Source organism: Eretmochelys imbricata, chromosome 1 (genome assembly GCF_965152235.1).
Source record: "Eretmochelys imbricata isolate rEreImb1 chromosome 1, rEreImb1.hap1, whole genome shotgun sequence".
Classification (NCBI taxonomy): domain Eukaryota; kingdom Metazoa; phylum Chordata; order Testudines; family Cheloniidae; genus Eretmochelys; species Eretmochelys imbricata.
In genome coordinates, this window is record NC_135572.1 from 6,427,565 (window position 1) to 6,499,034 (window position 71,470).

Genomic DNA, 71,470 nt, shown 5'->3' on the forward strand with positions numbered 1-71,470 from the left:
CATATAAACATCCAGTCCCTCTTTGAATCCTGCTAAATTCTTGGCCCCATGGGTATCTTCTGGCTGCGAGTTCTGCAGCGTACTTGAACACTGTGATTTTATATGATATGATTTCTCAGGTTAGAGCTGGACTTAAAATGTAGCGTATGTAAACAGAGTCTGAAAGAACTCTCCCCTGACAGCCAGCTGGGAGGAAGAGAGACTTCAGGAGCAAACCGTTCTTACATGAACACTCCTACTCTGCCTAGATGTCCAGCAAATAGAGCTCAAAGTGTTCAACTTTGGATGGTGTACAAATCACTTTAGTACTGAATGCAGGGATAGTAAAATGCTGTTACCAATATTGTTGTCTTTATTGTATAAGTAAAGGGGAGCAGAAGTGTCCTTAACCTGTCCCAGATGAGGGGGTTACCCTCAGGTGAATAGACATTGTTAAGCTTGGGGCTTAAATGCCAGAGCCCTGTGAAAGTAAGAGGCGTGGGGACAGGTGTTCCAGGTAGGAGTTATGGACTCTCCCGAAGGGTCCCCATTGTGGTTTAACCTTTTCCTGCCCATTGTTCAAAGATAGAACTGAATAGGCTTTATTAGGAACCTTTGTTACTTTAAGTGCTTAAATGAGATCTGAAATCACTTGTGGAGGGCCAGCATTTCTGCCCAACCTGCCAATACCTAACAGACTGACCTGCAGAGGTCACAGCAGAAAGGCCGGTGGCAGCAGAAGGTAACTGACAGTCAACCAGATGGATCAGAGCAGAATGACTGGCTGGCAGGGTGGCCACTAGAGAGGAGCCGTGGCTGACGGGGTGGCCAGCCTGAGCAAGTGCTCAGATTGCAGAGCAAGTAAGGTGACTTCTTCCCTGGCTGGGAGGTGAACTCACATAGTTGCACCTCTCAACCCTGGGTCCTCACTGACCAAGGACAATCGCAGTGAGTGGGGTTGGGTGAGGCAGCAGAGAGGGGCATGATAAAGGAAATTCTGGTTGTAGAACTGAAGAGCATGAGGCAGAAGTCACTGCCCCAAGCACTCTGGGGTGGGTGTCCTGGTCACAGTTTTAGGATTATGAATCCTGCTTGTGGAATTTCCCCTAATTAATGACAGTTGACTTCTCTCCTATCATTAAAAGTTTCTTTTCTAATCTCAGACTGTACCTCCCAGAGGCGCCCAGGAGTGGTGTGTAATTTCCCAGGTTGCTTGGGCCTCTTCTTTGTTGTACTGCTGAAAAGGAACTCCTAATTACAGAACCCAGCCCTGGTTGCTGCCAGCTCCATCTGGCGGAAGGATTACATGTAGGTCATCTGGACTTGTTCAGAACTTGAAAAGGTCACAGTGTCACAGCCCCCAGTCAATCAGTTCTCAGCAAACTAAACTCTAGTAGCTCCCCTGTCCCTGGGTTAATAGCTGACTGGTTCTCCTCAGGTTCTGTTCTGTCAGTCTGTAGCCTGTATCCGGAATGGTAACAGGCATTGGGATCAGCATAGAAAATATACATTCCCTGAGCTCTCACTGTCTCATACATAGTAACCTTAGCACCTGTTATTCAGGCATGATGCTGGTTTTCAGGAAGTGCATTTAAAAGTCAAATGCATGGGGGGAACTTCATTTTCCACATGAAAGTAGTCTATTGCTCTCTGACTGCCTGTGTCCTATATTCATAAAATCTGTAGCAACCTGGAAAGGGATTCGGACAGACATGGAACTAAGCTGGCATAATGAATTTGTATGCTAAACCTTGTTCTTGACATGTTTACATTATGGCTATCTTGGTTAACTATTTTGATATTTATGTTATGGCTATATTGGGTGAAACCAGTTTGGCTCTTCTTAATTTAATAGCAGGATTCTGGAAAACAAGCAGGAAGAGAAGCAACAGCTGAAGAAAAGCCATTGCTCAGTAAGCACTTCAGGGAGGCTGAGAGAAAACACTAGAGCTACAAGCAGGGAATTGCCTGATCCCGGGCTCCAGCCATGTTACACAGGTTGTTTTGCCAGTTCTGGAAGTCTGTCCAGAGTTCTGGCAGTTGTTGCTCAGAAGCTCTTCAGACTGTCAGGCACAGAAACTGCTGGGGAAGTCAGAAAGCCTTCGGACTGCCTGGGTGCTCATCAGAGAGGGAGTGCTTGGGGTCAGAGAAATGTACAGACTTTTTTTTTTTAAACCTTCTTATTCTCCCATATTACACTTTATTCCTACTGTTCAGATTAAACAATATTTTGGTTCAATAATGTTGTCTGCTCACTTGACTCACCACTAGTCACAGCCTCCCTGAGGGAAGAACCAGAGTTTCCAAACCCACTCGGACCTGCTTGGCAAGCACAGTCGACCCGCAGTGTGTTGTAGCCCAGGGCTCCGTCTGAGGGTGGGAGGTTTGCGAGATTCCACCCCATGAGAGGGCAGGGTCCGAGGCCTGACATCTGGCACTCAGAGACCAGAGAGGGGGAAGAGATGCCAGTAGCCTTGTAATTCTGAGGGATCTCTACAGGGCAGAAAGGCTGGAGCCCTCAGCCAATCAGGAGATAGAAATATGCCTCATCGGACCTGTTACCACAGATCAATGCAGCTCGGAATTCCTGCGTTCACAATTAAACCAAAAATTAAAACCTTTGAAAATGCATTTGCCGATGAAATTTCCAGGAACAAATAAACATGAGGGGATTTCGGAACTCGTCACTGATATTCCGTGGGGTCTCCTCTCACTCGGCCCAGGGCAGGATCGGGCCCAGAGCTCATGGCACCTCTAGAAATGGGACCCCTTGAGAAATCCTGACTCGGGGCATCGGGGTCCTAACGTTCCGAGCTCGCTTTGATTTTCAGGTTTCTGTGTAGCTTGAATAACTCACTGGGGAGCATGGGCAGCTGTAGCCAAGGGGTTCCCTAGCTCCCTAGTGCTCCGGCCAGTGGCGTAGCTAGGGGGGAGCGGGGCAGCGGCCGCTCTCCCACTGAGCACAAGTGGTGCCTTTTTAATTTTTTGATGCCTTATTAATTTTTAGTCACCGTGGGGCCTAAAGCAACTTCCCGCCCCCCCCTCAGCTCCACCTGCTGCTGTGCGGGGGAAGCTGCTGGCCGGGGGTGCACGGGCTGGAGCCCGGGGAGAAGGCGGCGGCTCCCGGTCTTCAGCCGCATTTCGGCGCCAGGTCCTTTAGACACAAGCAAGTGAAGGACCTGCCACCGAAGACCCGGAGCGCCGCCCGGAGAGTACAAGCGGGTGCCACCTTTTTTTATGTCCGCTTCCCCTGTTCGCTCCACCTGGCTATGCCACTGCATCCAGCCCTGTCACTGAGTCACCCTGAGAGCCCAACTGAATTCACTGCTGCTGCACAGAACATCTGCCCATGGAAACAGCTTCCAGCCTTTCCCCTTCACTTCGCATTTTAAAGATACTAAAACCTGCCAACATACCCAGTTCCTGCTAGGCGTGGAGCTGCTGACACCAGAGGTCTTCACCCTAAAGGACAAGGAGTCACTGGAGAGGTTGCAGGGGCAGCAGGCTGTATCTGTTGAGATAGGGAGGCAAGTGTCTTTATGAAGCATGCCGGCACAGTCCCTTGGGGGAACCTCAGCTGCTTGGCTTAGTGTGCACCAGCTTTAACCCCTGTAACGGCCAATGGCAAACTGCAGGAGACCAATCACAGGGGACGTGTGGTGATGCTGCCCAACTATTCTGCAACACAAGCCCTGCTGCAGGCTCTTCTCCTGGAATCCGGGCTTGTCATCATTGTTCTGTATGGTTCTGATTAGTCACATGGCTACATCAGGGGTGGCTGAATGGTAACAATGAAGCTGTCACAGCTGTGGTCTTGCTGAAATAGCATAAAATAGCATAAAAATAATATAGGACCAGATTTCTCCCCAGTAGCCCCCTTTCCTGCATTACAAACCCAGGGTGCAGGCCAGTGAAGGGAGATTCCACAAGGCTCCCTACATGGAAATTTCCCTTGGATCATTCCGGTCGGGGAGAACCCTTCCCTTCTCCATGAGGAAATTTCCATGTAGGGTGCCTTGTGCAATCTCCCTTCCCTGCCCTGCACGCTGGTTTTGTAATGCAGGAAAGAGGGCTGCCGGGGAGAAATTGGGTCAAATATTGACCCCTTCAAAGAACTCCAGTGGATTGGTGAGGCATGATTTCCTTTTGCATAAGCCATGTTGATTCTTCGCCAACAATTTATTTTCATCTATGTGTTTAACATTTTCTTATTTACTATAGTTTCAACCAGTTTGCCCAGCACTGAAGTCAGGCTTACCAGTCTCTAATTTCCAGGATCACCTCTGGAGCACTTTTAAAAATTGCTGTCACATTAGCTATTCTCCAGTCATTTGGTACACAAGCAGACTTAAATGATAGGTTACAGACTAAAGTTACAGAACCTGTATCAGGAAAAAGAACGAGGAGTCCTTGTGACACCTTAGAGACTAACAAATTTATTTGAGCATAAGCTTTCGTGGGCTAAAACCCACTTCATCAGATGCATGCAGTGGAAAAAAACAGTAGGAAGATATATATACACAGAGAGAGAGAACATGAAAAAATGTTGCCATACCCACTATAATGAGAGTGATCAGTTAAGGTGAGCTATTATCAGCAGGAGGAAAAAAAACAAAAAAACAAAACCTTTTGTAATGATAATCAGGATGGCCCATTTCCAACAGTTGACAAGAAGGTGTGAGTAACAGTAGGGGGGAAAAGTAAGCATGGGGAAATAGTTTTACTTAGTGTAATGACCCATCCACTCTCAGTCTTTATTCAAGCTGAAGGGTTAAAATCCATTGCTGATGTAATAACCTGGTATATAGATTTGTGTACAGGCCCAAAGTCCTGACCTTGGTCAGGAGGTCAGAGGCCTAGCAATAGCTAAGAGAAAGCAGAATAACCAAAGATAACCTTGTTTTTGTTAAGATATGCCTGGTCAGCAAAATGCCAGATGTTGGGGGCAATAATTGCGTCTTATTCAAAGTTGCAAATAGAACAAAGAAGCCCTGTTTCTGTTGTGTTAGTTTCTTCTGTATGGAGATGTTCTTCCCACACATCCAACTTTGAATTTATGAAAGGTTCAAGCATATCAGTGTAAGATATGGCCTTCTCCCACCTCCCTTTCCCAGGAACCAATGCCCACCTTAAAACACAAATAAGCAACTTGAAAGCCAATCTTTATTGCCATATACTTTCACTATTTCTTTGCTTTTACCCCTAGATATGTATCTGTTGGACAATCAAAGGAGCTACTTCATTCCTATGGACCCCAAATTGAATCCACCATATATTCTATACTATTACATTTATTAAAGTAATAATTAAATGCTAAATGTTAATTTGTTAAATTGAGACCGGGGCAGAGACATTATGTAACCTTTTGACCATTGGCTACTGTGCTATCATGTCTTGCAGCTAAACCTATCTGGGGGAGTGGGACTGCCTACCCTGTCACTATCCTTGCCCATGGAAAATCCATATATTCCATTGTAATCGATTGATTGACAGAGTCTCTGAGCCTAATAAGCAAGGTGACACTCCGTCAGTGCTGTATGTAATAAACTCCTGCGCTTGACCTCTACACGGTGTGGATTTATGTCCTTCACAAGCTTAATTGAACGGTGTCCAGTTTGCAAATTAATTTCAATTCAGCAATTTCTCATTGGAGTCTGTTTTTGAAGTTTTCTTGTTGTAGCATTGCCACTTTTAGGTCTGTAATTAAGTGACCAGGGAGACTGAAGTGTTCTTTGACTGGTTTCTGAATGCGATAATTCTTGATGTCTGATTTATGTCCATTTAATTCTTTTACATAGAGACTGTCCAGTTTGGCCAATGTACATGATAGAGGGGCATTGCTGGCACATGATGGCATATATCACATTGGTAGATGTGCAGGTGAATGAGCCTCTGATAGTGTGGCTGATGTGTCCTATGATGGTGTCCCCTGAACAGATATGTGGACAGAGTTGGCAATGGACTTTGTTGCAAGGGTAGGTTCCTAGGTTACTGTTTTTGTTGTGTGGTGTGTGGTTGCTGGAGAGTATTTGCTTTAGGTTGGGAGCTGTCTGTAAGCGAGGACTGGTCTGTCTCCCAAGATCTATGAGAGTGATGGTCGTCCTTCAGGATAGGTTGTAGATCCTTGATGATGCACTGGAGAGATTTTAGTTGGGGGTTCAAGGTGATGGCTAGTGGCATTCTGTTACTTTCTTTGTTGGGCCTGTCCTGTAGTAGGTGAATTCTGGGTACTTGTCTGGCTCTGTCAATCAGATTTTCCACTGCATGAAGTAGGTTTTACCCCACAAAAGCTTATGCTCAAATAAATTTGTTAGTCTCTAAGGTGCCATAAGTACTCCTCGTGTTTTAGACTAAAGTTAGTAGATCTGCAATTTCACATTTGAGTTCCTTCAGAACTCTTAGGTGAATATCAACTGGTCCTGGTGACTTCGTATTGTTTAGCTGATCAATTTGTTCCAAAAGCTCCTCTAATGACACCTGGAACAGTTCCTCAGATTTGTCACCTAAAAAAATGGTGAGTCATGATTTCCCTTGGAGAAGCTGTGTTGATTCTTCCTCAACAAACTGTGTTAATCTTTGTGTCTGATAATTCTGTTCTTTACTATAGTTTCAGACAATTTGCCTGGCACTGAAATTAGGCTTACTGTCCTGTCTTGCCAGGATCACCTCTGAATCCTTTTTTAAAAAATCAGCATCACATTAGCTATTTGCCAGTCATCTGGTACAGGGGCGGATGTAAGCTATAGGTCATATATCACAGTTAGTAGTTCTGGAATCTGGTACTTGAGTTTCTTCAGAACACGTGGGTGAATCCCATCTGGTCCTGGTGACTTAATATTCTTTAATTTATCAGTTTGTTCCAAAACATCCTCTAATGACACCTCTGCCTGGGATGGTTCCTCATGTCTGTCACCTAAACATGGGAATATTCCTCTGCAATGAAGCCCAAGGCAAAGAATTCATTTATCCTCACTTTTCTTGAGTGCTCCTTTAGCACCTCAATCATCCCGTGGCCCCATTGATTGTTTGGCAGGCTTACCACTTCTGATGCACTTTGATAAAAACTTGCTGTTATTTTTTTTTACTTTTGCTAGTTGCCCTTGAGATCATTTGAGCTAGATACGCAATATCACCATGCCCCATCCAACAAGTATGAGTCAAACCATGAAAAAATTATAAGATTGGTTTAAAAATACTGAGATTTAAAAAGATCTCTCTTGGACCCAAACGATCATAGAATCATAGAATCTCGGGGTTGGAAGGGACCTCAAGAGATCATCTAGTCCAGTCCCGTGCTCAAAGCAGGACCAATCCCCAACTAAATCATCCCAGCCAGGGCTTTCTTTGTCAAGCCTGACCTTAAAAACTTCAAAGGAAGGAGATTCCACCAACTCCCTAGGTAACTCATTCCAGTGCTTCACCACCCTCCTAGTGAAATAGCTTTTCCTAATATCCAACCTAAACCTCCCCCACTGCAACTTGAGACCATTACTCCTTGTTCTGTCATCTGCTACCACTGAGAACAATCTAGAGCCATCCTCTTTGGAACCCCCTTTCAGGTAGTGGAAAGCAGCTATCAAATCCCCCTCATTCTTCTCTTCTGCAGACTAAACAATCCAGTTCCCCCAGCCTCTCCTCATAAGTCATGTGTTCCCACCCCCTGATCATTTTCATTGCCCTCCGCTGAATATGAAAAAATTTGAAAGCGTCCTTCTTGTAGTGTGGGGCCCAAAACTGGACACAGTACTCCAAATGAGGCCTCACCAATGTTGAATAGAGGGGAACGATCACGTCCCTTGATCTGCTGGCATTGCCCCTACTTATACAGCCCAAAATGCCATTGGCCTTCTTGGCAAAAACGGCACACTGTTGACTCCTATCCAGCTTCTCATCCACTGTAACCCCTAGGTCCTTTTCTGCAGAACTGCTGCCGAGCCATTCGGTCCCTAGTCTGTAGCGGTGCATGGGATTCTTCCGTCTTAAGTGCAGGACTCTGCACTTGTCCTTGTTGAAACTCATCAGATTTCTTTTGGACCAATCCTCTAATTTTCCTAGGTCGCTCTGTATCCTATCCCTAACCTCCAGCATATCTACCTCTCCTCCCAGTTTAGTGTCATCTGCAAACTTGCTGAGGGTGCAATCCATGCCATCCTCCAGATCATGTATGAAGATATTGAACAAAACCGGCCCCAGGACTGACCCTTGGGCACTCCACTTGATACCGGCTGCCAACTAGACATGGAGCCATTGATCACTACCCGTTGAGCTCCACAATCTAGCCAACTTTCTATCCACATTATAGTCCATTCATCCAGCCCATACTTCTTTAACTTGCCAGCAAGAATACTGTGGGAGGCCATGTCAAAAGCTTTGCTAAAGTCAAGGAACAACACATCCACCGCTTTCCCCTCATCCACAGAGCCAGTTATCTCGTCATAAAAGGCAATTAGATTAGTCAGGCATGACTTGCCCTTGGTGAATCCATGTGGACTGTTCCTGATCACTTTCCTCTCCTCTCAGTGCTTCAGAATTGATTCCTTGAGGACCTGCTCCATTATTTTTCCAGGGACTAAGGTGAGCCTGACTGGCCTGTAGTTCCCCGGATCCTCCTTCTTCCCTTTTTTAAAGGTGGGCACTGCAGATCCAGCTACCCCCAATTTGGTGATGTTGGAAGTTTGGATGCAAGTGTGAGGTCTGTCTCCAGTGCAAGAGGAGCTCTCACTGCTCATGGAGTGGGTGGGGTCAGGAACAGATGGCGGGGAAGCCCAGGAGGGCTCTGTTTGGCTAGGCAACACTCTCCAGATCCTTCACTCTCTGAAAGCACGTCCTGTTTCCCCCTCTGACTGCCAAGCTGCAAGAAAGGCCCAGAACTCCCTCATCAATGGGTAGTGTATTAATGACAGGCCTCACCACCAAGGTGTGTTGGGAAGAGTTCAGGTTCTCCACCCACTACCCCAAATTGTCCTTATGAGGCACACAGAGCTGAAATCTCCTGAAGGCACTTAGCTCTGGTCCCAATTATTGTAGTCTTTCAGTCTGTAACACATTTATCAGTACAACACCCTGTGTGGTAGGGCACTGCTATTAACACCATTTGGTTGAAGACACCATTATGATCCTTTAGTCTGACCCCCTGCATAGCACAGGCCAGAGACCTGCCCTGAAATAACTCCTAGAGCAGAGCTGTTAGGACAATATCCTGCCTTCATCAACAATCATCAGTGATGGAGAATCTACCACAGCCTTTGGTAAATTGTTCCCCTCATTGTTTAAAAAAAACAACAACCTGAGTTCCACTCTGAATGTGTCTAGCTTCATCTTCCAGCCATTGGATCCTGTTATAACTTTCTCTGCTAGATTGAAGGGCCCATTGTTAAATGTTTGTTCCTCAGGCAGGTACTTACAGACTGTGATCAAGTCACCCCTGAACCTTCTCTTCAGGGGTGCCATTTAGGGGAGAAGAAGGCGCCCTCCCCCTGCCCCCGAGTTTCATACAGGAGGTATGGGAGCTCCCAGGTGGAGGTCCCAGATGGAGGTTTTAACTACATATAACCCTTCTGCCTGTTAGAGTTGGCAGCAACAAGGGCCAGGTTCAGTATCTAGGGGTTCGATTCCAATAACACAATGCAAAACCGGCTCAAGCCTCCACCCAGTGACCTGGGACAAATATATACCACCCCCACTGGGCACCTCCAAGAGGCAATACTTCCCCTCTCGCAAGCACAGAGTCTGAGTGTAACAAAAAGCCTTTTAATAACAGAGAGAAACAATGTGGCATTATATTGGGGAAACACCACCAACAGGATTCATAACACAACCCATGAGCAAAAACCCACCCCAAGCAAAATGGGGGCATGTCCTTTCCCTTTAGTTCTTGAGTCCAGCAAGCCAAAATCACCCAAAGTCCCAAAAGTCCAATGACCCAAAAGCCTCTGTCCCTGGTCAGGGCAGCCCCAGAGTTCAAAAGTTTACCTGCAGAGTTTTACCTCCCAACCTGGGTGGAGATGGGGGGGGGTTAAGGGGCACCTTACGTGGTCCAAAGCTGATGGCCCCACCTCTCCATGGGGCTCCGCTCTGTCAGCCACCCCATGGGCTGCTCTAGGCATCCAACAAACTGCTCTGCTCCACTAGCTGCTCCGCTCCGCTCGCCCTCCCGCAAACTGCTCCACCATATATCTTCAGCCTCCCCCACTACTTAACACAACACTCAGTGATTTCAGCTCTTAGTAAGTTTAGCTCTTTAGTGATTTCAGCTTGTAGTAGGGGAGCCTCAGTGCTGGTGAACCATTAGCCCAAAGTGAATTCAGCTCAGCAGCCTGTAACTGGACTCCTAATAGAACCAAAATTAGCTCTGATATTCCACAGTGGAGAGAGGAAGAAGTGCAATTAGCATGTAAGGCCCTCACCAGGGAGCCTATGCCACCAAATATTAATACCTGTCCCCAACCTCTCTCAAGTCACAGAGTTTTGGAACCCATGTCCCTTGCCTAGTGAGTGCTACTTAGTTGATGGCGAGTCCCTCCATCATAACAAAAGGCCAAGTACAGTTCCACTGTCCTTGATTCCTGTAATCAGGGTAATAACAATTTATTCTTCCTGCCCCAATAGCAGAGACACTGGGGATCCCACAACAGTCAAAGTGACCATTTGGGCAGCTATGGCCTCATTCTAGGCGGGGTGGGTGTGCCTATGTAAATGAGATCAGCACCTGAAGTTCTTTTCCACAACTTGGCACACCTCACCACCAGATGTCAGGGTGGAGCTCATCCTGACTCTGCCTACATACAGCACAGCATTCGTGTGAAATGTAAGTTCTGCAGAGGAGATGTGCCCCTTGGGCAGGGAGCTGTGTTCCCTTTAAGCTGTGATGTCAGGCAGCCACCCTAGAGTCATTCATGTGCCACGCACTTGATTTGCAGAGCCACGCAAATCTGGCAGTGTGTGTTCAGGTGCCCCTCCCCACCACTGCTTTGCAGCCACATTATTCCTGCAGCTGCTCTGGGGACCCTCCTGCTGGCTGTGCAGAGCGTGGGGTGGGGAGAGGGTGCTCATGTCAGGGTTTCCCCGTCCCTGTTCCCCATCTCCACAGAGCAGGGGAGAGGGGACTCAGGACTTGAGCATGAGAGAGCTACTGTGATCCCAGGTCTGAACCAGCCTTCCAGATGCATGAATGAGTGCCTTAAAGAGACAGCACAGGTCTCTCACAGACTCCCCCAGCAGCCAACTCTCTCTCTCTCTCTCTCTCTCTCTCTCTCTCTCTCACACACACACACACACACACACACACACACACAGTCTCTCCCCCTCCCCCACCATGCCATATCTCCACAGAACAGTGGAGGGAAGACAGAGCACAGAAGCAGGATAGCTTTCAGTGAGTGACGTAAAGAGACAGCTCATGGCATCTCTCAGAAACTTCCCCAGCAGCCAGCGCACACAGTGTCTGTCCACACACATGCTCCTGTCCCAACATATGCTTGTGTTATTGTTGTTGTTACTTCTTGGTACTTCTTGGTTACTTCCTGCAATGCACATATAATCTCTGTAATTTTATTCTTTCAAGGTGTGTTATTTTAGTTTTCTGACTAACCAATACAATTCATAATTTTTATTTCTCTCTTACGCTTAAATTTAATTCTTTGAGTAGTGAATTCTAAAATGCCTAACCTGTCCGGGCTGGAGTAATTATCCCTATGGTAATTTTAAAAAATATATAAGATATAAGAGTGATACATTTATACAAATAGGATGACCACACTCAGTAGATTATAAGCTTTGTAATGATACCTCACAAAAGACCTTTTGCATGAAGCATATTCCAGTTACATCATATTCACACTCATTAGCATATTTTTATAAAATCATATAGAGTGCGTCACATATATTATATCTAGGTTTTTTGTTTCTATTGGTGGCACACATCCACCCATACCTCTGCACACGTAACAATATTTATTCTGCACATGGATGAAAAAAAAATGAGGGAACCTTGGCAGGAAGTCAGTATTTTGTTTACAAACAGAGTCAGGGTGATTAAGATCAGAAAGGGCTGGTAACTAAATTAAAGGAGTACTTGTGGCACCTTAGAGACTAACCAATTGGTGCCACAAGTACTCCATTTCTTTTTGTGAATACAGACTAACACGGCTGCTACTCTGAAACCTGGAATTAAATTAAGGATCTGGAAGTTCTGCCTGTAAAACAAAATTTCCGCTGTGGAGGGGGGAGGGGTTGTTTGAGAGAGAATATAAAGGACTCAGAAAAAATACAGCAAAGCCCTCTAAGCCAAGGTTACTTTCGGAAAAGGGGGAGCTTTGGGGGCATAGGTGGAAAGAATGGGCCAAAAGCAAGGAAAGGGATAGCAGTGGGATAGAGAAGTTCCCACTATACCTGTGGTACTTATGTGGCCCCATCTCTGTCCTATCTGAGCGCCTCACAATGTCTAACCAATTTCTCTTCACAGCCCCTCAATGACATAGAGCAGTACTGTTATTCCCATTTTACAGATGGGGCATTGAGGCACCCAGAGACTAAGGGCCAGATTTTCAAAGGCATTTAGGTAACTAGTGGGATTTTTAAAAGTGCCTAGAAGGTCAGGTGCTTTGTAAACCCCATTAGATGTCTAGCTGAATCTATGGGTGCCTAAAAGGTTTGGAAGCTCTGTTTTTAAGGCACTGGCCTGAGGTCATACAGGAAGCTCAAAGGGGAGTAGTACCCAGGTCTTTCAGGGCTAGGTCCCTATCCAACAGACCAGCCTATGTCTCTGCTGCATACTGCAAAAAAGAGAACTCTGGTAGATGGGAGCCAAATCAAGGTGGCCAGTTCTCTGAGATGCCAGAAAATGGTCCCAGGAGGTTGGGATGGATGTCGTGGTTGGCAGCATGAAAAGCAGCACAGAGGTCAGGAAGGATGGAGAATGAGAGTCAGCAAAGAAGAGCTCACTTAACTCCCAAGGGGTGGCAGGTTCTGGGTTGTAGAGCAATGGCTGCTGTGGAATTTTACATTTTAACTGAAAACCATTTTGTTTTGTCATTTTTTGTTCTGAGTTCAAGAAAAGGAAGGAATCAGAAAGTGTCATATAAGTATCCGATGTGTTTATGCCTCAAATTCTTAGGGATTCAGCTGCATTCAGGCCAATTCCAGAGCAGAGAACAGAAATTGCGTCCACAGAGTCCATAAAGTCGAAGATTATTGTTATGATTTGCATTATTCATTGGGTACCATCTTTGTGCCGCTCAGCACTGTCCAGAGTGAGCCAGAAAATGTAGTCCCTGAGCCAATGTGTGTAAAATGTGTAGCCCTGGATAAGGTGGCTCAGCTACTTAAGTATGAAGCATATAGTTATTAAGCACATGTTAACCTCTATGAGTGAAGGCACTGATAGTAATAGAAGTTTTACTGGATTAAGGACTAGAAGATTTGACCCTCCAACTTTCTTTCAAGAGGAAGAGCTGTCTAGGGCTCCTGTGCCTGTTTATTTTCCTTTCTTGCCTGCAGCGGCCCCGACATACCTCAAAAAGTCTCAATTTTTTTCTCAACTTTAAAATGTGGCATTTTCTTCTTGTCTGCTTTTAAATATTCTCCTGTGAGAACTGCAACTCAGGCACTGTAGTGTTGTGTTTAAGAGCCTTCTAGAAAGTAACTAGGCTTTAATCAGAAGTGAAAGCAATGTTGCCAACTCTCATGATTTTGTTATGAGTCTCAAGATAATTATTGTTTTCCTTAGAGCCCCAGCTCCTAGAGACAAGTGGAGATGTGATGATTTCAGTCTTCATTCTTCAAGAAAAATGAAGTTTCTAGTCCCCGTGGCTGTGGAGAAAGCGTCAAAATGTGACCCTAGTGCACCCTAAACGCTCAAAAAGCAGAAGGCAAATAAAAAGAACTCCAAATCTGTTATTTTTACACAATCTCATGATTATAAAGCCAATCTCATACTTTGTGGTGTGCCGGATTCATGAGTTTTGAACATTTGGGATTGGCAATGTTGTGAAAGTGTCTTGAAAGTGTCAGTTTCCCTGCTGCTTAAGGTCACTTTCTAGTCTATTATTTGTAGTGGGGTAACATCCCCAGAGCCCCAGGCAGGTGCAGTATAAAGCCCTGGGGCCTTGCCGTCATAGGGTTTTCCAAAGTTAAATGATCAATTCGAAGCTTAGTTAACTGCAAACAAGTGATAGAAAGTAAACTAGATTTTTCTACAATTGTTGTATTCAAGAGTTTGTAACAAACTAAGAATATACATTAAAATTTTAAACCTAACCAGTGGCCCTTAAGTCACTTGACAGAATATGTGAGAACATGTTAGTATTAAAGCTGAGTGTGTCTAATATTTATTTAATTCTCTTTTTTATATATAGGAGTTAGATACAGTGCTCCTATGACTTAATTTCTAAGTTATTATCTGCAAAAAAAACCCTACAGTTTTCAGGTGCCTAAGGAGCCCCTGGAATCACGGTTAGAGTCCCCCCACCCCAATCTGAAATGCTACCCCTGCCTTTCTTCATTAAAATAAAGAGATTGAGCTTCTTGAATCTATCACACTAAGGCAGGTTTGATAATACTTTAATCATTCTTGTAACTCTTTTTTGAACCCCTCTCCAGTGCATCAACATTCCTCTTGAACTGAACACACCAGATCTGTACACAGGATCCCAGTAGTGGTAGCACCAGTGCCAAACACAGAGGTAAAATCTGTTGCTCCACAGTTTGGCAGTGTCATAAATATAAAGGGAAGGGTAAACCCCTTTAAAATCCCTCCTGGCCAGAGGAAAAATCCTCTCACCTGTAAAGCGTTAAGAAGCTAAAGGTAACCTCACTGGCACCTGACCAAAATGACCAATGAGGAGACAAGATACTTTCAAAAGCTGAGAGGAGGGAGAAAAACAAAGGGTCAGTGTCTGTCTGTATGCTGCTTTTGCCGGGGACAGAAATGGAATGGAGTCTTAGAACTTTTAGTAAGTAATCTAGCTAGGTATGTGTTAGATTATGATTTCTTGAAATGGCTGAGAAAATAGCTGTGCTGAATAGAATGACTATTCCTGTCTGTGTGTCTTTTTTGTAACTTAAGGTTTTGCCTAGAGGGATTCTCTATGTTTTGAATCTAATTACCCTGTAAGGTATCTATCATCCTGATTTTACAGAGGTGATTCCTTTACCTCTATTAAAAGTCTTCTTGTAAGAAAACTGAATGCTGTTTCATTGTTCTGAGATCCAAGGGTTTGGGTCTGTTGTAACCTATGCATATTGGTGAGGATTTTTACCAAACCTTCCCCAGGAAGTGGGGTGCAAGGGTTGGGAGGATTTTGGGGGGAAACTACGTGTCCAAACTACGTTTCCCAGTAAACCCAGATAAAGTTTGGTGGTGGCAGTGGAAATCCAAGGGGAAAGGGTAAAATTAATTTGTACCTTGGGGAAGTTTTAACCTAAGCTGGTAAAAGTAAGCTTAGGAGGTTTTCATGCAGGTCTCCACATCTGTACCCTAGAGTTCAGAGTGGGGAAGGAACCTTGACAAGGATAGAAAAGGTGGCCAATGTTTTTTTGTCTCCCATATCACCAGCACTGGGGTCAGGTGATTAACTGACCCTTCATTTGATGAACACTCTGATTATCCTCACACGAAGGTGTTTGCTTTTCACACTGTACACAATGGGGTTCATCAGGGGTGGGACCAGCATAGAGATGTAGCCCAGGATAATCTCAGGCATGGGAGAAGAGCCCTCCCTGAATCTGTGTATCACAGACAATCCGATTGCTGGTGTGTAGAAGAGCAGGACGGCGCAGAGGTGGGAGACGCAGGTGTTCAGGGCCCTGAGGCACTCTGTGTGGGACGTGATGCTTAGCACTATTTTGAGGATCATCACATAAGAAAGAAAGATAAGCAGCGAGTCCAATCCCATCATTAAGAGTTTAGTAAACAAGCCATAGATGTTATTGACTGTGATATCTGAACAAGCCATCTTCATGACCTCATTGTGCACGCAGTATGAATGGGAGAGGACATTGTCTCGACAGTATCGGAACCGTTTCAGGAGAATGGGGAGTGGGAGAGTTACAGCCACTCCTCTTAACACACACACCAGTCCCATCTTGCCTATTCTTGGCAGGGTTAAGATAGAAACATATCTCAGTGGGTAACAGATCGCGATGAAGCGGTCAAAGGCCATCAACAAGAGCACGGAGGATTCAATGCATTGAAGTGAGGGGATGAAGAGCAGCTGGGTAAAACAGGCATCCAGGCTGATCTCCCTAGAGTTAAACAAGTATATTCCCAGTATCGTCGGCATGGTGGCTATCAATAAGCCAAGGTCTGCGATGGCCAACATGGAAAGGAAAATGTACATAGGCTCGCGGAGGCTTGGATCTGTTTTTATAATGAACAGAATGACTGAATTTCCTACTATCGAAATAGCATACATGAAGCAGAAGGGGATAGAAATCCAGAGATGGATGTCTTCCTGCCCAGGTATCCCAGTGAGAAAGAACACTACAGAGTTGAATTTGGTGTCATTGACAGCTGACATAATGTACTGGGCAGGTCCAGGGAGTTTTGAACTTTACTTCCTGAAAGGAAAAAGGAGAGGAGACTAGATGAGATTTAATGAGACATCTTTCTGCTCTCAGTGAAGTCTAGAGACTCCCAGAAGCTCAAGGAAGATCAGCAAAAACATAGTCTTGGATTTACACCATTGAAAGGAAGATAGGCACAGCCAGACCTGTTATCCCAGTATCCAGTAGCCAGTTCCAGATGCTGCAGAGGAAGGTGGAAGAAGCCCTGCAATACGCAGCTCTGAGATAACCTGCTCCAAGGGAAATTTTCCCCCTGACACACACTAGTTAGACATATTTATGGTGTAAATCAGGAAGGTTTATAGCCCTTCCAAGAGTTTTTTTTTTTTTTTTTTTAAATCCTCACTACTCTAACTGGATATTCTGGTTACTCATATAAACATCCATTCCCTCTTTGAATCCTGCTAAGTTCTTGGTCTCTTTGATATCTTGTGACTGTGAGTTCTGCAGTCTACTTGAGCACTGTGTGATTTTATAATTGTGATCTTGACACAGACACCGTGTCTGGCCCTCCTCTTCTGAGTGTAGCCCATTCTATCATGACATGTATGTAAACACAGGCAAGTGCATGGTGAAAATGGTATTTATGTGTCCTGCATTCAGGGTATTTATACACGTTTCATTGCCTCATGATATCTTTTTTTATTTTCTCCACTCCTGAGAGTTTAAGTTATACCACTGCCTCTTTGCAGTTTTTGGGGATAAATTCTTAGGGCCAGGTTCTTAATTCAATAACATTGACTTCAACTGCACCACTCCAGATTTGCATGTGTAAATTCAATCAGAACCAGGCTCTATTATCTTTCTGTTACCAAATGCTCCTGGTGATACACTCTGACACCCAAAAATCCCTCCAAGAGAAGCGCTTTGCCTGGCCAGCGTTGACTAAATCCAGGGAGTTCAATCATCCTACAAGCTTCTCTTCATAGAATATCAGGGTTGGAATGGACCTCAGGAGGTCATCTAGTCCAACCCCCTGCTGAAAGCAGGACCAAGCCCCAAATCTCCCCCTCAAGGACTGAACTCACAATGCTGGGTTTAGCAGGCCAATGCTCAAACCACTGAGCTATCCCCTCCTCACATAACCTGCGTCCTCACCCCATGCAAGGTTCTATAGATATCTGACAAGTTACAAGCTAACACAAACAGTTAATTCAGCTCTGTGTGGGAGGTGTCAGGGTTCCCTCTCCACTCTGAACTCTGGGGTACAGATGTGGGGATCCACATGAAAGACCCCCTAATATTATTTCTACCAGCTTAGGTTAAAACTTCCCCAAGGCACAAATCCTTTCCTTGTCCTTGGCCGGTATTGCTGCTACCACCAAGTGATTTAGACAAAAATCCAGGAAAAAGGGCCACTTGGAGTCCTTGTTTCCCCAAAATATTCCCCCAAGCCCTTTCATCCCTTTTCCAGGGGAGGCTTGAGAATAATATACTAACCAACTGGTTACAAAGTGAGAACAGACCAAAGCCCTGGGTTTTTAGTACACTAAAAATCAATCAGGTTCTTAAAAGAAGAATTTTAATTAAAAAAAAAAGTAAAAGAATCACACCTGCAAAAATCAGAATGGAAGGTAACTTTACAGGGTAAATAAAGAGATTTAAAACACAGAGGATTCCCCTCTGACTCTGCTTTCCAGTTACAAAACAGGAATAAAACTCCCTCTTAGCATAGGGAAAATTCACACACTAAAACAAAATTTAATCTAAAGCATTTCCTTGTCTTTACTTACAATTTCAGTAATTTTAGATGTATCATTTCAGGTATGTTTACAGGAGATGATTTTTACCTGCTTGTTCTCTCTCTCCATCCGGACAGGGAAGGAACAACAAAGAGAGCACAAACAAAACCTCCCCCTAGCCCCAAGATTTGAAAGTATCTTCTTTCTTTATTGGTCCTTTTCGTCAGGTGCCAACCAGGTTATTTGAGCTTCTGAACCTCTTACAGGTAAAGGAGGGATTTTATGCTACCCTTAGCTGTATGTTTATGACAGGAGAGGTTGACATCACAAATGGGTGAATATTTCTGACACTGGTGTTGCACTAATATCCAGCTGAGTGTGCACATTTATTTTGCCATGCTCCTGTGAGAGGTGATGGATTTAAATTACATACAATCACTATTACACTCCGCTTTCCTGCACTGCAGCTGTATTCTATGTTGAAACACAGACCAAGAGTTCTGTTCATTTATGACAAGTCTTGCAGAGTTATTGAGTGCATGACCCTGAATGTAAGTGCTAGAAACAGCTTCTGGACAGTTACCAAGGGACAGTATCATACAACTGTTCACAGAACAAAGAGTTCGCAGCATAAACCATTTCAAACAATATGTGGAGTACTTCTGAAATATTTTCTAAAGCAAAAGCCATTAAGTAGTAAAGTGACCACTGCTGCTTTCTGTAGTGACTCCAACAACTCTGCTGTTAGCTTTCAATATACATGCATGTCATGAAAGTTTGGTTTGAAATATTTGTATTAAGTTTTGGTATAACATTTACACATCTGTACTTTAGTACACATATTTAGTCCACCAATTATTTCCCCTTTGATCTGCTTTCAGAGATGATTTCTCAGGTTAGAGTGGGACTTAAAATGGAGCGTCTGTCATTGGGATTTCTTCACAACCTGAAAAGATCACAGCATCTCACCCCTCATTGAGTCGCTTGTCAACAAACAAAAGTCTAGTAGCTCCCCTGTCCCTGGGTCAATAGCTGACTGGTTCTCCTCAGTTTCTGTTCTGTCAGTCTGTAGCCTGTATCCAGAGTGGTAACAGGCATCGGGGTCAGTATAGAAAATATTCATTCCCTGAGCTCTCATGCTCTAGTACATAGTGACCCCAGCAGCTGTTAGTCATGGTGAGGGTTTGAAGGAAGTGGTTTTCAAAGTCAAATGCAGGAGAATTCATGGAAATGGAACTGCATTTCCCACAGGAAAGTAGTCTATTGTTCTCGCTCTCTCTTTCTCTGTCTCTGTCCTGTATTCCTAAAATACATAGCACTTTAAAATGATATTGGGACAGACATGTTGCTGAGATGCCATAATAATGTGTAGGTTAAACCCAGTTCTGGGGATGTTTTTTTATAGCTATATTGGATTAACAACTGAGATGGCTATTGAAACCAGTATGGCTTTTCTATATTTAATAGCAGGCTGCTGGAAAACAAGAAGGAAGGGAAGGAACAGCAGAAGAAAAAAAAAAACATCTCCCAGTAAGGACTTCAGGGAGGTTGAGAAACAACACCGGAGCTACAGGATGGGAAGAGCCTATTTCCAGGCTCAAGCCAGGTTACCCAGTTTGTTTTGTTAGTGCTGGGAGTCTGTAGAGAGGTGGGGCTGCTGTTGCTGAGAAACTTTTCAGACTGACAGGCATAGACAACACTGGGGAAGACTCAAGCCCCTCAGCCTGCCTGGTCCCTGTCAGAGAGGGAGGGCTGGGAGTCAAGCCTTTTGTTTGAAAACCCTCTTATCCCCCCATGTTATTCTTCATTCCTACTGTTCACATTAAACGGTATTCTGGTTCAAGAAGGCTGGCTGGTCACTCATCTCACCACTGCTCACATCCTCCTAAAGGGAAGAACCACAGGTGTCGAACCCACTCGAACCGGCAGGGCAAGCACAGTCGAATTGCAGTGTGCGGTACCCCAGGGGATAGTCTGAGGGTGGGAGGATTGCGGGATTCCACCCCATGAGAGGAAAGGGTACGAGGACTGACATGTGGCACTCGGAGATCAGAGGGGGGAATAGATGCTGGTAGGCCGGTAACTCTGAGGGTTATCTACGTGAGAGAGATTCTAGAGCTCTCAGCCAGACAGGAAATAGAAATATGCCTCATCAGACCTTTCACCGCAGAGCAATCAGCTCTGAATTCCTGCACTCACAATTAACCTGGAGAATAAAAACTTTGAAAATGCATTTGATGATTAAATTTCCAGCAGCAAATAAACCTTAGGTGATAGGAGAACTAGTCAGTGATATTCTGTGGGTCTCCTCGCACTCAGCCCCTGGCAGCATCTGGCCCAGAGCACACAGCACCTATACAAATATGGCCCCTTGAGAAATCCTGGCACAGGGCATTGGGGTTTTAACACTCTGAGCTCTTTTTGAATCTCAGATTTCTGTGTAGCTTCAAGAACCCAGTATAGAGCCTGGGTACATTTAGGGGAGGGGTTCCCAAGCTACCTAGCGCTGCGTGCCCTCCAGCCCCTGTCACTGAAACACACCAACAGCCCATCTGAATCCTCTGCTGTTGCACAGAAAATCTGCAACTGGAAACAGCTTCCAGCCTTTCCCCTTCACTTCGCATTTTAAAGATAGTGGAACCTGCCAACGTACCCAATTCCTACTAGAAGGGGAGCCGCTGACACCAGAGGTCTTCACCCTAAGGGACAAGGAGTCACCAGACAGTTTGCACAGGCAGGAGACAGTATCTGTTCAGATGCTGGGGATCTGTCTTTATGAAACATGCTTGAACAACCCCTTGGGGGCCACTTGGCCATCAGGGAAACTCAGCTGCTTGGCTCTGTGTGCACCAGCTTTAACCCCCACTACGGCCAATGGCAAACTGCAGGAGGACAAATCACAGGGGATGCGTAGTCATGCTACCCTATTGGACTGTAGTGCAAGACCTGCTAGACAGTCTATACCTGGAATACAGGCTTGCCATCACTGTTTGTGTGGTTCAGATTTTTCAAATGGATACATTGGGGGTGGCTGCGTGGTAATGATGATGCTATCACAGCTGTGATCCTGCTGAAATGAAATAATAAAATAATAATAATAAACAATATAATATAGGACAAGATTTCGCCCAAGCAGGTGCAGGCCAGGGAAGGGAGATTCCACAAGGCTCCCGACATGGAAATATCCCTTGGATCATCCCTTCTCCCTGAGGAATGAAAAGAGGGACCCAGGATCCAAAGCTATGCACAGATCTCAGTCATCCACTTCCAGCTCGGCCTACCCATGATCTCTGTGCCTGCAAACCTGCTCTAGGACCCTCTCCAGGCCGGTGGTAGCGCAGATTCCTTAGAGATGTTCTACCAGGGCCTGCCACAGTAGCCACTGCCCACAGGATCTGCTTAAGGGGGCGTTGTACAGGGTGGAGGGGACTGAGGAGGCAGTATGTGATACTCATCTGCCTGGGTTCATCAGTAATGTCCCTGGAGTCCATGTAGATTATTGATGAACGCAGGAAGCTTAGTGACACAGACCACTGTGACACATCGTCACCAGAGGCATGTAGTCTGGGAGCCATGGGAACCACTGGGCGCCTTAACTCTCCAACTTGTCTGGCCAATCTTACACTGCTTTCCTAATAACATACCAGGCTCTGCAATCTCTGTTATCACCCAGCAGGACAGCAGGTGGGGCCACACACCCAAATGAGCTGCCTGAGTGCTTTACCTAAAAGAAAGTTAAAGTCAGGCAGAAGACAACAGCCAATTTCCAAGCTCCCCCACCTTTCAACCTTGCTGGAGTCTAAACCCAGCATTATACCCTCTTGCACTGCACAGGTGCCTGTATAGTGTAAGCTCATTAATAAAGATCACTTTCCCATTGATGTGGGAATGATATGCAACAGCATTTGGACACAGAGCTGAGATTTTTGGCAGACACATTGCTCAAATCATGCTGGTAAAGATAAAGCATAAAAAAAAAATATTAACTGCAAAAGGATGGATTTTAAGTGATTATAAGTGATAGCAAATAGATCAAAGCAGATTACCTGTCAAATAAATAAAAATGCTAACTAAGCCTAACATACTAGATCGATTGGATATAAATTATCAATTTCTCACCCTGACTGGTGATACAAGCAGTTCACCAAGTTTCCATGTACAGGCTAGAAATCCCTTTAGCCTGGGTCCATCATTTCCACCAGGTGAGTCTTTCTTCCTCAGGTGTTTGAAGGAGGTTGCTTGCGTGGGGAGTGAGTCCAAGAAATGATGTCACTCTCCCCCTTACATAGTTTTTCCACAGAGGGGGGACCCTTTGTTTCAAGACAAGTTCCCAGTCCAGTGTGTGGAAAAATACAAGTACCAAAATGGAGTTCAATATCACGTGGTCCCATGTCCTTGGATGCCCTGTTGAGTCATAGCATCCATTACTGATAGGCTGGCTGAAATGTTCACAGGAAAGCTAACCTCTTCCATGGTCCATTGTCTTTGTTTATGAGCCATCTATATTTTAGTCACGACTATTTTTAGTAAAAGTCTTGGACAGGTCACGCAGAGTAAACGAAAATTAATGGCCCATAACCTGTCCATGACTTTTGCTATATACCGCTAATTAATCGTGGGGTGCTCGCGGGGAGGGGATGGGGTGGCAAACTGCGAGGAAGGCAGAGGCACTGGTACTGGGGCATGGGGGTTGGCAGGGCTGGCAGGCTCCCTACCCACCTCCATGGGTCCCGGCAACTCCTACGCATAGGGGAACTGTAGCCAATAAGAGCTATGGGTGTGGGGTCTGTGGGTGCGGGCAGCACACGGAGCCCCCTGGCCTCTCCTTCTAAGAGCTGCAGGGACATCCCAGAGGGAGACAGGGTTCCCCCCACCAAGAGGTAAGAGCCACCCCACACTACAATCCCCTGCCTCTAGCCCTGAGTCCACTCCCAAACACCAAAACTGCTGCTGCTGGCCCAGGTCCTTTCTTTCTCTTTCTTTCTTCATTTCTTTGCCTGGCAGTTCCCTGGGTAGTTTCTTTGACTCGATTTCTTGCTCTTTGAACTCCAAAATTCTCTGTTTGGCAGCTGCTTCAGCTTTCTTCTGAGTTTCCATATCTTTTATCTGTAATTCTTTTAACTCCAAAAGTCTTTTATGTTCCTTTTCTTTTTCTTCTGCCTGAAAATCCTATTCAACATATTGTAACAAAGTTCCTCCTCTACCTTGGTGGGTCCTGCGCTTATTGGCGGGTTTTGCTTGCCTCAGAGATTCATGGCAGCCCTCAGTTTGGCCACTTTCATGGCTCAAATCTGCCGTTCACTCAGATAACCTCATCACCGGCCAGTATGAGGGAAAAAGAGTAAGAACAATCCCCACAGTTTCTGCTGATCCACCATGTGGGTGAGGGACCAGCTCAGAGACCTTCACCTCTGGTGGAAGCTCCTGTGTTGGGTCAGGAGTTGGGAGGTTTGGGGCAAACCCGGGTCCACCCTCTACCCTGGATTCCAGCCCAGAGCCCTGTGGAATGCAGCTGTCTAGAGTGCCTCCTGGAACAGCTCTGCGACAGCTACAACTCCCTGGGCTACTTCCCCATGGCCTCCTCCCAACACCTTCTTTGTCCTCACGACAGGACCTTCCTCCATATGTCTGTTAACACTTGTACTCCTCAGTCCTCTAGCAGTACGTCCTCTCACTCCCAGCTCCTTACGCACACACTTTACTAACTGGAGTGATAGCCTTTTTAAACCAGGTGTCCTGATGAGCCTTAATTAGTTCTAGCAGCTTCCCAATTGGCTACAGGTGTCCTAATTAGCCTGCCTGCCTTAATTAGTTCTAGAAAGTTCTTGAGTGTTCTGGAATGGTCCCTGTTATCTTACCCAGGGAAAAGGGACCTGCTTAACCTGGAACTAATGTATCTACCTTCGACCACTCTCTTGTAGCCATCTGGTTTGACCCTGTCACAATATTCATAAATGATCTGGAAAAAGGGGTAAACAGTGAGGTGGCACAATTTGAAGATGATACAGAATTATTAAAGATAGTTAAGAGCCAGGCAGACTGCGAAGAGCTACAAAAGGATCTCTCAAAACTGGGTGACTGGGCAATGAAACGGCAGATGAAATTTAATGTTGATAAATGCAAAATAATGGACATTGGAAAGCATAATCCCAACTATACATATAAAATGATGGGATAAATTAGCTGTTACCACTCAAGAAAGAGATCTCAGAGTCATTGTGGATAGTTCTCTGAAATCATCCATTCAATGTGCAGCAGCAATCAAAAAAGCAAACAGAATGCAGGGAATAATTAACAAAGGGATAGATAATAGGACAGAAAATGTCATGTTGCCTCTATGTAAATCCATAGTATGCCGACATCTTGAATACTGAGTGCAGATGTGGTCGCCCCATCTCAAAAAAGATATTTTGGAATTGGAAAAGGTTCAGAAAAGGGCAACAAAAATTATTAGGGGTATGGAACAGCTTCCATATGAGTAGAGGTTAATAAGATTGGGACTTTTCGGCGTGGAAAAGATACGACTAAGGGGGGATATGATTGAGGTCTATAAAATCAAGGCTGGTGTAGAGAAAGTAGATAAGGAAGTGTTGTTTACTACTTCTCATAAAACAAGAACTGGGGTCACCCATTAATGGCTGTTAGCCAGGATAGGCAGTGATGGTGTCCCCATCCTCTGTTTGCCAGAAGCTGGGAATGGGCGACAGGAGATGGATCATTTGATGATTAACTGTTCTGTTCATTCCCTCTGGGGCACCTGGCATTGACCACTGTAGGAAGACAGGATACTAGGCTAGATGGACCCTTGGGCTAACCCAGTCTGGCCGTTCTTATGTTCTTAATTGTCCCACTGTTTGAGCTGGGAGCAACACCCCATCAATGCTAAACTTTTATCACCAAGCAGGTCTGACTGGACACCTCAGTTTCTTCCATTTGGGTGCTTTTGACCAGAGCTGCACAATCACCCCCAGCCTATTTAAAAGTAGTAGCTATATTAACAGACAACATAAAGCACTAGAGAAAATTATTTTAAAATAACAGGCAGCTGTCACATATCTACACTCATCTATCTCATGTATCACTACTAGCTAAGTTACTCAGGCTTTCCCAAGGATTTCTTGGGACCAGTGGTGTAGCTAGAACAGAAAAACTGGGTGGGCCCACCTTTCAGGTGGGCAGGCAATGACAGGGGGCCTGTATCCCCCCACAGAGTCAGATTAGGATTTGTGGGGCCCTGGCTGGCCCAGGACAACTGGGGGTCCCTCCCCACCCCTTCTGCAGCCCCGCTCCTTCCAGACAGTGGCTTTGGGGTATGGGGGCTTGCTGCTCCCGGTGTTCCTGTGGATTAGTGGGGTCAGGGCAGGGGGAATTGTCCCACTTCCCCTACGCAGCACTCCTGCAGGGGAGCAGGGTTGGGAGGAATGGGAGTGACCCACTTCCCCTGTCCAGCGATCCTGCCTGCCAGTGGGTCCAGGTGGGGCTTCTCCCACTACCCCCCTGCGCTCTTCCCATGCTCCGACCCACTCCCCGTGAGGAGAGCCAGGTGGAGGGAGTAGAACAAGCACCCATGCTCGGACCCTGCTTATCCACAGGAGTGCTGGGTAGGTGGAGCTGACTGGGGCTGCTCCATTGGCCCAGACCCAGTTGCTAATATGCTATTGGCCCAGACCGGCACCCACAAGGCACACCTCATTTGGGCTGGGTGACTAGGGCATCATCGCATGAGACTGGCAGGAGAGGGACACAGCTGGACACCGAGCTGCAGTCGGGAGTCCCAGCCAGTGGATTGGGAGGCTTTGCCCCGATTTGGGTGGGCCTGGATGCTAAACAGGTGGGCCACAGCCCACCCAGGCCCACCCATGATGACGCCCCTGCTTCGAACCCAGCCTAGTTTCCCTGTTTCCCTGACAGCATCTTCCCATCTGTTTGCCCCTTTCTTTTGGAAGCAGCCTTTGCTGAAACCTGTGTGAGCCTGGGACCAGCCACCGTAGTGCTCAGCCATGTCCATGTTACTGGGAGAAGGTGTGAAGCTGACCTTTGCCCTGAGACTGCTTTCGCCCAACGAGACAGTCTAAGATGAGGAGCCCATGGCTGCTGCTCCATTGTTTGGAAGTTAGACCCATTCTGCCTCAATGGCTGCAAACACCGGTCTGGTGACTGTGCTGAAAGGCTTGACTTTATCGTGACTAGCCAAAATTCCCCTCAGAAATCCACTACCTACCCCTCACTGTCTCTCCTGAGCACCCCCACATCTGCCACAGACACCCAAGTGCTGGAGTTACGGGGCTTCCCAGAAGCCAGTTGTCACTGGAGGCTGTGGTAAGAGGCCTTTTATAGACAAATGTTGCTCTGTGGAACCCTGACACAGCGCTGATCTTAGGGTCTCAGAGTATCTGAGCACCTTGAATGTATTTATCCTCACACCACCACTGTGAGGGAGGGCCGGGCTATTATCCACCTGTGCAGGGGGTCAGAGACAGCCCAGGGCTTGCCTACAGTCACACGTGGCAAAGGAATCAAACCCAGCTGACTGGAGTTGCAGAGCCGTGCCCAGACAACAGGACCAGCCTTCCAGCCATCTGAGCGGTGACAGGCCCGGCTGGATTCTCTGCTACACCAGCAGAGCTCCTGCCTTCGCCATAGAGAGCAGGGACGGCAAGGAGCCACTTAGAGGGGTTTGATTTGCTGGCCTGTTCTCCTCCCTGCATCAGGGGGGTTTAGAGCAGCCTAGGGGCTGAGCTAAACTCTGCCCACTGGTAACAGCTTTCAAGTGCATAGCTCACTCTTGCTAAGTCCTTGGGGATGGGAGCCACACCAGAGTGCCCCCTAGTGGCCTGAGGCAGCCCTGCAGACACCCTGCCCTTCCCTCTAAGGTCCGTGCAATAATTTACTCTCAGCCCGGAGTACTTAAAACAAGAGCCCCCTTTGTGGGGTCGCATTAATTCAGTCTTCTCTATAACACAAGATCTCCTACCCTCCAGCCCCATTCTTCTGCTTTTGCAGGAGCCCCCCACAAAACTTCTTTTTGGGGTGAGCATAGGTTCAGGCTTGCTGCAACCCCTGTTCCCTTTCTGCAGAGGCACCGCTCCCGGTCCCATCTCTTCCAACCAGGCCATTCCCCCTACTCCTCCACTTCCCCTGATGCTCCACCCCCCTCCCCCACAGCCAGGCCACCTGCCAGGCTGTGGTAAGAGCTATCCCGGGAGCCAAGGCTGGTGTGGGGAGCTCCAGATTCTCCCTCTTCTCTGGAGTGCATCTTGGGGGGCAGGAACACAGGCTGGGGGCTTCCCTTGGGCCCCACAGCGCTCTATCAAGTGCAGGTGGAGGATCGGGGCTCCTGACAGTGGCTCTAGCTCCTCAGACACCTTTTACCACAACCTGGCTTTAGCTTCTGGCCTGGAGAATGGGAGGAGTGTTGAGGGAAGAGGAGGAGCAGAGGGTGGGGCCACACAGGGGAAGAAGAGGGGCAGGGCAGCATCACAGAAGGAGTGGGGATCCTGCCTCTGTCCCTTTTTTCATTTTGAAGAGGTGGTCACCGTACAGTGAATGGGCTGGGCTGGGCTAGGAGCCAGCTGTGACTCTGTTGGGGAGATGAGGACCGTTTCCGCTCTTTTTCATTGCTGGGGAAGCACAAATGGGGGGAGGAGGAGGAGGAAACCTGGGCCTGAGTCTCTTGCCCGGACTCCTGTGTGTCAGGCCCTCACTCACACAGCAAGCTCTGCCCTGCCCCCGTGCGGAGTGCGCTCAGAGGTGTGCTGTGTGCAGAGCTATTAATGGTCTTAGGGGCTTTGCCTGAATGGCTTCTCCGGCGGCTCCTGCTTTAATCATGTCTCCGACGTGACTCAGTCACAAGCACCTGGCTGAGGTCGTGGGGAAGGGTGCCCCTGGAACAGCCCCTGTCCACAGCTGGTGCAGCCCCCCTAGATCACACAGCATGCAGATCTTTCGGGAAGAGCCAGGACTGTGACAGCAGAACACCTCTGCATTGTTTTTCATGGCCTGTGAATGTTTAAATACAGACGGGACAGGGAAAGGCCGGGTGTAATAGGAAACAACATCCACATCCCTTCTCTTTATTGACTGTATCAATAAGAATTCTGAGGTTGGAGCAGCCATCGACACGGCTCTTTATGGGGCAACATCCCACCATTCCCCTGGCTATGCAAGAACAAAGTCACTTTTCAAATGCTGCTGCCTGACTTGGTCTCCTTCACCTTGTGCACTGTCCTCCCTCATCAACCGCTCTCCAGTTGCTTCAGTCCTTAGACCCCGTCTGAACCTGTCTCTGCATAGTGGAGATCAGTAGTTCAGGTCATTCTAGATTTAAGGGTCCAGGATGCAATAGGTGGCCTGTATTTTTCATCTCCCATGTCAACAGCGCTGGAACCGGATGATGAAGTGACACTTCACTTGACGAACACCCTGATTATCCTCGCACGAAGGTGTTTGCTTTTCACGCTGTACACAATTGGGTTCATCAGGGGTGGGAGGAGAAGGTAGATATAGCCCAGGAGAATCTGAAGCAGGGGAGAAGAGCCCTCGCTGAATCTGTGTACCACAGACAGGCCGATCATTGGCGTGTAGAAGAGCAGGACAGCGCAGAGGTGGGAGACGCAGGTGTTCAGGGCCCTAAGACATTCCGCGTGGGATGTGATGCTCAGCACTGCTGCGAGGATCATCACATAAGACAGAAAGACGAGCAGCGAGTCCAGACCCACCGTCAAGAGTGCAACAGACAAGCCATAGATGCTGTTCACTCTGATATCCGAACAAGCCATCATCATGACGTCCTGGTTTATGCAATAGCAATGGGAGAGGACGTTGGATCGACAATATTGCAACCGTTGAAGGAGAATAGGGAGTGGGAGTATTACAGCCACCCCTCTTAGCACACACACCTGTCCCATCTTGCCTATTCTTGGCAGGGTTAAGATGGAAGCATATCTCAGCGGGTCACGGATCGCGATGAAGCGGTCAAAGGCCATCAGCAAGAGCACGGAGGATTCAATGCATTCAAACAAGTGGATGAAGAACAACTGGGCAAAACAGGCATTGAGGCTGATCTCTCGAGAGTTAAACAAGACTATACCCAGTGTCGTCGGCATGGTGGATATCGATAAGCCAAGGTCTGTGACGGCCAACATGGAAAGGAAAATGTACATGGGCTCGTGGAGGCTTGGATCTGTTTTTATAATGAACAGAATGACTGAATTTCCTACTATGGAAATAACATACATTAAGCAGAAGGGGATAGAGATCCAGAGATGGAAGTCTTCCAGCCCTGGTATGCCGGTGAGAAGGAACACTGCAGCATTGAATTTGGTGTCATTGACAGCTAACATAATGTACTGGGCAGGTCCGAGGAGTTCTGAACTTTCCTTCCTAAAAGGAAAAAGGACAGGAGACTAGATAAGATTTAATGAGATATCTTTCTGCTCTCAGTGAAGTCTAGAGACTCCCAGGAGTACAAGGAAGATCACCAAAATAGAGTCTTGGAATTACACAACAAATAGGAAGATAGGCATTGCCAGAGTGGATCAGACCCATTGCCCATTTAGCCTAATATCCAGTGGCCAGTTCCAGATGCTTCAGAGGAAGTGGAAGACACCCTGCAATAGGCAGGTTTGAAATAACTCACACTCACTAATTAGACAAATAGTGCAGTGTAAATAAGGAAGGTTTAGAGCCTATCCAAAAAATTTTGAAACAATCCTCATTACTCTAATTACTCTATATAAACATCCAGTCCCTCTTTGAATCCTGCTCAAGTCTTGGCCCCATTGATGTCTGGTGGCTAGGAGTTCCACAGCCTACTTGAGCGCTGTGTGATTTTACAATTGTGGCTTTTCCACAGACAATCTTTCTGGCCCTACACTTCTGAGTGTGGCCCATTGTATCATGAGATGTGTGTAAACACATGGCAAGTGCATGGGTTAAACTGTCATTGTACTTATCTGTCCTGCACTGAAGCTATTTATAAATGTGTTTCATTGCCTCATGATATATCCTTTTTTATTTTCTCCACTCCTGAGAGTCCAAATTAAGCCACAGCCACTTTGCAGTACGTGAGATCCATTCTTAGGCACCAGTTCTTAATTCAATAACATTGCCTTGAACGGCATCACTCCAGATGTACCTGTATAAATTCAATCATAAGTAGGCTCTGTTAACTTTCCCTTACAAAATTCTCCCGGTGATACGCTCTGACCCCCCCAGATTGATACAAGAGGAGCTGAAGTGCTTTGCCTGGCATATGTTGACTGAATCCAGAGAGTTCAGTAATCCTTCAGCTTTCTCTTCATCCTCACAGGACCTGCATCCTCTCCCCATGCAACGGTCTGTAGATATTTGGCAAGTTACAAGCTAACATAGACATTTACTTCAGTTGGGTGGGTGTGGGGTTAGTGTCACATATGGGTGAATGGTGAAAACAGTAGCTTTGCACTAATATCCGGCTGAATTTGCAAGTTTCTTCAGCCATGGTCATGTAAGAGGTCATGGGCATATATTCCATATAACCACTATTACGCTCTCCTTTCCTGCACCTCAGCTCTACTCTGCTGAAACACAGACCAGCGGCTCTTTTGTCTCATGACTTTTTGGAAAGTCTTGCACAGGTATTGCAGAGGGATTGTGTTCTTGACCCTGAACATAAGTGTTAGAAACAGCTACTGATCAGTTACCAGGTGATGGAATCGTACAACTGTTCACTGTACAAAGGGTTAAGAGCACAAACCCACTGCAAACAGTACGTGGAGTATTGTAGCTCCTCTGTCCTCTGTCAGTTAATAGCTGACTGGTTTCCCACAGGTTCTGTTCTCTCAGTCTGCAGCCTGTATCCGGAGTGGTAACAGGCATTGGGATCAGTATAACATTTTTTTATTCCCTGAGCTCTCACTCCCTGGTACATGGTACCCCCAGGAGCTGTTATTCAGGCACGATGAGGGTTTGTAGAAAGTGGAGTTCCAAGTCAAATGTGTGAGTATTCATGGAAACAGAACTTCATTTCACAGAGGAAAGTAGTCTGTTGCTCTCGTTCTCTCTCTCTCTCCTTCTCTCTGTCTCTGAGTGTCCTGTATTCCTAAAATCGATAGCACCTGTAAATGGCATTGGCACAGGCGTGGAGCTGAGATGTCATAATTAATGCCTAGGTTAAACCTAGTTCTGGGGATGTTTGCTTATCGCTATCTTGGGTTAACTACTGGGGTGTTTATGCTATGGCAATACTGAGTGAAACCAGTATGGCTCTTCTTAATGTAATAGCAGGGTGCTGCAAAACACGAAGGAAGGGAAGCAACAGCTGAAGAAAAGCCATTTCTCAGCGAGCACTTCAGGGAGGTTGAGAGACAACACTGGAGCTACAGGCTGGGAAGAGCCTATTTCCGGGCTCCAGCCACGTTACCCAGCTTGTTTTGTCAGTGCTGGAAGTCTGTAGAGAGGTGGGGCAAGTGTTGGTGAGAAATTTTTCAGAATGACAGGCACAGAGACCACTGGGGAAGTTTGAAGACCCTCAGCCTGCCTGGTTCCCTGTTAGAGTGGTAGGATTTGGGGTCAGACGCGTACAGACTGGTTTTTGAAAATCCTCTTATTTTCCCATGTTATGCTTTATTCCTACAGTTCACATTAAACAGCACTTTGGTTGAAGAAGGCTGGCTGGTCACTCATCTCATCACTACTCACGGCCTCCCAGAGGGAAGAACCACAGGTGCTGAACCATTCGGACCTGCAGGGCAAGCCCAGTCAACCCTCAGTGTGCTGTGCCACAGGGTCCAGTCTGAGGGTGGGAGTATTGTGGAATGCGATCCCATGAGAAGGCAGGGTATGAGGCCTGACATGTGGCACTCAGAGATCAGAGAGCCGGAAGAGATGCCAGTATCCCGGTAACTCTGAGGGTTATCTACATGAGAGAGATTCTAGCGCCCTCAGCTAGTCAGGAAATAGAAATATTCCTCATCAGAGCTTTCACCGCAGAGCAATCAGCTCTGAATTCCTGTGTTCACAATTAACCTGGAGAATAAATCTTTTGAAAATGCATTTGCTGCTTAAATTTCCAGCAGCAAATAAACCTGAGGCAACTGGGGAAGTAGTCACTGATATTCTGTGTGGTCTCCTCGCGCTCAGCCCCTAGCAGGATCGGGCCCAGAGCACACAGCACCTCTATAAATGGGACCCCTTGAGAAGTCCTGACTCAGGTTTTTGGGGTTTTAACACTCCGAGCTCATTTTGAATCTCAGATTTCTGTGTAGCTTGAACAACCCACTGAGGTCCATGGACAGATGTAGCGGTGGGGTTCCCAAGCTACCTAGCGCTGTCTTTCCCCTTCAGACCTGTCACCGAGTCACCCCCAGAGCCCAGCTGAGTCCTCTGCTACTGCACAGAATATCCACAAATGGAAACAGCTTGCAGCCTTTCCCCTTCACTTCGCATTTTAAAGATACTGAAACCTTCCAACGTACCCAATTCCTGCTAGGAGGGGAGCCGCTGACACCAGAGGTCTTCACCCTAAAGGACAAGGAGTCATAGAAGAGATTGCATGGGCAGCGGGCAGTCTCTGTTCAAAGAGAGAGGCAGCTGCCTTTATGAAGCATGCCTGCACATTCCCTTGAGGTCCACTTGGCCATCAGGGAACCTCAGCTGCTTGGCTTCGTGTGCACCAGCTTTAACCCCCGTCACGGCAAATGGAAAACTGCAGGAGGCCAAATCACAGGGGATGCGTGTTGATCCTACCCAACTGGACTGCAGTGCCAGCCCTGTGAGAGAATCTATTCCTGGAATACAGGCTTTTCATCACAGTTTGTATGTTTCTGATTTGTCGTATGGATACCTTGGGGGTGGCTGCGTGTTAACAATGATGCTATCACAGATATGATCCTGCTGACATGAAATAAAATAAATTATAATGAAATAATAAAATAAAATAAATACTTAATAATAATTAATAATAATAATAATAATAATGTAGCAACAGATTCGTCCTCCGCAGCCCCCTTTCCTACATTACAAACCCAGGGTGCAGGCCAGGGAAAGGAAATTCCACAAGGCTCCCGACATGGAAATATCCCTCAGATCGTTCAAATAGGAAAGGTCCCTTCCCTTCTCCCTGAGGAACGAAAAGAGGGACCCAGGATCCAAAGTTATGCACAGATCTCAGTGATCCACTTCCAGATCGGCCTACCCATGATCTCTGTGCCTCCGCAACTGCTCTAGGAAGCTCTCCAGGGCGGTGGTAGCGCAGATTCATTGGAGATGTTCTACCAGGGCCTGCCACAGTAGCCACTGCCCACAGGATATGCCTAAGGAGCATTGTACAGGGTGCAGGGGTCTGTACAGAGATGGGAAGTCTGGTTAGCGTAACTAATGGGCACAAGAACCCAGCCATGGACTTGTTGGGAGGTTTAGACCATTCCATACCCAGAGTGCAACCATAGACTCAGTCAGTGAAAGCTTTGTTCATGTTACAAGTGAAAGGGAGATGAGAAACCTCCAGTTTCTCTGGGGGATCCAAAATGTCAACTTTGTAAACAAAGGCTGTTCCGTATATATCCCACATTGAGGGGAAAGTCCCCTATATTAATGAGTTTGCATGGTACAGATCCCTGTGCAGTACAAGATGGTATAACTGTGGGCTTATTCTCCGGAAAGGGTGTAAGGCTGAGGAGCTGGGAAATTGGCTATTGTCTCCTATTTGTCCTTCAGTGGCTTAGGTAAAGCATTCTGGTAGCTCAGCTGGGCTTGTGGTGCCATCGGCTGTCATGTTGGGTGATAACAGGGCCTGGAGAGTCTGACTCTGTCACCAGCAGAGCCGTGTGAGAGAGGCCAGCCCAGCTGAAGTGTTAAGGGCCTCAGCAGTTCCACCAGTTCCTAGACTGTACCCAGGATTGACAACGCATCAGAGAGGTTTTAGAACAAACTGCGAAGAGTTACAAAGGGATACCACAAAACTCGGTGATTGGACAACAAAATGGCAGATGAAATTCAGCGCAGATAAATGCAAAGTAATGAGCATTGGAAAACATAATCCCAATTATACCTGTGAAATGATCTTTCCAAATTAGCTGTTACCACTCAGGAAAGAGATCATGGAGTCACTGTGGATACTTCTCTGTAAAAATCCACTCAGTGTGCAGCAGAAGTCAAAAAAAGCTCATAGAATGTTGGGAACCATGGTTTCCAGATATAATTGGCCTGGACGGGCTAAGTCTGCCCTGGTGCAGCTGTGGTGCTGGCCGCCAGTTGTAGGGTTTGCCCAGGGAATTTTTCCTTATTATTATGCACCATGCATTTTCCAGTGTGAGTGGGGAGGCAGTATGTGTTACTCATCTTCCTGGGTTCATCGGTGATCTCCCTGGAGTCCATGGAGATTACTGATGAACCCAGGAAGATGAGTAACACAGACTGCTGTGACAGATTGTCACCCCGAGAATGTAATCTGGGAGCAATGGGAACCACTGGGCACCTTAACCCTCCAACTTGTCTGGCCAATCTAACACTGCTTTCTTGGTAACACGGCCAGCTTCTGCAATCTCTGTTATCACCCAGCAGGACAGCAGGTGAGGCCACATACTCAAATGAGCTCCCTGAGTGCTTTACCTAAGCCACTCAAAGTCAGGCAGGAGACAACAGCCAATTTCCAAGATCCCCCGCCTTTCAACCTTGCTGGAGTCTAAACCCAAAATTATACCCTCTTGCACTGCATAGGTGCCTGTACAGTGTAAGCTCATTAATAAAGATCACTTTTCCATTGATGTGGGAATGATATGCAACAGCATTTGGACATAGAGCTGAGATTTTTGCCAGACACATTGCTCAAATCATGCTGGTAAAGATAAAGCAAAAAAAAAAAAAATTAACTACAAAAGGATGGATTTTAAATGATTATAAGTGATAGCAAACAGATCAAAGCAGATTACCTGTCAAATAATTAAAAATGCTAACTAAGCCTAACATACTAGATCGATTGGATATAAATTATCAATTTCTCACCCTGACTGGTGATACAAGCAGTTCACCAAGTTTCCATGTGCAGGCTAGAAATCCTTTTAGCCTGGGTCCATCATTTCCACCAGGTCAGCCTTTCTTCCTCAAGTGTTTGAAGGAGGTCGCTTGTGTGGGGAGTGAGTCCAAGAAATGATGTCACTCTCCCCCTTACATAGTTTTCCCACAGAGCGGGGACCCTTTGTTTCAAGACAAGTTCCCAGCCCAGTGTGTGGAAAAATACAAGTACCAAAATGGAGTTCAGTGTCATGGGATCTGTTCCCATGTCCTTGCATGCCCTGCTGAGTCATAGCATCCATTACTGATAGGCTGGCTAAAACATTCACAGGACAGCTAAGCTCTTCCATGGTCCATTGTCTTTGCTTATGAGCCATCAGCAAGGCTATGTTTTAGTCATGGTATTTTTGTAAAAGTCATGGACAGATCTCGCGCAATAAACAAAAACTCATGGCCCGTGACCCCAAAGTAAAATTTGGGCAGAGGGCTGTGGTTGCCCTAGGGGTGGTGGACTGGGGGCACCGCATGTGCTGAAGGGGGATGGCCTGGGACCACTGCTGGTGCTGGGGTGGGCGGGCAGGTTGTGCCACATGGTCCGGGAATCCTGCTGGTGGTGGTGGGGGGCAGGAAACAGTGCCGCGCTGGCCCACATGCTTTCTCCAATTGATTTAATCATTTGATTAAAAAGAATTGTGATTAATTTCACAATTAATTGCACTGCTAAACAATAATAGACTATCATTTATTAAATATTTTGCATTTTTTCTCCATTTTCAAAAATATTGATTTGAATTATGACACAGAATACAAAGTGTACAGTGCTCACTTAATATTTATTTTGGATAAGTAGCTCATGTTGTCTCAGATTTAAGGGTCCAGGATGGAATAGGTGGCCCATATTTTTCGTCTCCCATGTCATCAGCGCTGGAGCCAAATGTTGAACTGACTTTTCACTTGAAGAACACCCTGATTATCCTTGCACGAAGGTGTTTGCTTTTCATACTGTACACTATTGGGTTCATCAGGGGGGGGAGGAGAAGGTAGATATAGCTCAGGGGAATCTGAAGCAAGGGAGAAGAGCTCTCACCAAATCTATGTATCAAAGAGAGGCCGGTCATTGGCGTGTAGAAGAGCAGGATGGCGCAGAGGTGGGAGATGTAGGTGTTCAGGGCCCTAAGACACTCCGCATGGGACATGATGCTCAGCACTGCTGCGAGGATCATCACATAAGAGAGAAAGATGAGCAGTGAGTCCAGCCCCACCATCAAGAGTGTAACAGCCAAGCCATAGATGCTGTTTACTCTGATATCCGAACAAGCCATCTTCATTACATCCTGGTTTAAGCATTTGCAATGGGAGAGGACATTGGATCGACAATATTGCAACCGTTGAAGGAGAATAGGGAGTGGGAGTATTACAGCCACCCCTCTTAGCACACTCACCAGTCCCATCTTGACTATTCTTGGAAGGGTTAAGATGGAAGCATATCTCACTGGGTTACAAATCACGATGAAGTGGTCAAAGGCCATCAGCAAGAGCACGGAGGATTCAATGCATTTAAGCAAGTGGATGAAGAACAACTGGGCAAAACAGGCATTGAGGCTGATCTCTCTAGAGTTAAGCAAGAATAAACCCAGTGTTGTCGGCATGGTGCATATCAATAAGGCAAAGTCTGTAATGGCCAACATGGAAAGGAAAATATACATGGGCTCGTGGAGGCTTGGATCTGTTTTTATAATGAACAGAATGATTGAATTTCCTACTATGGAAATAACATACATTAAGCAGAAGGGGATAGTGATCCAGAGATGGACATCTTCTTGACCAGGTATCCCAGAGAGAAGGAACATGCAGAGTTGAATTTAGTGTCATTGACAGCTGACATAATGTACTGGGCAGGTCCGAAGAGTTCTGAACTTTCCTTCCTAAAAGAAAAAAGTACACGAGACTAGATGATATTTAATGAGACATCTTTCTGCTCTTAGTGCAAGTCTAGAGACTCTCAGAAGCTCAAGGAAGATCAGAAAAAACATAGTTTTGGATTTACAAATCAAATAGAAAGAAAGGCATTGCCAGAGTGGATCAGATCCACAGTCCATCTGGCGTAGTATTCAGTGGCCAGTTCCAGGTACTTCAGAGGAAGTGGAAGACACTCTAAATAGGCAGCTTTGAAATAACCTGCATCCACTAATTAGACAAATTTTGTGGTGCAAATCAGGAAGGCTTAGAGCTCAAAGAGTTTTTGAAACAATTCTCACTATTCTAATTATATTTTCTGGTTATCTATATAAACAACTAGTCCCTCTTTGAATCCTGATAAACTCTTGGCCCTATTGATATCTTCTAACTGGGAGTTCCACAGCCTACTTGAGCGCTGTGTGATTTTACAATTGTGACTTTCCTACAAACACTCTGTCTGGCCCTCCACTTCTGAGTGTGTTCCATTGTATCATGTGTGACATAGTTCCTGCTCTACCTTGGTGGGTTTTGCGCTTATTGTCGGATTTGCTCGCCTTGGAGCTTCACGGCAGCCCTCAGCTTGGCCGTTTTTCTGAATTCACAGTCCAGGTTGACTCCTCCTGTGTCTGACCAGGAGATGGGAGGATTTGGGGGGAATTCGGACCCGCCCTCTACTCCGGGTTCCAGCCCAGGGCCCTGTGGAATGCAGCTGGCTAGAGTGCCTCCTGGAACAGCTGTGTGACAGCTACAACTCCCTGGGCTACTTCTCCATGGCCTCCTCCCAACACCTTCTTTATCCTCACCACAGGACCTTCCTCCTGTTGTCTGATAATGCTTGTACACCTCAGTTCTCCCACAGTCCGCATTCTCACTCTCAGCTCCTAGCGCCTCTTGCTCCCAGCTCCTCACATGCACACCACAAACTGAAGTGACCTCCTTTTTAAAACCCAAGTGCCCTGATTAGCCTGCCTTAATTGATTCTAGCAGCTTCTTGATTGACTGCAGGTGTTCTAATCAGCCTGTCTTAATTGTCTCCAGAAGGTTCCTGACTGTTCTGGAACCGTCCCTGTTACCTTACACAGGGAAAAGGGACCTACTTAGCCTGGGGCTAATATATCTGCCTTCTATTACTCTCCTATAGCCATTTAGTGCTACCCTGTCACACATGAGAAGTGTAGAAACACATGACAAGTGCTTGGGGAAAACTGTTATTGTATTTATCTGTCCTGCACTGAAGCTATTTATAAACGTGTTTCATTGCCTCATTGTATATACTTTTCTATTTTCTCCACTCCTGAGAGTCCAAATTAAGCCATTGCCTCTTTGCAGTACATGAGATACATTATTAGGCACAAGTTCTTAATTCAATAACATTGACTTGAATGGCATCACTCCAGATTTACCTGTGCAAATTCAATCAGAACCGGGCTCTGTTAACTTTCCCTTACCAAATGCTCCCAGTGATACACTCTGACCTCCCAAAACCCTTCCAAGGGAAGTTGAAGTGCTTTGAATGGCTAATGTTGTCTGAATCCAGAGAGTTCAACCATCCTACAGGCTTCTCTTCATCCTCACAGGACCTTCGTCCTCTCCCCATGCAACGGTCTGTAGATATCTGGCAAGTTACATGCTAAAATGGAGTTACTTCAGCTGGGCAGGGTAGGGATTGCTATCACAATGGGTGAATACTGCAAACACTGGTGTTGCACTATTATCCAGTCAAGTGTGCAAATTACTTCAGCCATGCTCATGTGAGAGGTGATTGGCATAAATGACTTACAACCGCAATAACACTCCCCTTTCCTGCACCTCAGCTCTACTCTTTGCTGAAACATTGACCAGCGGTTCTGGTCTCTCAGAACTTTCTTGAAAGTCTTGAACAAGTATTGCAGCATTATTATGTGCATGACCCTTAATATAACTGTCAGAAAATAGCAGAAACCTATTGCAAAAAGTATGTAGAGTATTTTTGAAATACGTTCTAATGCAAAAGTCATTAAGTCATAAAGTCACCACTGCTCTTTCCTGTAGATATTCCAACAACTCTGCTGCTAACTTTTGATATACAGGCATGGCATGAAAATTTGGTTTGTAATATTTAAACTACAAAGAAGAGCTTTGACATAACATTTTCATATCTCTTCTTTAGTACACACATGTCAACCCATTCTTTCTCCTCTGATCTTCTTTCAGAGATTTCTCAGGTTAGAGTGGGTCTTAAAATGTAGCGTCTCTCATCTGGATTTCTTCAGAACCTGAAAAGATAGCAGCATCTCAGTCCTCAGTCAATCATTTGTCAACAAAAAAAAGTAAAGAAGCTCTTCTCTCCCTGGGTTTAAAGCTGACCTTTGCACCTCAGGTTCTGTTCTGTAGGTCTGTAGTCTATATTGGGAGTGGTAAAAATCATTGGGGTCAGTATAGAAAATATTCATTCCCTGAGCTCTCACTCTCTAGTACATGGTATCCCCAGCACCTGTTATTCAGCCACCATGAGGGTTTGAAGGAAGTGGATTTCAAAGTCAAATGCATGAGTATTCATGGAAATGGAACTTCATTTCACACATTAAAGTAGTTGTCAAGGTTCCTTCCCCACTCTGAACTCTAGGGTACAGATGTGGGGACCTGCATGAAAACCTCCTAAGATTACTTTTACCAGATTAGGTTAAAACTTCCCCAAGGTACAAATTATTTTACCCTTTGCCCCGGGACTTCCACTGCCACCACCAAACTTTATCTGGGTTCCTGAGAAAACGTAGTTTGGACACGTCTGTCCCCCAAAAATCCTCCCAACCCTTGCACCCCACTTCCTGGGCAAGGTTTGGTAAAAATCCTCACCAATTTGCATAGGTGACCACAGACCCAAACCCTTGGATCTTAGAACAATGAAAAAGCATTCAGTTTCCTTACAAGAAGACTTTTAATAGAAGAAAAAAAAAGAATCACCTCTGTAAAATCAGGATGGTAGATACATTACAGGGTAATTAGATTCAAAACATAGAGAATCCCTCTAGGCAAAACCTTAAGTTACAAAAAAGACACACAGACAGGAATAGTCATCCTATTCAGCACAGTTATTTTCTCAGCCATTTAAAGAAATCATAAACTAACACATACCTAGCTAGATTACTTGCTAAGTTCTAAGACTCCATTCCCGTTCTGTCCCTGGCAAGAGCATCATACAGACAGCCCCAGACCCTTTGTTTTTCCCCTCCTCCCAGCTTTTGAAAGTATCTTGTCTCTTCATTGGTCATTTTGGTCAGGTGCCAGCGAGGTTACCTTTAGCTTCTTAACCCTTCACAGGTGAGAGGATTTTTCCTCTGACCAGGAGGGACTTTAAAGGGGTTTACCCTTTCCTTTATATTTATGACAGTAGTCTATTGTTCTCTCTCTCTCTCTGATATCAGGGAGTAGCTGTGTTAATCTGTATCCACAAAAAAAACTAAGGAGTCGGGAAGGAATCTGTTAGTGTTTAAGGTGCCACCGGACTTCTTGTTGTTTCTCTCTCTTTGACAGTCTCTGTCCTGTATTCATAAAATCCGTAGCACCTGGGAATGGCATTGGGTCAGACGTGGGGTGGTGCTGCCATAATGAGTGTGTGTGTTAAACCCAATTCTTGGGATGTTTCCTTTAGAGCTATATTGGGTTAACTATTGGGATGTTTATGCGATGGCTATATTGGTTTAACTCAATCTGGTTCTTCTTAGTTTAATCTCAGGTTGCTGGAAAACAAGCAGGGCAAGAAGGAACAACTCAAGAAAAGCCACCTTTCAATAAGCACTTCAGGGAGGTTGAAAGACAACACCGGAGCTACTAGCTGGGAAGAGCCTATTTCTGGGCTCCAGCCACGTTACACAGCTTGTTTTGCTAGCGCTGGGAGTCTGTCCAGAGGTCGGGCAGCTGTTGCTGAGAAGCTCTTCAGATTGACAGACACAGAGACATCTGGTAAAGTCTGTCGGCCTTTGGCCTGCCTGGGTCTTCATCAAAGTGGGAGGGCTCAGGGACAGAGATGTGTACAGACTGTTGGCTGAAAACTCCCTTCTTCTCCCATGTTAGTCTTTTTCCCTGCTGTTCAGGTTAAACAGTATTTTGGTTCAAGAAGGCTGACTGGTCACTCGTCTCATCACTGCTCCCAGATTCCCAGACAAAAGAACCACAGGTGCCAAACCTTCTTGGATGTGCTCTATCCGCAGTTGACGCACAGGGTGCTGTAGCCCAGGATCCAATCCAAGGCTGGGAGAATCCTGGGATTCCAGCCCATAAGAGGGCAGGGTACAAGTCCTGACATTGGGAAATCGGAAACCAGAGATGGGGCAGAGATGCAGATAGTCCTGTAATTCTGAGGGGTATCTACAGGAAAGAAATTCTGGAGCCCTCAGCCAGTCAGGAAACAGAAATATGCCCTATTGTGCCTATTACCACAGAGTAACATAGCCCTGAATTCCTGCATTCACAATCAAGCCAGAGAATAAAATCTTTGAAAATGTATTTTCTGATTAAAGTTCCAGAAGCATATAAACCTGAGATGATTTGGAAACTAGGCACCGATATTCCGTGGGGTCTCCTATCGCTCAGCCCCTGGCAAGATCGGGCGCAGGGCACAGAACACCTCTAGAAATGGGACCCCTTGAGAAATCCTGACTTGGGGCATAGGGGTTTTAACACTCCGTCCTCACTTTGAATCTCAGACTTCTGTGTAGCTTGAATAACTCACCATAGACTCTGGGCAGATGTAGAGGAGTTTCCCAAGCTAGTTAGCACTGCCTGCCCTCCAACCCCATCACTGAGTCACTCAGAGAGCCCAGCTGAGTCCTTTGCCGCTGCACAGAACATCTGCCAATGGAAACAGCTTCCAGCCTTTCCCCTTCACTTTGCATTTTAAAGACAGTGAAACCTGCCGACGTACCCAATTCCTGCTAGAAGGGGAGCTGCTGACACCACAAGTCTTCACGGTAAATGACAAGGAGCCGTCAGAGAGCTTGCACAGGCAGCAGGCAGTATCTATTCAAACAGGGGAGGCTCTTTATGAAGTATGCTCGCACCTTCCCTTGGGGGCCACTTGGCCATCAGGGAACCTCATCTGCTTGGCTTAGCATGCACCAGCTTTCACCCCCTCATGGCCAGTGGAAACTTCAGGAGGCCAATTAACAGGGGACGTGTTGTGATCCTACCCAAGTGGATGGCAGCGCAAACCCTGCTGCAGGGTCTATTCCAGGAATCTGGGCTTGTCATCTTTGTTCCTGTCGTTCTGATTAGTCACATGGCTACCTTGAGGGCAACCGAGTGCTAACGGTCATGATGTCAGAGCTGTGATCTTGCTGAAATAAAATAAAATAAAATAGAATAATAATAATAATAACAATAGTAACAATTATATAGGACCAGATTTTTCTGAGCAGCCTCTTTTCCGCATTACAAACCCAGCGTGCAGCCAGGGAAGGGAGATTCCACAAGGCTCCATAGAAGGAAATTTCTCTTAGATCTTTCCAGGAGGGGGGTTCCCTTCCCTTCTCTCCGAGGTATAAAAAGGGGGACCCATGATCCAGGGATCGCCAAAGTTATGCACAGTCTCACAGTGATCCACTGGTAGCTAAGCCCACTCACCCACAATCTGTGGGCCTCCACAACTGCTCTAGGACCCTCTCCAGCTCTCTGCTAGCACAGGTTCATCAGAGATGTGCTACCAGGGCCTGTCGCAGTAACCACTGTCCACAGGATCTGGTGAAGGGATGTTTTACAAGGTGGACTAGGCCATACAGAGATGGGAAGGCTGGTTAGAGAAGCTGATGTGCACAATACCTTAGCCAGAGACTGGCTGGATTTTTCTAATTTTCCATATACAGAGGGAAGCTATAAATTCAGTCAGTGCAACCTTCATTTATGTTGCAAGGGAGAGGAATATGAGAAGTCTTCAATTTCTCTTGGAGATCCAAAATGTCAGCTCTGTAAACAAATGCTCTTGCCTATCTATCCCACACTGGGATAGATTGCACCCTCATCAAGTTTGCGGATGATATTAAGCTGTGGGGAGAGGCAGATACACTGGAGGGTAAGGATAGGGTCCAGAGTAACCTAGACAAATTGGAGGATTGGGCCAAAAAAATCTGATGAGTTTCAACAAGGACAAGCCCTTAGTACGGAAGAACCCCTTGCACTGCTACAGTCTGGGGACCAACTGGCTAAGTGACAGTTCTGCAGAAAAGGACCTGGGTCTTACAGTAGACAAGAAGGTGGATATGAGTCAGCAGTGTGCCCTTCTTGCCAAGAAGGCTAACAACATTTTGGGCTCCATTAGGAGGAGCATTGCCAGCAGATCGAGGAAAGTGATTTTACCCTTCTATTCATCACTGGTGAGGCCACATCTGCACTACTGCATCCAGTTTTGGTCCCCCCACTACAGAAAGGATGTGGAAAAATTGGAGACGTGAGGAGAGGCTGAGGGAAATGGGCTTATTTAGTTTGCAGAAGAGAAGAGTGAGGGGGGGATTTGAGAGCAGCCTTCAACTACCTGAAGGGGAGTTCTAAATAGGATGGATCTAGGCTGTCCTCAGTGGTGGCACATGACAGAATAAGAAGCAATGATTTCAAGCTGCAATGTGGGAGGTCTTGGTTGGATATTAGGAAACACTGTTTCACTCGGAGGGTGGTGAAGCACTGGAATGGGTAACCTAGGGAGGTGGTGGAGTCTCCATCCTTAGAGGTTTTAAGGCCCAGCTTGACAAAGCCCTGGCTGGGATGATTTAGCTGGGGTTGTTCCTGCTTTGAGAAGGGGATTGGACTAGATAACCTCCTGAGGTCTCCTCCAAATCTAATCTTCTATGATACGTTAAGGGGAAAGTGACCTCTATTAATGAGTTTGCATTGTACTGATACCTGTGCATTGCATGACAGTATAATTCTGGGTTTATTCTGCAGAAAGAGTGCAAGGCAGGGGGGCTGGTAAATTGGCTGTTGTCTCCTATTTGTGTTTGAGTGTCTTAAGTAAAGCAAAAAGAAAAGGAGTACTTGTGGCACCTTAGAGACTAACCAATTTATTTGAGCATAAGCTTTCGTGAGCTACAGCTCACTTCATCGGATGCATACCGTGGAAACTGCAGAAGACATTATATACATACAGAGACCATGAAACAATACCTCCTCCCACCCCACTCTCCTGCTGGTAATAGCCTATCTAAAGTGATCATCAAGTTGGGCCATTTCCAGCACAAATCCAGATTTTCTCACCCTCCGCCCCCCCCCCACACAAACTCACTCTCCTGCTGGTAATAGCTTATCCAAAGCGACCACTCTCTTTAAAATGTGTATGATAATCAAGGTGGGCCATTTCCAGCACAAATCCAGGTTTTCTCACCCCCCCACCCACCTCCAAAAACCACACACACAAACTCACTCTCCTGCTGGTAATAGCTTATCCAAAGTGACCACTCTTCTCACAATGTGTATGAAAATCAAGGTGGGCCATTTCCAGCACAAATCCAGGTTTTCTCACCCCCCCCCCCACCCCCATACACACACAAACTCACTCTCCTGCTGGTAATAGCTCATCCAAAGTGACCACTCTCCCTACAATGTGCATTATAATCAAGGTGGGCCATTTCCAGCATAAATCTAAGTTTAACCAGAACGTCGGGGGTGGTGGTGGTGGGGGTAGAAAAAAACAAGGGGAAATAGGCTACCTTGCATATGAAGGTCGCTATCTTACAACAAAAAAAACTTCAAATCCAGACTCCAGCGAGAAACTGCTGAATTGGAATTCATTTGCAAATTGGATACTATTAATTTAGGCTTAAATAGAGACTGGGAGTGGCTAAGTCATTATGCAAGATAGCCTATTTCCCTTGTTTTTTTCTACCCCCCCTCCCCCGACGTTCTGGTTAAACTTGGATTTATGCTGGAAATGGCCCACCTTGATTATCATGCACATTGTAAGGAGAGTGGTCAGTTTGGATGAGCTATTACCAGCAGGAGAGTGAATTTGTGTGTGTATGGGGGTGGAGGGGGTGAGAAAACCTGGATTTGTGCTGGAAATGGGCCACCTTGATTATCATGCACATTCTAGGGAGAGTGGTCGCTTTGGATAAGCTATTACCAGCAGGAGAGTGAGTTTTTGTGTGTGTGTTTTTTTGAAAAAAGGGGGTTGGGGGGGGTGAGAAAACCTGGATTTGTGCTGGAAATGGCCCACCTTGATTATCATACACATTTTAAAGAGAGTGGTCACTTTGGATGGGCTATTACCAGCAGGAGAGTGAGTTTGGGGGGGGGGGGGAGTGGAGGGTGAGAAAACCTGGATTTGTGCTGGAAATGGCCCAACTTGATGATCACTTTAGATAAGCTATTACCAGCAGGACAGTGGGGTGGGAGGAGGTATTGTTTCATATTCTCTGTGTATATATAAAGTCTGCTGCAGTTTCCACGGTATGCATCCGATGAAGTGAGCTGTAGCTCACGAAAGCTCATGCTCAAATAAATTGGTTAGTCTCTAAGGTGCCACAAGTCCTCCTTTTCTTTTTGTGGATACAGACTAACACAGCTGCTACTCTGAAACCTGTCATTAAGTAAAGCACTCAGGTAGCTCAGATATGTGGGTGGCGCCACCTGCTGTTGTGTTGGGTAATAACAGGACCTGGAGATGCTGGCTGGTGATAACAGGACCCCCAGAGCAGCATGAGTGAGGCCAGCCCAGCTGAATTGTTGGGGGCTCAGCAGTTCCACCGGCTCTCAGACTACACCCCGGTCATAACCAGTCACAGAGGTTTTCGTACAAACTGATAAATTAAACAGTAAAAGTCACCAGGACCAGATGATATTCAGTCAAGAGTTCTGAAGGATCTCAAATATCCAATTGCAGAACTACTAAATGTGGTATGAAATCTATCCTTTAAATGGGCCTCCCTACCAGATGACACAAACAGCTAATGTGATACTGATTTTTTTTTTAAATTAAAAGTCTCCAGAGGTGATCCTGGAACTGCAGGCCACTAATCCTAATATCAGTACCTCACAAATTGTTTGAAACTAAAGTAAAGAAGAGAATTAACAGAGGTATACATGAATATGACTTGTTGGAGAAGAGTCAACATGGCTTTTGTAAAGGGAAATCATACCTTACTAATCTATAAGAATTCTTTGAAGGGGTCAACAAAAATGTTGACAAGGGCGATCCAGAGGATATAGTGTACTTTTGAACTTTCAGAAAGCCTCTGACAAGGTCCATCACTAAAGGCTCTTAAGAAAAGTAAGCAGTCATAGGGTAAGAAGAAAGGTCCTCTCCTGGATCAATTACTGCTTAAAAGATAGGAAAGAAAGGTAGGAATAAATGGTGAGTTTTCAGAATGGAGAGAGGTAACTAGTTGTGTCCAAGAGAGAGCTATACTGGGAACAGTGCTGTTCCACGTATTCATAAATGATCTGTAAAAATCGGTAAGCAATGAGGTGCTAAAATTTGCAGAGGAGACAAAATTATTCAGTATAATTAAGTCCAAAGCAGACTGCGAAGAGTCACAAAGGGATCTCACAAACTCAGTGGCTGTGCAACAAATAGGCAGATGAAATTCAGTGTGGATAAATGCAAAGTAATGTACACTGGGAAAGATAATCCCCACTGTATCTGTAAAATGATGGTTCCAAATTAGATGTTACCACTCAAGAAAGAGATCTTGGAGTCATTGTGGATATTCCTCTAAAAACATCCTCTCAATGTGCAGCGGCAGTCAAAAAAATCTAACAGAATATTGAGAACCATAGGTGGCAGATGTAATAGGGTAGGACAGGCTGAGCGCCCCGATGCCAAACACCAATTGTGGGGTTTGCACAGGGAAGTTTATGCTTATTATTATGCGCCATGCAGGTTCCAGGATGGCTGAGGAGGCAATGTGAGGTCCTGAGCTTCATGGGTTCATTAGGAATCTCCCTGGACTCCATGTCAATTACTGATGAACCAGGAAGCTGAATAACACATGCTACTATGACAAGTTGTCACCCCCGCGGTGTAGTCTGAGAGCTGTGGGAACCGTTGTGCCCCTGCACTCTCCAGCTATGCTGGCCAGTCGTATACTGCTTTGTTAGGGACACAGTGAGCCTCTGCAAACCGTGTTATCACCCAACACTACAGCAGGTGGTGCCATACACCCATCTGAGCTTCCTGAGTGCTTTACCTTCGCCACTCAAAGACTGGCAAGAGACAACAGCCAATTTCGGAGCTCCCCCACCTTGCACACTCTCATGCTCATGGAGAGGTTGAGAGTCAAGATCTGACAGAGGGGCACTGCAGAACCACTCTGTTCGGCCAGGCAATGCTCTCCAGATCCTTCACTCTCTGAGAGCACGACCTGATGCCTCCTCTTACTGCCGAGCTGCAGAAGGGACCCAGAACTCCCTTGTCAAAGGGTGCTGTGCTAATGATAGGCCTCATCAGCAGGGGTGTTGGGAAGAGTTCAAGTTCTCCAACCAGTGCCCCAAATCCTCCTTATCAGGAATACAGAGTTGAAATCTCTCTAAGGCACTTAGCTGTGACCCAATTATTGTATCATCTGAGCGCCTCATAATCTCTAACATATCTATCAGTACAACACCCAGTGTGGTAGGGCCGTGCTACTATCACCACTGGGCAGATCCAAAGGCACACTGTGATCTCCTAGTCTGACAGCCTGTATAGCACGGGCCCAAGACCTTCTCCACAATAAATCCTTGGGCAGAGCTGTTAGAAGAACATCCTGCCTCCGTTTAACAATTGCTAGTGATAGAGAATCTACCACGGCCCTTGGTAAATTGTTCCAATGGTCAATTAACATCATTGTTAAAACATGACACCTTAGTTCCAGACTGAATTTGTCTATCTTCAGCTTCCAGCCATTGGAGTTTGTTGTAACTTTCTCTACTAGATTGTTAAACGTTGTTCCTCATGGAGGTTACTTACAGGCTGTGATCAAGTCACCCCTTCACCTTCTCTTTTTTAAGATACATAGGTTGAACTCCTTGAGTCTGTCACTATAAGGCAGATTTTCTAATAATTTAATCATTCGCTGGGCTCTTCTCTGAACCCCTTTCCAATTTATCAACATCCTTCTTGAACTGTAGACAACAAACCTGGACAGAGGATATAAGCAGTGGTCACACCAGTGCCAAATACAGAGGTAAAATGACCTCTCTGCCCCTACTTGAGATTCCCCTGGTTGTACAATCTGGATTGCTCTAGCATTTTTCTCTGTAGCGCCACAATGGGAGCACTTGTTCAGCCAATTATGATCCTCAAGTCTTTTTCAGCGTCACTGCTTCCCAGGAATGGGTCTTCCATCCAGTAAGGGTAGCCTGCATCCCTTACTCCTCGATGTACACTTTGAGCTGTATCAAAATACATATTGTTGAAGCACCAAGTGAGTGGCCCTCAGTCACAGAAGAAGTTTGTGGAAGAGCCTGGAACTGAAGTCAGTTCTTCCAAGTCCCGGGCTAGCATGTTAACCCCAGGACTCCTGTGTGTCAGGCTCTCACTCACACACGCAGCTCTGTTCTGCCTCGGTGGGGAGTGGGCTCAGAGGTATGCTGTGTGCAGAGCCATGAATGGGAGTAGGGGAGTTGCCAGAATGGCTTCTCCTGGGGCTCCTGCATTAATCATGTCTTTGACACGACTCATTCAGAAACATCTGGCTGAGGGCGTAGAGGTAGAGTGGGCATCTGTGCACCTGGAATAGCCCCTGTCCACAGCTGCTGCAGCCCCCATAGATCACACAGTACCCAGAGCTCTCAGGAAGGGCCAGGACGGTGACAGCAGAACACCTCTGCACCGTTTTTCATGGCCCGTGAATTTTTAACCACAGACGGGACAGTGACAGGCCAGGTGTAATAGGAAACAACACTCACATCCCTTCTTTTTATTGACTGTATCGAGAGGAACTCTAAGGCCGGAGCAGCTATCGATAAAGCTCTTTATGGGCCAACATCCCACCATTCCCCAGGCTCTCCACGAACAAAGTCACTTTTTAAATGCTGCTGCCTGCCTTGGTCTCCTTCACCCTGTGCGCTGTCCTCCCTCACCAACCACTCTCCAATTGCTTCAGGCCTTAGACCCTGTCTGAACCTGTCTCTACATAGTGGAGATCAGTAGCTCATTTCATTTTAGATTTAATGGTCCAAGATGGAGTAGGTGGCCCGTGTTTTTCATCTCCCATGTCACCAATGCTGGAGCCGGATGATGAACTGACACTTCACTTGACGAACACCCTGATTATCCTCGCACGAAGGTGTTTGCTTTTCACACTGTACACAATTGGGTTAATCAGGGGTGGTACAAGGAGGGAGATGTAGCCCAGGATAATCTTAAGAAAAGGAAAAGAGCCCTCCCCTCTTCTGTGTACCACAGACAGGCCGATCATTGGTGTGTAGAAGAGCAGGACAGCGCAGAGGTGGGAGACGCAGGTGTTCAGGGCCCTGAGGCACTCTGCATGGGATGTGATGCTCAGCACTGTTTTGAGGATCATCACATAAGAGAGAAAGATGAGCAGCGAGTCCAGCCCCTCTGTCAAGAGTGTAACAGACAAGCCATAGATGCTGTTCACTCTGATATCCGAACAAGCAATCTTCATGACGTCCTGGTTTATGCAGTAGCAATGGGAGAGGACATTGGATCGACAATATCGGAACTGTTGAAGGAGAAAAGGGAGTGGGAGCATTACAGCCATCCCTCTTAGCACACACACCAGTCCCATCTTGCCTATTCTTGGCAGGGTTAAGATAGAAGCGTATCTCAGCGGGTCACAGATCGCGATGAAGCGGTCAAAGGCCATCAACAGGAGCACGGAGGATTCAATGCATTCAAACGAGTGGATGAAGAACAGCTGGGCAAAACAGGCGTTGAGGCTGATCTCTCTAGTGTTAAACAAGTATATACGGAGTGTTGTCGGCATGGTGGATATCGATAAGGCAAGGTCTGTGATGGCTAATGTGGAAAGGAAAATGTACATGGGCTCATGGAGGCTTGGATCTGTTTTTATAATGAACAAAATGACTGAATTTCCTACTATGGAAATAACATACATTAAGCAGAAGGGGATGGAGATCCATAGATGAACATCTTCCTGCCCAGGTATCCCGCCGAGAAGGAACACTGCAGCGTTGAATTTGGTGTCATTGACAGCGGACATAATGTCCTGGGCAGGTCCGAGGAGTTCTGAACTTTCCTTCCTAAAAGGAAAAAAGACAGGAGACTAGATGATATTTAGTGAGACATCTTTCTTCTCTCAGTGCAAGTCTAGAGATTCCCAGGAGGTCAAGGAAGATCAGCAAAAACATAGTCTTCGATTTACTCAACAAATAGGAAGATAGGCATTGCCAGAGTGGATCAGACCCATAGTCCATTTTAACAAGTATCCAGTTGCCAGTTCCAGATGCTTTGGAGGAAGTGTAAGATGCCCTGGAAGAGGCAGCTTTGAAATAACCTGCACCCACTAACCAGAGAAATTTTGCAGTGCCAATCAGGAAGGTTTAGAGCCCATCCAAGAGGTTTTGAAACAATCCTTACTGCTCTATTTTTTTTTCTGGTTAACCATATAAACATCCAGTCCCTGTTTGAATCCTGCTAAACTCTTGGCCCCATTGATATCTTCTACCTGGGAGTTCCACAGCCTACTTGAGCGCTGTGTGATTTTACAGTTGCGACTTTACCACAGACAATCTTTCTGGCCCTCCACTTCTGAGTGTGGGCAATTGTATCATGACACGTGTGTAAACAAGTGCATGGGTTAAACTGTCATTGTATTTATCTGTCCTGCACTGAAGCTATTTATAAACGTGTTTCATTGCCTCATAATATATCCTTTTTTTTATTTTCTCCATTCCTGAGCATGCAAATTAAGCCACTGCCTCTTTGCAGTACGTGAGATATACATTCTTAGGCACAAGTTCTTAATTTAATAACATTGTCTTTAATGGCATCGCTCCAGATTTACCTGTATAAATTCAATCAGGACCGGTCTCTGTTATCTTTTCCTTACCAAATGCTCCCGGTGATATGCTCTGACCCCCCAAAATCCCTCCAAGAGGAGCTGAAGTTTTTGCCTGGCCTATGTTGACTGAATCCAGAGAGTTCAATCATCCTAAAGCTTTCTCTTCATCCTCAGAAGGCCTTTTTCCTCTCCCCATGCAACGTTCCGTAGATATTTGGCAAGTTAAAAGCTAACACAGTTTCTTCAGTTGGGCGAGTGTAGGATTAGCATCACATATGGGTGAACAGTGAAAACACTAGGTGTGCACTAATATCCGGTCGAGTGTGCAAGTTACTTGAGCCATGCTCGTGTAAGCGGTTATAAGGGTATATTACATACAACCATTATTACACTTTCCTGAACATTATTACCCTTTCCTGAACCTCAACTCTATTCTGCTGAAATACAGAACAGAGGTTCAGTTCCCTCATGACTTTTTGGAAAATCTTGCACAGATATTGAAGAGGGATTGTGTTCTTGACCCTGAATGTAAGTGTTAGAGACAGTGTCATGAAAGTTTGGTTTCTAATATTTGTATTATAATGGAAAGTTTTGGCATAACATTTGGACATCTGTACTTTCATACACACATGTGAACCCATTCTTTCCCCTCTGATCTTCTTTCAGAAATTATTTCTCAGGTTATAATGTTACTTAAAATGTAGCGTCTGTCATGTGGATTTCTTCAAAACCTGAAAAGATTACAGGATTTCAGCCCTCAGTCAATCATTTGTCAGCAAACAAAAGTCTAGTAGCTCCTCTGTCTCTGCGTTTAAAGCTGACCGGTTCACCTCAGGTTCTGTTCTGTAGGTTTGTAGTCTATATCTGGAGTACCAAGCATTGGGGTCAGTATACAAAATATTCATTCCCTGAACTCTCACTCTCTAGTACATAGTAACCCCAACACCTGTTATTCCAGCACCATGAGGGTTTGCAGGAAGTGGATTTCAAAGTCAAATGAATGAGTATTCATGGAGCTGCATCTCACACATTAAAATAGCCTATTGAGCTCTCTCTCTCTCTCTCTGACCGTCTCTATCATGTATTCATAAAATACGTAGCACCCAGGAACAGCATTGGGTCAGATGTGGAGCTGAGCTGCCATAGTTAATCTGTATGTTAAACTTAATTCTTGGGATGTTTCCTGTTTAGTTATATTGGGTTAACTCTTGGGATTATTATGCCATGGCTATATTGGTTTAACACAGTCTTGTTCTTCTTAATTTAATCACAGGCTGCTGGAAAACAAGCAGGAAGGGAAGCAACAGCTCAAGAAAAACCATCTCTCAACAAGCACTTCAGGGATTTTGAGAGACAACACCGGAGCTACAAGCTGGGAAGAGCCTATTTCCAGGCTCCAGCCACGTTACACAGCCTGTTTTGCCAGCACTGGGAGTCTGCCCAGAGGTGGGCCAGCTGTTGCTGAGAAGCTCTTCAGACTGACACAAACACCGCTGGGGAAGTCTGTCGGCCTTCAGCCTGCCTGGATCCCTGTCAGAGTTGGAGGGCTTGGGGTCAGAGATGCGCACAGACTGTTGGCTGAAAATTCTCTTATTCTCCCATGTTAGTCGTTTTCCTGCTGTTCAGGTTAAACCGTATTTTGGTTCAGAAGGCTGACTGGTCACTCGTCTCATCACTGCTCACAGACTCCCAGAAAAAAGAACCACCGGTGTCAAACCCTCTCAGACCTGCTCTACCCAAAGTATGCTGTAGCCCAGGGTCAGTCCGAGGGTGGGAGGATCCTGCGATTATAGCCTATAAGAGGGCAGGGTACAAGGCCTGACATTTGGAACTCGGAGACCAGAGATGGCGCAGAGATGCAGATAGTCCTGTAACTCTGAGGGGTATCTACAGGAAAGAAATTCTGGAGCCCTCAGCCAGTCAGGAAACAGAAATATGCCCTATTGTGCCTGTTACCACAGAGTAACATAGCTCTGAATTCCTGCGTTCACAATCAAGCCAGAGAATAAAAACTTAGACAATTTATTTGCTGATTAAATTTCCAAGAGCATATAAAACTGAGGCGAATTGGGATATTCCGGGGGGTCTCCTAGCGCATACCCTTGGTAGGATCAGGCCTACAGCACACAGCACCTCTAGAAAAGGGACCCCTTGAGAAGTCCTGACTTGGGGCATAGGGGTTTTAACACTCCGTCCTCACGTTGAATCTCAGATTTCTGTGAAGCTTGAATAACCCACCATGGACTCCGGGCAGATGTAGAGGAGTTTCCCAAGGTACCTAGACCTGCCTGCCCTCCAACCCCATTACTGAGTCACTCAGAGAGCCCAGCTGAGTCCTTTGCCGCTGCACAGAACATCTGCCAATTGAAACAGCTTCCAGCCTTTCCCCTTCACTTTGCATTTTAAAGATAGTGAAACCTGCCAACGTACCCAGTTCCTCCTAGAAGGGGAGCTGCTGACACCACAAGTCTTCACGGTAAATGAAAAGGAGCCATTGGAGAGCTTGCACAGGCAGCTGACAGTATCTATTCAAACAGGGAGGCAGGTGTCTTTATGAAGCATGCTCGCACCTTCCCTTGGGGGCCACTTGGCCATCAGGGAACCTCACCTGCTTGGCTTAATGTGCACTAGATTTAACCCCGCCACGGCCAATGCAAACTTCAGGAGGGCATTTAACAAGGGACGTGTGAGCGTGCTGCCCAACTGTTCTGCTGCACAAGCCCTGCTGCAGGGTCTAGTCCAGGAATCTGGGCTTGTCATCAATGTTCCTGTGGTTCTGATTAGTCACATGGCTACCTTGAGGGTGGCTGAGTGCTAATAGTCATGATGTCAGAGCTGTGATCTTGCTGAAATAAAATAAAATAAATAATAATAATAATAATAATATTAATAAACCAGATTTTTCTGAGCAGCCTCTTTTCTGCATTACAAACCCAGCGTGCAGCCAGGGAAGGGAGATTCCACAAGGCTCCATAGAAGGAAATTTCTCTTAGATCTTTCCAGGAGGGGGGTTCCCTTCCCTTCTCTCCGAGGTATAAAAAGGGGGACCCATGATCCAGGGATCGCCAAAGTTATGCACAGTCTCACAGTGATCCACTGGTAGCTAAGCCCACTCACCCACAATCTGTGGGCCTCCACAACTGCTCTAGGACCCTCTCCAGCTCCCTGCTAGCACAGGTTCATCAGAGATGTGCTACCTGGGCCTGTCACAGTAGCCACTAACCACAGGATCTGGTGAAGGGATGTTTTACAAGGTGGAGGGGGCTGTACAGAGATGGGGAGGCTGGTTAGAGGATCTGATGTGCACAATATCTTAGTGGGAGGTTTCTACCTTCCCATATACAGAGTGAAGCCATAAACTCAGTTGGTGCAACCTTCATTTATGTTGCAAGGGAGAGGAAGATGAAAAGCCTCCAATTTCTCTTGGGGATCCAAAATGTCAGCTCTGTAAACAAACACTCTTTGCCTATCTGTCCAACACTGGGATAGATTGCACCCTCAGCAAGTTTGCAGATGATACTAAGATGTGGGGAGAGGTAGATATGCTGGAGGGTAGGGATAGGGTCCAGAGTGACCTAAACAAATTGGAGAATTGGGCCAAAAGAAATCCGATGAGGTTCAACTGGGACAAGTGCAGAGTCCTGCACTTAGGACAGAAGAATACCATGCACTCCTACAGACTGGGGACTGACTGGCTAAGTGAGAGTTCTGCAGAAAAGGACCTGGGTCTTGCAATGGACAAGAAGCTGGATATGAGTCAGCAGTGTGCCCTTCTTGCCAAGAAGATTAACAGCATATTGGGCTCCATTCAGAGGAGTATTGCCAGCAGATCAAGGAAATTGATTATACCCCACTATTCACCCTAGTGAGGCCACATCTGGAGTACTGCATCCAGTTTTGGGCCCCCCACTACAGAAAGGATGTGGACAAATTGTAGAGTGTCTAGCACAGGGAAAAGAAAGTGATTAGGGGGCTGGGGCACATGACTTATGAGGAGAGGCTGAGGGAACTGGGTGTATTTAGTTTGCAGAAAAGAAGAGTGGTGGTGGGGGGGGATTTGAGAGCAGCCTTCAACTACCTGAAGGGGGTTTCCAAAGAAGATGGAGATCAGCTGTTCTCATTGACAAAACAAGGAGCAATGGTCTCAAGTTGCAGTGCGGAGGTCTAGGTTGGCTATTAGAAAACCTATTTCACTAGGAGAGTGGTGAAGCACTGGAATGGGTTACCTAGGGAGGTGGTTCAATCTCCATCCTTAGAGGGTTTCAAGGCCCATCTTGACAAAGCCCTGGCTGGGATGATTTAGTTGGGGATTGGTCCTGCTTTGAGCAGGGGATTGGACTAGATGACCTCCTGAGGCCTCCTCCAACTCTAAAATCTTCTATGATTCATTGAGGAGAAAGAAAAGGAGTACTTGTGGCACCGTAGAGACGAACAAATTCACTCGAGCATAAGCTTTCGTGCACTGAATGCATCCGATGAAGTGAGCTGTAGCTCACGAAAGCTTATGCTCAAATAAATTGGTTTGTCTCTAAGGTGCCACAAGTACTCCTTTTCTTTTTGCGAATACAGACTAACACGGCTGTTACTCTGAAACCTAACACAATATTGAGAACCATAGGTGGCAGATGTAATAGGGCAGGACATGCTGAGCGCCCCGATGCCAAACACCAATTGTGGGGTTTGCACAGGGAAGTTTATGCTTATTATTATGCGCCATGCAGGTTCCAGGATGGCTGAGGAGGCAATTTGAGATCCTGAGCTTCATGGGTTCATTAGTAATCTCCCTGGACTCCATGTCGATTACTGATGAACCAGGAAGCTGAATAACACATGCTACTGTGACAAGTTGTCACCCCCCGCAGTGTAGTCTGAGAGCTGTGGGAACTGCTGTGCCCCTGCACTCTCCAGCTATGCTGGCCAGTCATATACTGCTTTGTTGGGGACACAGTGAGCCTCTGCAAACCGTGTTATCACCCAACACGACAGCAGGTGATGCCACACACCCAACTGAGCTTCCTGAGTGCTTTACCTTCGCCACTCAAAGACAGGCAGGAGACAACAGCCAATTTCCGAGCTCCCCAACCTTGCACCCTTGCTGGAGTATAAACCCGGAATTATACCATCTTGCACTGCACAGGTGACTGTACAGCATAAGCTCATTAATATAGGTCACTTTATCCTTGATGTGGGAAAGATATACAACAGCCTTTGTACACAGAGCTGAGATTTTCCCCAGACACCTTACTCAAAACATGCTGGTAAAGATAAAGCATAAAACAAGTTTATTAGCTAAAAAAGATGGATTTTAAGTGAATATAAGTCAGTGGTTCTCAAACTTTTTTTGTGTGGACCACTTGAAAATTACTGAGGGTCTTGGTGGACCACTTGATGATCTTCCCAAATGTTTTTTTTTTTTTGTACTGTTAGCTAAGTAGAATCATAGAATCATAGAATATCAGGGTTGAAAGGGACCTCAAGAGGTCATCTAGTCCAACCCCCTTTTCAAAGCAGGACCAATCCCCAACTAAAACTTCCCAGCCAGAGCTTTGTCAAGCTTCAATTAAAAACTGCTAATGATGGATATTCCACCACCTCCTAGGGAACCCATTCCAGTGCTTCACCACCCTCCTATTGAAAAAGTTTTTCCTAATATCCAATGTAAACCTCTCCCACTGCAACTTGAGACCATTACATGGATAAAAGTGCTATATAAAAATAATTAATGCTTTTTTGTTCTATGAATAAAAGCACACAACTCATATTTCAATATCAGTAGTCTTACCTTTCTAATGCAATGGATGTGCCCTTGCTCCTCCACTGCAGCAACCCCTGAGCTGAGGCTGGGAAGGAGGGCTATCTCTCCCTGGCAGCTGCAGATCTAGACCTGGGGAAAGTAACCTCTTTCTCTGGCCGCCACAGCCCTGAACATCCCCAATTCCCCCTACCTCTTCTTCTCACCCCACTGCCCCCTCCCACTTACCGCCTATTACCCCCAAGGCCACCATCTCACCTTAGATGTTCGTCTTCTCCGTACATCTGAGGCTCAGATGTATCACCTAAAAAGAATGGCTCAGGTGTGGAAATCTCCCTCACGTTCTCTGCCATGAGGACCAATGCAAAGAATTCATTTAGCCTCCTTGCCACAGCCTCATCTTCCTTGCCTGCTCCTTTACCACCTCAATCGTCCAGTGACCCCATTGATTGTTGGACAGGCTTCCTGCTTCTGATGTACTTTATAAAAAATCCTGTTAGTGTTTGTCTTTTGCTGCTTGCTCTTCAGATCTTTTGAATTAGGTACACAGTATCGCCAAGCCCCATTCAACAAGTACGAGTCACACCCTCAAAAATGACGAGATTGGATTTAAAATAATGGGATTTAAAAATACGCTAATGTGGGGTTTGTTTTCATGTGTCTGTGGTTTCTCAGCCTTTTGGGGTGCAATTGATTGAGGGTTTCTATCTTTTCTTCAACTATTTTGTTTTTTAAATTCTTAGGAAAACTGAAAGCTGAGATTCCTGCATGGTGTCCAGCTTCCAGAAGTTGGGGCTCTAAGAAAGACAGGAAATAGTGCGAGACTCCCAATAAAATCTCAGTTGCTGGCACTGATAGCTGTATCTCAAGCAGATCACCCACAAAAGGAAGGCACTGAGGTTTCGTTAGTGGATATTTCTCGTCACAAACTGACATAGGTGATTTTTCCCTCTGCAGCGGGATACAGAGTCCCCTGTTGCGAGGAACAGAGTTATGCTACAGACAGCCAAACATAACAGTGATGGGCTCAAAGAGTCACTGGATCCTGTGGTACAGCTCACATGTCCTCTCCCATTGTTCAGGCAGAAAACATGTACATGTCCAGTAATCAAGGCCACACACACTATTAATAGAAAGGGGTGTGACCCAAGCCCAGCTCCAAGTGGCTTGCTGCTCTCTATTGGACCCAAACAACCCTCAACCCAGATCCAGCGAACCAAAACTTGGTGATGATGGAAATTGGGATGCAGGATTTGAGTTCTATCTCCAGTGCTAGAGCAGATTTCATTACTCATGGAGAAGTTGTGGGTCAAGATCTGACAGAGGGGCATTGCAGCAGGGCTCTGTTCATCCAGGCAATGCTCTCCAGATCCTTCACTCTCTGAAAGCACATACTGATGCCCACTTTTACTGCCAAGCTGCAGGAGGGATCCAGAACTCCCTCGTCAATGGGTGTTGTGTTAATGACAGGCCTCATCACCAGGGGTGTTGGGAAGAGTTCAGGTTCAGGTTGCAGACGGTACTAAACTGCTCAAGATAGTTAAAACCAAAGCAGACTGTGAAGAACTTCAAAAAGATCTCACCAAACTGAGTGATTGGGCAACAAAATGGCAAATGAAATTTAATGTGGATAAATGTAAAGTAATGCACATTGGAAAAAAATAACCCCAACTATACATACAATATGATGGGGCGTAATTTAGCTACAACTAATCAGGAGAAAGATTTTGGAGTCATCATGGATAGTTCTCTGAAGACGTCCACACAGTGTGCCGTGCCAGTCAAAAAAGCAAACGGGATGTTAGGAATCATTAAAAAAGGGATAGAGAATAAGAAGGAGAATATCTTATTGCCCTTATATAAATCCATGGTACGCCCCCATCTTGAATAATGCATACATATGTGGTCCCCTCATCTCAAAAAAGATATATTGGCATTGAAAAAAGGTTTAGAAAAGGGCAACTAAAATGATTAGGGGTTTGGAACTGGTCACATATGAGGAGAGATTAAAGAGGCTAGGACTTTTCAGCTTGGAAAAGAGAGACTAAGGGGGAATATGATAGAGGTATACAAAATCATGAGTGGTGTGGAGAAAGTGAATAAGGAAAAGTTATTTACTTGTTCCCATAATATAGGAACTAGGGGCCACCAAATGAAATTAATGGGTAGCAGGTTTAAAACAAATAAAAGGAAGTTCTTCTTTACTCAGTGCAGTCAACCTGTGGAACTCCTTGCCCGAGGAGATTATGAAGGCTAGGACTATAACAGGGTTTAAAAGAGAACTGGATAAATTCATGGAGGTTAAGTCTATTAATGGCTATTAACCAGGATGGGTAAGGAATGGTGTCCCTAGCCTCTGTTTGTCAGAGGGTGGAGATGGATGGCAGGAGAGAGACAACTAGATCATTACCTGTTTGGTTCAGTCCCTCTGGGGCAGCTGGCATTGGCCACTGTTAGAAGACAGGTATTGGGCTACATGGACCTTTGGTCTGACCCAGTATGGCCATTCTTATGTTCTCCAATCAGTGCCCCAAATCGTCCTTATGAGAAATACAGAGTTGAAATCTCTCTAAGGCACTTAGCTGTGGCCCCAATTATTGCATCATCCCAGCGCCTCGCAATCTCTAACATATTTAACAGTACAACACCCTGTGTGATAGGGCAGTGCTACTAACACCACTGGGCATATCCGAAGGCTAGAAGGCACCATTGTGATCACCTAGTCTGACCCGCTGCATAGCACAGGCCAGAGACCTCCCTTACAATAAATCCTAGGGCAGAGCTGTTAGAAGTACATCCTGCTTCCATTTAACAATTGTTAGTGATGGAGAATCTACCATGGCCCTTGGTAAATTGTTCCAATGGTCAATTAACATCATTGTTAAAACATGACACCCTAGTTTCAGTCTGAATTTGTCTAGCTTCAGCTTCCAGCCATTGGAGCGTGTTGTAACTTTCTCTACTAGATTGAAGGGCCCATTGTTAAACATTGTTCCTCATGAAGGTTACTTACAGGTTGTGATCAAATCACCCCTTCACCTTCTCTTTTTTAAGATACATAGGTTGAGCTCCTTGAGTCTATCACTATAAGGCAGATTTTCTAATAATTTAGTCATTCTCTGGGCTCTTCTTTGAACCCCTCCCCAATTTTCAACATCATTCTTGAACTGTAGACATCAGAACTGGACAGAGGATCCGAGCAGTGGTTGCACCGAACCATACTTCCTCTCTGTGGCTAGTGACCGGGTGTGTGTGTGTGTGGGGGGAGACAGCTGAACTAGACCCCCAATGGCTCCGTCACCTTAAATTCTATGACTCTATGAATCATTATTTTGAGACAATCATTATCTTGGATGCAAATCCTCTCGTCTTAGAGGAGAGGAAAGTGATCAGGAACAGTCAGCATGGATTCACCAAGGACAAGTCATGCCTGACTAATCTAATTGCCTTCTATGACAAGATAACTGGTTCTGTGGATGAAGGCAAAGCAGTGGACGTGTTGTTCCTTGACTTTAGCAAAGCTTTTGACACTGTCTCCCACAGTATTCTTGCCAGCAAGTTAAAGAAGTATGGGCTGGATGAATGGACTATAAGGTGGATAGAAAGTTGGCTAGATCGTTGGGCTCAACGGGTAGTGATCAATGGCTCCATGTCTAGTTGGCAGCCGGTATCAAATAGAGTGCCCCAAGGGTCAGTCCTGGGGCCGGTTTTGTTCAATATCTTCATAAATGATCTGGAGGATGATGTGGATTGCATCCTCAGCAAGTTTGCAGATGACACTAAACTGGAAGGAGAGGTAGATACGCTGGAGGGTAGGGGTAGGATACAGAGGGACCTAGACAAATTGGAGGATTCAGCCAAAAGAAATCTGATGAGGTTCAACAAGGACAAGTGCAGAGTCCTGCACTTAGGGTGGAAGAATCCCATGCACCGCTACAGACTAGGGACCGAATGGCTTGGCAGCAGTTCTGCAGAAAAGGACCTAGGGGTTACAGTGGACGAGAAGCTGGATATGAGTCAGCAGTGTGCCCTTGTTGCCAAGAAGGCCAATGGCATTTTGGGATCTATGAGTATGGGGACTGCCAGCAGATTGACGGACGTGATCATTCCCCTCTATTCAACATTGGTGAGGCCTCATCTGGAGTACTGTTGTCCAGTTTTGGGCCCCACACTACAAGAAGGAGGTGGACAAATTGGAAAGAGTCCAGCGGAGGGCAACAAAAATGATTAGGGGACTGGAACACATGACTTCTGAGGAGAGGCTGAGGGAACTGGGGATGTTTAGTCTGTGGAAGAGAAGAATGAGGGGGGATTTGATAGCTGCTTTCAACTACCTGAAAGGGGGTTCCAAAGAGGATGGATCTAGACTGTTCTCAGTGGTAGCAGATGACAGAACAAGGAGTAATGGTCTCAAGTTGCAGTGGGGGAGATTTAGGTTGGATATTAGGAAAAACTTTTTTCACTAGGAGGATGGTGAAGCACTGGAATGCGTTACCTAGGGAGTTGGTGGAATCTCCTTCCTTAGAAGTTTTTAAGGTCAGGCTTGACAAAGCCCTGGCTGGGATGATTTAGTTGTTGATTGGTCCTGCTTTGAGCAGGGGGTTGGACTAGATGACCTCCTGAGGTCCCTTGCAACCCTGATAGTCTATGATTCTATGATTCTATGAACATGAAGAAGTCACTACTCTGAATGCTGATAGGCACTAAACAGTTATATATGCTGCCAAGAAGAATGGGGATTATCACAGTAAATGCAGGATATATGGTGTCTTCTGCCTCTAAACCAGGTTCTTTCCTGTCTTGGGGGGAATCTCACAGTTGTCCCACTCTTTGACCTGGGAACAACACCACATCTATTCTAAATGCTTATCACCAAACAGGTCCAACTGGACACCTCACTCTCTTCCCTTTGGGTGTTTGTGACCAGTGCTGTATAGTCACCACCAGCCTCCTAAAAACTAGTAGGTTTATTGGCAATGCATTGTTTTAAAATAACAGGCAACTGTCACACGTCTATACTTCTCTATCTCACGTATCACTACAAGCTAAGTTAGACAGGCTTTACTGTGAAGATAGAGAAACAGAATTGGCCCAACATTCATTCTTTTGCGTAGTTAAGGATCTCTTGGGACCCAACCTAGATTCCCTGTGTCTCTGACAGCATCTTCCCATCTGTTTGCCCTTCTCTTTTGGAAGCAGCCTTTGCTGAAACCTGTGTGAGCCTGGGCCCAGTCACCATAATCTGTGTCTGAGTTAAAGCGCCAGGGTGTGAAGCTGACCTTTGCCCACAGACTTCTCTCAGCCTGACGTCTAAGATGAGGCCCCTGTATCTGTTGCTCCCTTGTTTGACAGTTAGACCCATTCTACCTCAATGGCTTGCAAACACGGGTCCAGCGACTGTGCTGAGCCGCTCGGCATCCCCGTAATGGTCCAACACTCCTCTCAGGAATCCAATTCTTACCCTTCACTGTCACCCCCGAGCACTCCCACATCTGCCACAGACAGCAACGTGCTGGACTCATGGGGTTTTCCAGAAGCCAGCTGTCACAGGAGGCTGTGGTAAGAGGCCTTTTATAGACAAATGTCAGAGGCGTTACTCTGTGGAACTCTGACACCGCCCTGATCTTAGGGTCTCAGAGTATCTGAGCACCTTGAATGTATTTATCTTCCCACCATAACTGTGAGGCAGGGCAGGGCTATTGTTCACCTGTGCAGAGGCTCAGAGAGAGCCAAGGGCTTGCCCACAGTCACATGTTGCAAAGGAATCAAACCCAGATGTCTTGAGTCACAGAACAGTGCCCACGCCACAGGGCCAGCCTTCCAGCCATCTGAACGGTGACAGGCCCAGCTGGATTCTCTGCTGTACCAGCATCGCTCCCCATTTCGCTGTAGAGAGCAGGCATAGCAAGGAGCCAGTTACAGGGGGTTTGTTTGCTGGCCTGTTCTCCCCATGCCTCAGTGGAGTTGAGAACAGCCTGGGGGCTGAGCTAAACTCCACCCAGTGGTAATAGCTTTCGAGTCCACAGCTCACTCTGGCCAAGTCCTTGTGGACGGGGGTCACCCCAGTGTGCCCCCTTGTGGCCTGAGGTAGCCCTGAAGGTACCCTGCCCTTCCCTCTAAGGTCCTTGCGATGACTTACTCTCGGCCTGGAGTACTTAAAACAAGAGCCCCCTTTGATGGTTCGTATTAATTGAGTCTTCTCTAAAACACAAGGTCTCCTCCCCGCCGGCCCCATCCTTCTCCTTTCCTCAGGAGCCCCCGACCAAACTCATTTTTGGGGTGAGTATTGGTGCAGTCTTGCCGCAACGCCTGTTCTTTTTCCCCAAAGCCCCGCCCTCTGTCCCATTTCTTCCCACTAGGCCCTTCCCCTACTCCTCCACTTCCCCTGAGGCTCTGCTGCACCAGGACCCCAGGCTACTGTGGGGAGCCCCAGGCTTTCCACCTACCCTGGGGTGCATCCTGGGGGGCAGGGACACAGGCTTCTTTTGAGCCCCCCAACCCTCTGTCCCAGGCAGGTGGAGGATGTGGGGCTCCTCACAGTGGCTTGAGCTCAGTGGGCACTTTTTACCATGGCCTGGCTTTAACATCTGGCCTGGAGAGGGGGTGGAGGTTTGGGAGGAGAGGAGGAGCAGAGGGTGGGGCCTCATGGGGAAGAAGAGGGGCAGGGGCAGCATCACAGAGGGGGTGGGACTCCTGCCTCTGTCCCTCTTTTGATTTTGAAAACGTGGTCACACTACAGTGAATGGGCTGGGCTGGGATAGGAGACAGCTGTGTCTCTGTTGGGGAGATGAGGACCGTTTCCACTCCTTTTCATTGCTGGGACAACACAAATGGAGGGGAGGAAGAGTGAACCTGGTTCTGTGTCTCTTGCCAGGACTCCGGTGTGTCAGGCCCTCACTCACACATGCAGCTCTGTCCTGGCTCAGAGGTATGCTGTGTGCAGAGCCATGAATAGGGGTAGGGGGTTTGCATGAATGGCTTCTCCTGGGGCTCCAGTGTTAATCATGTCTCTGACATGACCCAGTCAGAAACACCTGGTTGAGGGCATAGGGGAATGGTGGGTGTCCATGCCCATGGAATAACCCCTGTTCACAGCTGGTACAGCGGCCAGGGATCACACAGCACCAAGTGTGCTCAGGAAGGGCCAGGACTGAAACACCAGAAGAGCTCTGCACTGTTTTTCATGGCCTGTGAATGTTTAACCAGAGACGGGAGAGTGACAGGCCAAGTGTAATGGGAAACAACCTCCACATCTCTTCTCTTTACTGTCTGTATCAAGAGGAATTCTGAGGTCGGAGCAGCCACCGATACGGCTCTTTGTGGGCCAACATCCCACCATTCTCCAGGCTCTCCACGAACAAAGTCACTTTTTAAATGCTGCTTCCTGTCTTGGTCTCCTTCCCCCAGTGCACTGTCCTCCCTCACCAGCCACTCTCCAATTGCTCCAGGCCTTAGACCCTGTCTGAACATGTCTCTACATAGTGGAGATCAGTAGCTCATTTCATTTTAGATTTAATGGTCCAAGATGGAGTAGGTGGCCCGTGTTTTTCATCTCCCATGTCACCAATGCTGGAGCCGGATGATAAACTGACACTTCACTTGATGAACACCCTGATTATCCTCGCACGAAGGTGTTTGCTTTTCACGCTGTACACAATTGGGTTCATCAGGGGTGGGACAAGGAGGGAGATGTAGCCCAGGAGAACCTGAAGCAAGGGAGAAGAGCCCTCCCCGAATCTGTGTATCACAGACAGGCCAATCATTGGCGTGTAGAAGAGTAGGACGGCACAGAGGTGTGAGATGCAAGTGTTCAGGGCCCTAAGACATTCTGCGTGGGATGTGATGCTCAGCACTGTTGTGAGGATCATCACATAAGAGAGAAAGATGAGCAGCGAGTCCAGCCCCTCTGTCAAGAGTGCAACAGACAAGCCATAGATGCTGTTCACTCTGATATCCGAACAAGCAATCTTCATAACATCCTGGTTTATGCAGTAGCAATGGGAGAGGACATTGGGTCGACAATATTGGAACTGTTGAAGGAAAATAGGGAGTGGGAGCATTACAGCCATCCCTCTTAGCACACACACCAGTCCCATCTTGCCTATTCTTGGCAGGGTTAAGATGGAGACATATCTCAGCGGGTCACGGATAGCGATGAAGCGGTCAAAGGCCATCAACAGGAGCACGGAGGATTCAATGCATTCAAATAAGTGGATGAAGAACAGCTGGGCAAAACAGGCATCGAGGCTGATCTCTCTAGAGTTAAACAAGTATATACCCAGTGTTGTCGGCATGGTGGATATCGATAAGGCAAGGTCTGTGATGGCCAATATGGAAAGGAAAATGTACATGGGCTCATGGAGGCTTGGATCTGTTTTTATAATGAACAGAATGAGTGAATTTCCTACTATGGAAATAACATACATTAAGCAGAAGGGGATAGAGATCCAGAGATGGATGGCTTCCTGCCCAGGTATCCCGCTGAGAAGGAACACTGCAGAGTTGAATTTGGTTTCATTGACAGCTGACATAATGTCCTGGGCAGGTCCGAGGAGTTCTGATCTTTCCTTCCTAAAAGGGAAAAGGACAGGAGACTAGATGATATTTAATGAGACATCTTTCTGCTCTGAGTGCAAGTTTAGAGACTCCAAGAACCTCAAGGAAGATCAGAAAAAACATAGTTTTGGATTTACAAATCAAATAGAAAGAAAGGCATTTCCAGAGTGGATCAGACCCACAGTCCATCTAGCGTAGTATCCAGTGGCCAGTTCCAGATACTTCAGAGGAAGTGGAAGACGCCCTAAATAGGCAGCTTTGAAATAACCTGCACCCACTAATTAGACAAATTTTGCAGTGCAAATCAGGAAGGTTTAGAGTCCATCCAAGAGTTTTTGAAACAATTCTCACTACTCTAATTGGATTTTCTGAGTAACCATGTAAACATCCAGTCCCTCTTTGAATCCTGCAAAACTCTTGGCGCCATTGATATATTGTAGCTGGGAGTTCCGCGCCCTACTTGAGCGCTTTGTACTTTTACCATTGTGGCTTTCCCACAGACACTCTTTCTGGCCCTCCACTTTTGAGTGTGGCTCATTGTATCATGAGATGTGTGTAAACATATTGCAAGTGCATGGGAAAAACTGTCATTGTATTTATCTGTCCTGCACTGAAGCTATTTATAAACGTGTTTCACTGCCTCATTGTATATACTTTTTTTTATTTTCTGCACTCCTGAGAGTCCAAATTAAGCCACAGCCTCTTTGCAGTACATGAGATCCATTCTTAGGCACAAGTTCTTAATTCAATAACATTGCCTTGAATGGCATCACTCCATATTTACAATTACAATCACCCCAGATTTCCCTGTATAAATTCAATCAGAACAAGGCTCTGTTAACTTTCCCTTACCAAATGCTCCTGATGATACACTCTTACCCCAAGAATCCCTCCAAGAGGAGCTGAAGTGCTTTGCCTGGCCTATGTTGACTGAATCCAGAGATTTCAATCATCCTAAGGCCTTCTCTTCATCCTCACAGGACCTGCATCCTCTCCCCGTGCAACAGTCTGTAGATATTTGGCAAGTTACAAGCTAACGCAGATAGTTACTTCAGTTGGGCAGGTGTGGGGTTAGCATCATATGTCGATGACTAACGAAAACACTAGGTTTGTGCTAATATCCAGTTGAGTGTGCCGGTTACTTCAGCCATGCTCATGTAACAGGTGATGTGCGTAAATTTCATAAATCACTATTACACTCCGCTTTCCTGCACCTCAGCTCTACTCTGCTGAAACACAGATCAGTGGTTCTGTTGTCTCATGACTTTTTGGAAAGTCTTGCACAGGTATTGCAAAGGCATTGTGTTTTTGTCCCAGAATGTAAGTGTTACAAACAGCTACTGGTTAGTTACCAGGTGACGGAATCATACAACTGTTCAATGAACAAAAGGATACTAGCACAAACCCATTGCAAACAGTATGTGGAGTACTTCTGAAATACTTTCTAAAGCAAAAGCCGTTAAGCAGTAAAGTGACCATTGCTCCTGTAGAGAGATTCCAACAACTCTGCTGCTGGCTTTCGATACACATGCATGTCACGGAAGTTTGATTTCTAATACTTGTATTACAATGAAAAGTTTTGGCATAACATTTACACCTCTGTACTTTAGTACACTCATGTCAACCCATTCTTTCCCCTCTCATCTTTTCTCAGAGATGATTTCTCAGGTTTTAGTGGGACTTAAATATAACATCTCTCTTCCGGATTTCTTCACAACCTGAAAAGATTGCAGTGTCTCAGCCCTCATTCAGTCACTTGTCAGCAAACAAAAGCCTAGTAGCTGCTCTGTCCCTGGCTTAATAGGTAATTGGTTGTCCCCAGGTTCTGTTCTGTCAGTCTGAACACTGTACCTGGAGTAGTAACAGGCATTGGATGGCTCTAGACTGTTCTCAGTTGTAGCAGATGAGAGAACAAGGAGTAATGGTCTCAAGTTGTAGTGGGGGAGGTCTAGGTTGGATATTAGGAAAAACATTTTCACTAGGAGGGTGGTGAAACACTGGAATGCGTTACCTAGGGAGGTGGTGGAATCTCCTTCCTTAGAAGTTTTTAAGGTCAGGCTTGACAAAGCCCTGGCTGGGATGATTTAATTGGGTCCTGCTTTGAGCAGGGGGTTGGACTAGATGACCTCCTGAGGTCCCTTCCAATCCTGATATTCTGTGATTCTATGATTCTATGATTGGGATCACTATACACATATATATCACTCTCTAGTACACAGTAACTCCAGCACCTGTTATTTAGCCACGAGGAGGGTTTTCAGGAAATGTATTTCAAAGTCAAAAGCATGAGTATTCATGGAAATGGAACTTCATTTCCCACAGGAAAGTAGTCTATTGCTCTCTCTCTCTCTCTCTCTTACTGTCTCTGTCCGGTATTCATTAAAACTGTAGTGCCCAGGAACCGCATTGGGTCAGACATGGAGCAGAGCTGCCATAAAGAATGTGCATATTGAGGCCAATTCTGGGGATGTTTGCTGTATAACTATGTTGGGTTAACTATTGATATGTTTGCATTATGGCTAGATTGGGTGAAACCAGTATGGCTCTTTTTAGTTTAATAGCACGCTACTTGAAAACAAGCAGGAGGCAAAGCAACAGCTCAAGAAAAGCCATCTCTCAGTCAGCACTTCAGGGAAGTTGAGACACAACAGTGGAGCTAAAAGCTGGGAAGAGCCTATTTCCAGGCTCCAGCCACATTACACTGTGTCTATTGCCAGCACTGGGAGCCTGTCCAGAGTTGAGGCAGCTGTTGCTGAGAGGCTGTTCAGACTGACAGGGACAGACACTGCTGGGGAAATATGAAGGCTCTAAGCCTGCCTGTGCCCCCATCAGAGTGGGAGAGCTTGGGGTCACAGAAACATACTGACTGTTGTTTGAAAACCCTCTTATCCTCCCATGTTATGCTTTATTCCTACTGTTCAGATTAAACAGTATTTTGCTTCATGGCTGGCTGGTCACTCATCTCGCCACTGCTCACAGAGTCCCAGAGGGAAGAGCCACAGATGCCGAACCCACTCTGACCTGCTGGACAAGCACAGCTGACCTGCAGTGTGCTGTAGCCCAGAGTCCAGTCTGAGGGTGGGAGAATGGCGAGATTCCACCCCATAAAAGGCAGGGTACGAGGCCTGACATCTTTCACTCAGAGATCAAAGAGGGGGCAGAAAATTTGCTTGAAAACTCAGATTTCTGTGTAGCTTGAATAACCCTCAGAGGAACATGGGCAGATGTGGGGGAGGGGTTCCCAAGCTCCCTACTGCCGCTTGCCCTCCAGCCCCTGTCAGTGAGTCACCCCGACAGCCCTGCTGCATCCTCTGCCACTGCACAGAACATGTCCAAAACGGAAACAGCTTCCAGCCTTTCCCCTCTCACATTTTAAAGATAGTGAAACCTGCCAACGTACCCAGTTCCTGCTAGAAGGGAGCCGCTGACACCAGAGGTTTTCACCCTAAAGGACAAGGAGTCATCGGAGAGGTGACACGGGCAGCAGGCAGTCTCTGTTCAGATAGGGAGGCAGGTGTCTTTATGAAGCCTGCCGGCACATTCCCTTGAGGGCCACTTGCCCATCAGGGAGCCTCAGCTCCTTGGCTTAGAGTGCACCAGCTGTAACCCCCATCACGGCCAAAGGCAAACTACAGGAGGCAAAATCACAGGGGACGTGTGGTGATCCTACCCAGCTGCATTGCAGCCCAAGCCCTGCTGCAGGCTCTGCTCCTGGAATCTCAGCTTGTCATCACTAAGGCTCCGTTTTTGTCGTGGATGACATGGAAGTCACAGATTCCATAACTTTCTGTGACCTCTGTGACTTCTGAAGCAGCCCCATATGGCTGGCCCAGGAGCCACCTGAGCAGCTCGGGCAGCCCCCAGGTCTGTTGCACTAGCTGCTGCTGGGGCAGTCTCAGGCCCCCCTGTGCCCAAGCAGCAGGAGTTTGGGTGTAGGGGGGCTCAGGGATTGGGATGGATGCTGCTGCTTACCTGGGCCATCTCCTGTTCCTCAGCTCCCCTAGCTCCTCATGCTGCCTCTTCTGGCAGCCGGGCATCACCCTTTCAGCTGCCATTAGTTATCACTGGTCCTATGGTTCTGATTAGTCACATGGCTACCTCGTGGGCAGCCAAGGGGTAATGATGATGCTGTCACAGCTGTGATCTTGCTGAAATAAAAGAAAATAGAACAGTAATAATATAGACCAAGATTTCTCCCCGGCAGCCCCTTTCCTGCATTACAAACCCAGGGTGCACGCCAGGGAAGGGAGATTCTCCAAGGCTATATACCATAAGGGGGGTTCCAAAGAAGATGGAGCTTGGCTGTTCTCCGTGGTGGCCGATGATAGAAACAAGGAGCAATGGTCTCAAGTTGCAGTGGGGGAGGTCTAGGTTGTATATTTGGAAACACTACTTCACTAGGAGGGTGGTGAAGCAGTGGAATGGGTTACCTAGGGATGTGGTGGAATCTCCTTATTCAGAGGTTTTTAAAGCCCGGTTGGGATGATTTAGTTGGTGTTGGTACTGCTTTGAAGCAGGGGGTTGGACTAGATGACCTCCTGAGGTCTATTCCAACCCTAATCTTCTATGATTCTATGATTATATATCATCTAGTCTCCTGTACATTTTCTTTTAGGAAGGAAAGTTCAAAACTCTGTGGACCTGCCCAGTACATTATGTCAGCTGCCAATGACACTAAACACAACTCTGCAGTGTTCCTTCTCAGCGGGATACCTGGGCAGGAAGCCATCCATCTCTGGATCTCTATTACCCTTCTGCTTAATGTGTGTTATTTCAATAGTAGGAAATTCAGTCATTCTGTTCATTATAAAAACAGATCCATGTTGGCCATCCCAGACCCTGGCTTATCGATAGTCATCATAGCCACAATATAGGGGGATGGATAGCTCGGTGGTTTGAGCATTGTTCTACTAAACACAGGATTGTGAGTTCAATCCTTGAGGGGGGCCATTCAGGGATCTAGGGCAAAAATATTGGATTGGTCCTGCTTTGAGCAGGGGGTTGGACTAGATGACCTCATGAAGTCCCTTCCAACCCTGATAGTCTATGACACTGGGCATATTCTGGTTCAACTCTAAGAAGATCAGCCTCAATACCTGATTTGCCCAGCTGTTCTTCATCCACTCACTTTCATTCATTGAATTCTCTGTCCTCCCGTCAATGGCCTTTGACCGCTTTGTTGTGATCCATGAACCACTGAGATATGCTTCTAACTTAACCCTGCTGAGAATAGCCAAGATGGGACTGGTGTCTGTGCTAAGAGGGGTGGCCTTAATATTCCCACTCCCCTTTCTCCTGAAACGGTTCTGATACTGTTGAGCCAAGGCCAATGGCATTTTGGGATGTATAAGTAGGGGCATAGCGAGCAGATCGAGGGACGTGATCATTCCCCTCTATTTGACATTGGTGAGGCCTCATCTGGAGTACTGTGTCCAGTTTTGGGCCCCACACTACAAGAAGGAGGTGGAAAAATTGGAAAACGTCCAGCAGAGGGCAACAAAAATGATTAGGGGACTGGAACACATGACTTCTGAGGAGAGGCTGAGGGAACTGGGATTGTTTAGTCTGCGGAAGAGAAGAATGAGGCGGGGTTTGATAGCTGCTTTCAACTACCTGAAAGGGGGTTCCAAAGAGGATGGATCTAGACTGTTCTCAGTGGTAGCAGATGACAGAACGAGGAGTAATGGCCTCAAGTTGAAGTGGGGGAGGTTTAGGTTGGATATTAGGAAAAACATTTTCACTAGGAGGATGGTGAAACACTGGAATGCGTTACCTAGGGAAGTGGTGGAATCTCCTTCCTTAGAAGTTTTTAAGGTCAGGTTTGACAAAGCCCTGGCTGGGATGATTTCATTGGGGATTGGTCCTGCTTTGAGCAGGGGTTGGACTAGATGACCTCCTGAGGTACCTTCCAACCCTGATAGTCTATGATTCCTACTGCCTGCAGCAAGAGGTCATGAAGATGGCTTGTTCAGACATCACAATCAACAGAATCTATGGCTTGTTCAGAATAGTCTCCATGGTGGGGTTGGACTCGCTGCTGATCCTCCTCTCTT

At 46.3% G+C, this 71,470-nt stretch overlaps 4 protein-coding genes and 1 pseudogene across 4 annotated transcripts; all 5 read right to left on the reverse strand.

Annotated features, from left to right (window-relative positions):
• Nucleotides 1-15,560: 15,560 nt before the first annotated feature.
• On the reverse strand, nucleotides 15,561-16,496 carry LOC144278851 (olfactory receptor 51G2-like). Its single transcript, XM_077840208.1, has one exon. The coding sequence runs from the start codon at nucleotides 16,494-16,496 to the stop codon at nucleotides 15,561-15,563; it is 936 nt and encodes a 311-aa protein (XP_077696334.1).
• Nucleotides 16,497-28,630: 12,134 nt separating this feature from the next.
• On the reverse strand, nucleotides 28,631-29,566 carry LOC144278861 (olfactory receptor 51G2-like). Its single transcript, XM_077840218.1, has one exon. The coding sequence runs from the start codon at nucleotides 29,564-29,566 to the stop codon at nucleotides 28,631-28,633; it is 936 nt and encodes a 311-aa protein (XP_077696344.1).
• A 6,600-nt stretch (nucleotides 29,567-36,166) lies between these two features.
• Nucleotides 36,167-37,101, reverse strand: LOC144278872 (olfactory receptor 51G2-like; annotated as a pseudogene).
• A 12,271-nt stretch (nucleotides 37,102-49,372) lies between these two features.
• Nucleotides 49,373-50,308, reverse strand: LOC144278880 (olfactory receptor 51G2-like). Its single transcript, XM_077840241.1, has one exon. It carries the CDS (start codon nucleotides 50,306-50,308, stop codon nucleotides 49,373-49,375), a length of 936 nt encoding a protein of 311 aa, XP_077696367.1.
• Nucleotides 50,309-64,456: 14,148 nt separating this feature from the next.
• On the reverse strand, nucleotides 64,457-65,392 carry LOC144278888 (olfactory receptor 51G2-like). The gene has a single exon (XM_077840253.1). It carries the CDS (start codon nucleotides 65,390-65,392, stop codon nucleotides 64,457-64,459), a length of 936 nt encoding a protein of 311 aa, XP_077696379.1.
• Between the last annotated feature and the right edge of the window lie 6,078 nt (nucleotides 65,393-71,470).

What these genes read in the sequence shown, in the direction of transcription:
- LOC144278880 (XM_077840241.1), bottom strand. Translation starts at nt 50,308, where the DNA reads ATGTCCGCTGTCAATGACACCAAATTCAACGCTGCAGTGTTCCTTCTC.
- LOC144278861 (XM_077840218.1), bottom strand. Translation starts at nt 29,566, where the DNA reads ATGTTAGCTGTCAATGACACCAAATTCAATGCTGCAGTGTTCCTTCTC.
- LOC144278888 (XM_077840253.1), bottom strand. Translation starts at nt 65,392, where the DNA reads ATGTCAGCTGTCAATGAAACCAAATTCAACTCTGCAGTGTTCCTTCTC.
- LOC144278851 (XM_077840208.1), bottom strand. Translation starts at nt 16,496, where the DNA reads ATGTCAGCTGTCAATGACACCAAATTCAACTCTGTAGTGTTCTTTCTC.